Below are 72,089 nucleotides of genomic sequence, written 5' to 3'. Positions count from 1 at the left end.
TAGTTTTTAGCAGCAGTTGTCATTCCTGAATGAAGAAATGGATGCCATTTTTCACTGTTTCGATTACAGACAAAAGCCAGGGTCCTGAAAACTAAAGCCTACAAATCCCTGGTTTTGTGGGTGGGAGCTTGACCAAACACATTCAGACAGTTTCTACTGATCCAGCCCTAAAAAATAAAGACATAGGCTTCACGGGTTGTTTATTATCTTCTCACAGACTGTGGCACCTGTCACCCAGTCTCTCTCACTCTCTCTCTCTCTCTGCAAGAATAGAGGCCTTGTCACAGTAGTAACAGGCAACTGGCTTGTTAGAGGATGGACAAAGAAATTGCTGGAAAAACTCAGCAGGTCTGACAGAATTCGTGGAGGCAAAGCAGAATTAATGTTTCGTGTCCAGTGAATGTTCTGAAGAAGGGTCAGAAGAAGGGTTATTGGATCTGAAATGTTAACTTGCATTTTCTCCACAGGTGGTTCCAGATCTGCTGTCATTTTCCAGAAGTTTCTGATTTTGTTCCTGATTTCCAGCACCTCCATTCTTTGTTTCTTGAATACAGAGATAGATCTGGGTAGTACTGTTGCCAGATACCAGCTGTTAAAGAATAGTAGCCAATGAATAAAATAAGTTATCAGTGTTGATCTGCCAGTGCATTGGAACACAGGAGATATAAGGCATTCCAGATAGGAGGAGGAGAGAATTATGTCACGGCTGCAACTGAACTGAAGTGGTATCAATGTCCTGGGCAGGAGGTTTGCTGGAGCTCTTTGGGAGGGTTTAAACTAGTTTGGTGGTGGGGGAGGGGGGGGGGGGGGGGTGGGGGGGGAAGTTGCAAACAGTAACTATAGACCAGAGGATGAGGTAGTTGGTGAACAGGCAGGTAGAGCATGCAGAGAGTGGATAAGAAAGAACACACAGTTGATAAGGCAAAGTTTCACTCAGTGTGATCAGTTGAAGTGTATCCATTTGCACACAATAAGTGTCAGCAATAACGGTGATGAATTTAGAGCATAGATCAGTACTTGGAGCTACACTGTTGTGGCTGTTACAAATACTTGGATATCACACGGGCAAGAATGGTTGTTAGATCTTCTGTGGATTAATGCTTAAAAAGGAATAGAGAGTGAGATAATAAAAGCTGGGGAGTGACATTGCTCTTCAGGGATAGCATAACAGCTGCAGAAAGGGAAGTCATTGAGGGGGTTTATCTACTGAGTCAGTATGGGTGGGGTTAGAAACAGGAAAGGAGCAGTCACTTTATTGGGAGTTTTCTAGGCCCCACAGTAGCAACAGAGACACGGAGGAGCAGGTTGGGAGGCAGATTTTGGAAAGGTGCAGAAGTAACAGGAGTGTTGTCATGGGTGACTTCAACTTCCGTAATATTGTTTGGAACTTCCTTAATGCAAGTAGTTTGAATAGAGCAGATTTTGTCAGGTGTGTTCAAGAAGGATTCTTGATTCAGTATTTAGAATTGGCCAACTAGAGGGAAGGCAATATTGGATTTGGGGCTTGGCAATGAACCAGGTCATGTGTTAGGTCTCTTGGTGGGAGAGCATTTCGGTGATAGTCATCACAACTCCCTGGTCTTTACAATACTCATGGAGAGGGATAGGAGTAGACAGTATGTGAAAGTATTTAATTGCAGGAAATGGAATTACAATGCCATTAGACAGGAACTGTGGAGCATAAATTGGGAGCAGATATTCTCAGGGAAATGTATGACAGAAATGTGGAAATTGTTTAGGAAGTGCCTGCTGTACATGCTGGATAGATTTGTCCCACTGAGGAAAGGAAGGGATGGTAGATGAATGAACTGTGGTTGAAAAAACGTTGTGGAACAAGCGGAAGAAGCAAGCTTACTTAAGGTTGTGGAAGAAACTATCAGACAGGGCTCTCCAAGGTTACATGGTAGCCAAGAAGGAACTGCAGAATGGACTTAGAAGAGCGAGAAGGGGACATGAGAAAAAGTTGGTGGGTAGGACTAAGAAAAATCCCAAGGCATTTCATATTGATGTGAGGAAGGAGAGGATGGCCAGAGTGAAGGTAGGGCCAATTGAGGAGAATAGAAGATTTTGTGCCTGAAGTCGAAGGAGGTATCAGAGGTCCTTAAAGAGTACTTTTCTTGTGTATTCAATAGTAGAGGGAACTTGTTGTTTGAGAGGACGTGTGAAACTGGCTGATATGTTCAAATAGGTTGATGTTAAGAAGGAGGATGTGCTGGAAATTATGAGGATAGACAAGTCCTCTGGGCCAGATGGGATATGTCCAAGAATAATGCAGGAAGCAAATGATAACATTGCTGCACCTTTGTCAATTCTGTTTGTGTACTCACTATCCACTACATTAGTACTCAATGATTGGAAGGTGACAAATGTAATTCCCTTGTCCTGGAAAGACAATAGGGCATTACAGAACAGTCAGTCTTACACTGGTGATGGGCAAATTATTGGAGAGGATTCTGAGAGACAGGATTCTTTCGAAAAGCTTGCTTGGTTGGAGATCATCAGTGTGGGTTTGTGAGTGGCAGTTTATGCCTCACAAGCCTTATTGAATACATTGAGGGGTGTGAAAAAACACATGAATTAAGATGGAGCAGGGGATGTGGTGCATGTGGATGTTAGCAACGTGTTTGATAAGTTTCCCTTTAAGAAATTAATGAGACATGGGATATATGGAATTTGGCTGTCTGGACACAGAATTAGCTACCCATAGAAGACAGAAGGTGGGAATAAATGTAAAATATTCAGGCTGGAGCTTGGGGATCAGTGGTGTTCTGCAGGGATTTGGTTTGGGACCTCTGCTGCTTGTGATTTTTAGAAATAACTCTGAGTTGAAACTTTATTGCTGGAACAGCACAGCAGGTCAGGCAGCATCCAGGGAACAGGAGATTCGACGTTTCGGGCACAGGCCCTTCTTCAGGAATTCCTGAACAAGGGCCTGTGCCCGAAACGTCGAATCTCCTGTTCCCTGGATGCTGCCTGACCTGCTGTGCTGTTCCAGCAATAAAGTTTCAACTTTGATCTCCAGCATCTGCAGACCTCACTTTCTGCTCGAAGAAATAACTCTGATTCAAGTTAGTAAGTTTGCTGATACGGGAAGGTTGGTGGAGTTGTGGATAGTGTGGAGTTCTGTTCTAGGTTGTAACAGGACATTGACAGGATGCAGAGCTGGGCTGATAAGTAAAAGATGGAGTGCAACCTGGAAAAGTGTGAACTGATTCATTTTTGAAGGTCGACTTTGAATGCACAATCCAGGGTTAAAGGCAGGATTCTTGGCAGTGTAGAGGAAAAGAGAGATCTTGGGGTCCACGTCCATACATCTCTCAAAGTTGACTTGCAAGTTGACAGGGTTTTTAAGAAGGCAGAAGGTGTATTGGCTTTCATTAACAAGGAGATTGAGTTTAAGAGCGGCAAATTTATGTGCAGCTCTATAAAGCTCTGGTTAGGACAGACTTAGAATAATGCGTTCAGTTCTGGTCACCTCATTATAGGAAGGATATGGAAGTTTTAGAGAGGGTGCAAAGGAGATTTACCAGTTTGCTGCCACTTATAATAAAACATTGAGAGCGCTAGGGTTTTTCTTATTGGAGCGTAGAAGGGTTGGGGGGGTTGACCTCATTGAGGTGTACAAGATTATTGGAGGCATAGATGGATAGTCAGACTTTTTTTTTTCCCAGGGCAGAAATGGCTATCATGAGGTAGCATAATTTTAAGGTAATTGCAGCAATGTTTGCGGGAGATGTCAAAGGTAGATTCTTTACACAGAGAGTGGTGGGTACATGGAATGCACTGCCAGCGGTTGTAGTAGAAGCAGATACATTCGGGGAATTTAAGCGACTCTTGGATAGGCACATGGATGATAGTAAAATGTAAGGTCTGTAGGTTAGTTTGATGTTAGAGTAGGATAAAGGTCGGCACAACATCGAAGGTCGAAGGGACTGTACTGTGCTGTACTATTTTCTGTTCCATGATCTTCTTAGGTTACGGCTGTGAAGACAAACTTGTACTATTGATTTGTTTGATGCATTCTGTAGACAACTATCTAGAAGGAACAAAATCAGTACAAATTTAAAGCATACGTTTTGACAAACTGCAAGAATTGTGTTAGTTGTTTTGAAGCACTCAATATCTGAGCATGGACTCGTATATCAACAAAGCTAACTGCAAGAGTTCATAGACGGTTTCAATATCAGAGTACATTCAATCTAATAAGGAAAGAATCACTGCTGGATGTAGTGCTGAGTAATAATTTGGTTCAGAGGAAAAAAAATGTCCATAGGGAGATAATTAGGACAAAAATCTGCAGTATTTTCAGGTTCACACTGGCTTCGGGAGCATAGAAAATAAATAAAGTAAACCGATTCTTTAAAATTCATTTGCGGGATTTGGATGTCGCTGGCTGGCCAGCATTTATCTGTCACAATTCTAAGAATTTAATTTTAACAATGACCTGTATCATTAGAAAACAAGCATAAAAATATTCATGAGTATGTTTCCAGGTTGTGGACATTCTGCTAGTTGTTTGATTGGCAATACTCTGCATTTATCCATGATGAGGAAAATAGTTAGACATGAGTTAAAAGGAATATCCAACAACATCAGTAGTCTCCACAATTTTGGTAGAAAGAAAAGAAGATGGTTGATGGAGCTAACAAATCAGAGGAACATGATGATAAAGATCTGGCAAAGAAGCAACGGTGAGAAAGAACTTTATAATTAGCGACTGTAAGAATATGGAAGTTACAAACAGATTCAATTTAGTTTTACATGGTACGATTGGACCTTTTCTGCAGTTAGCAACTTCCACAAACTGTAAGGTAAAAGGAAGGAAATTAATTTGTAGAATTGAAGTCGCATTAAGTCACGCTGAAACTACAAACCATGTGTTTTTCTTTGGTTTTGTAACTATTCTATGAGTCAAGGTTAGACAAGAACTTCTGTAACAGTGCAATTCATTTTATGTTTTGTTTACCTGTGTAATTTTATTTTATTCAAGATATCTGAACTGAGAAAAATATGGGAACTTAATTCTATAGAAAATGAAAATGCTTCAAATGATGTACATTATTTCAGAAGTAAACCCATTTAGTTGCGTATCCCCTTCCTGAGATTTCTTTCAATAACAGGCTGGAATCAGGAAAATTCTTTTTATATTTTTGTGCAGCTACAATTCACTCTGTGAAACTATTTTACAGAATGCAATGCCTCCTTATTGCATTATTGAAATGGATAATGTGTATTAAGCAGATTTGACTGATCCTTCATAATTGCTGTAGTAGAATGCTGGAAATCCTATGGCAGCATGTTCACCTCAGAGACTACAGTGATTTCTAGAATGCAATGATTTCTCTTCATAATTGCTCAAGAGAAACTAGGAATGGAGTATAAATGTTCACCTTGCCAATGATATGAACATCCGATCAAGGGATAAAAGCAACCAAAGGTTTTAATAATGATAAGATGTCTGAAGTGTATTAAAAAAATTTGCATTGCTGGATTTCAATTGAATGGGTCATAAATTAGTCTGAGTGCTAACATTAGGATCCATCCTCAGCCTGTATTGAGGGAAAGCAAGCGTGTTATTAATTGTTAAATGAAACCTGACCTAACAATAAATAACCACGATACACCAGCTATTACAATGTAAACCTTGATTTGTTTTACTCAACTTGTTACAATACACTCAGTGGACATCTAACTTGAGGTCAGATTTGAACCCAGACATTTCTTCCAGAAGTAGGAATGTTCGGTCTGTGTCTTAAGCACTAATTGTGAAACTTTAAAATTGACATTCTTTGCGTTTTTAAATATGACCTAAAAGAAACAATTTTAACAAGTTTCCTTTAATTAAATCCCAGTGCCGCCAGCTCCTGTGAAGATTACTCAGCAGTCCCATTTCACACTACTCTGTACAACAGTTGGATTCTTTCCGAAGGAGTTTAATATCACGTGGTATGAAAATGAAATGGAAATTATGTTTGGGATTAACACAACCATACAACAGAACAAGGAAGGATTATATCAAGTTTCCAGTTATCTCAGCCCTGTGCAGAATGCATTGATGTATACCTGTGAGGTTTCTCATGTTTCTCTCAAAGTCCCAGCCATTGACAGCTATGCAGTTCTTGATCAGGGTAAGATTCTTAGGTTGACAATACCATTTGAACGGTACATGTGTTAGACATAGAGGACTGTCCTGTTTTACAAGCCTGTCATACATCAATCTGAATGAACTGAGTTTGACAGATGTCATTCTGTTCATTGCAGTGCCAAAAACACTTCAGAAGATGTGGGACATTGTGGTATTTTTGAGAATCATATGAATGTTGTTATTGGACATATAATCTACTGTGAATGGAGAATATTTCATTCTGGTATGAACAGGGTTTTTCCTGAGTCCCATGATGCTTTGAGGAGAAAGTGAGGACTGCAGATGCTGGAGATCAGAGCTGAAAATGTGTTGCTGGAAAAGCGCAGCAGGTCAGGCAGCATCCAAGGAACAGGAGAATCGACGTTTCGGGCATAACTCCTTCTTCAGGAATGAGGAAAATGTGCCGTCCCCCAAGTCCCTCCTCCCTACCTTTTATCACCCCTCCCACAAGTCCCTCCTCCCTACCTTTTATCACCCCTCCCCCAAGTCCCTCCTACCTACCTTTTATCACCCCTCCCCAAGTCCCTCCTCCCTACCTTTTATCACCACTCCCCCAAGTCCCTCCTCCCTACCTTTTATCACCACTCCCCCAAGTCCCTCCTCCCTACCTTTTATCACAGTTCCAAATCTGTACAACCCAAATGGCCTCCTTCTTCAAGGACCGCAATTTCCCCCCCAGACGTGGTCGACGATGCCCTCCACCGCATCTCTTCCACTTCCCGCTCCTCCGCCCTTGAGGCCCGCCCCTCCAACCGCCACCAGAACACAACCCCACTGGTCCTCACCTACCACCCCACCAACCTCCATGTATAGCAGATCATCCGCCGTCATTTCCGCCACCTCCAAACGGACCCCACCAGCAGGGATATATTTCCCTCCCCTCCCCTATCAGCGTTCCGAAAAGACCACTCCCTCCGTGACTCCCTCGTCAGGTCCATACCCCCCACCAACCCAACCTCCACTACCAGCACCTTCCCCTGCAACCGCAAGAAATGCAAAACTTGCGCCCACACCTCCCCCCCCTTACTTCCCTCCAAGGCCCAAAGGGATACTTCCATATCCGCCACAAATTCACCTGCACCTCCACACACATCATCTATTGCATCTGCTGCACCCGATGTCGCCTTCTCTATATTGGGGAGACAGGCCGGCTACTTGCGGAACAGTTCAGAGAACACCTCTGGGACACCTGGACTAACCAACCCAGCCACCCCGTGGCTCAACACTTCAACTCCCCCTCCCACTCCACCAAGGACATGCAGGTCCTTGGACTCCTCCATCGCCAGACCATGGCAACACGACGGTTGGAGGAAGAGCGCCTCATCTTCTGCCGAGGAACCTTCCAACCACAAGGGATGAACTCAGATTTCACCAGTTTCCTCATTTCCCCTCCCCCCACCTTGTCTCAGTCAAATCCCTCGAACTCAGCACCGCTTTCCTAACCTGAAATCTTCTTCCTGACTCCTCAGCCCCCACCCCACTCCGGCCTATCACCCTCACCTTGATCTCCTTCCACCTATCGCATTTCCAACGCCCCTCCCCCAAGTCCCTCTTCCCTACCTTTTATCTTAGCCTGCTGGGCACACTTTCCTCATTCCTGAAGAAGGGCTCATGCCCGAAACGTCGATTCTCCTGTTCTTTGGATGCTGCCTGACCTGCTGCGCTTTTCTAGCAACACATTTTCAGCTCCCATGATGCTTTGTAGAGTTTTGATAGAAATTTTAATGATTGGAAATTCAGAACAGATCTTGGGGTTACAAAATGTGAGTGAAGGGCTAATACATGTGCATCAAGTAAACCACTTTGCACACAGAAAACTGTGAGTGCTATTTTGTTGGAAATTCTAAATTGTCATACATACTCTAGTGATGTTGTGGGCAAAGGTAGAGCTTTAATAAGTAACATAGGGATAAATTAATCAAGAAGTGCTCGACTTCTCTAAACCTTATTCTCCCATCATCTATAACTTGTTATAAGGGGAGATGAAGCAATTGTGAAATAATTTTCAGAAGAGAGGCAATATCTTAAAACCTCATGTAAAAAAGCAAAATTGTTGTAATGATGTGTTCCTTGCCAATGCAGAGGCATCGGGAGGTGATGTTAAATATTGAATGAGCTAGACCGTGTGCACCTGGAGAGGCTGTTTGAATTCCATATATTTTGGAGGAGTAGGGCGCTTGAATGCATTTCAGGAAACCACAGGCCCACTTCAAGTGTTAGAATATTTGTTTTCTGCCATAATTTAATGTGGTCGGGAGTAACCTGAAGTCATCTTTGCTCAGTCCACATTTGCAGCAAGAGTTTAATGGAAAGTTGAAAACTTCCTGAAATCGATAAGATCATATGGCACAGAACACAGTTTAATGTCTTTGTGCCAAATTTGACAGAGCTGTCCAACTATACCAACTAACCTGCTTTGCTTCCTTTCCTATGCAAATGTTATACCTCAATTTATTTTTAAAAACTCATTCAATGTTATAATTTTAATGCTATCTGGTTCACTCATGCTCATTAGCAATGCATCTAGGTCACATGAGACTCACCTACAGCTTTTGTACTTACCACATCAAAACCATCGAGACATAAAAACTTCTGTTACGTTCTATTCGTAGCTTTGCATATATTGAGAAGAACACTGGTAGATGCCCCATCTAGCTGAAACCCCACCACTCTGGCACACTTCTATAAATCTCTTTTGCATACCCATAATGCCTTGACATTCAACCTCCTATGGAATGATTAAATATACATTAATCTCACAGCTGCGATAGGGTTAGCTTCTGTCACACAGTTAAGAATCTACAAATTCCTTCGTTCTACCTCTTCACAAACCTTCTGGCAAGGGGCACAACTTTATATTATTCCACATCTGATTCCATTCAACATGATTCTAGACTAACGAAAAATTTCTTTGAAATCTGTTCCTTGTAAATAGGATTGTTACAAGCATTGTATTTTCTAGCTGCAAGTGGGGGCTGTTTAACTTCACTTTTGGAAGTTACGACCTCTATAACTAAGTTACCAAACTCATCAAAGCGTATTATATGCTTTTAACATCCACTGCTGGTTAATACCACTATGTACATTGTCACAGAATTAAAATTGAAATCACCAATCATGATGCTGATTCTGAAATCATTTTGGGAGTTGCTTATCCATTTTACCACTCTCTTTTTAATCACAGAGGCTTATGTTCATGATATTTCCGAACAAGTGATATCGTGTCAAAGACTTTTTGAATCTGCATATTTAGATAAATAAGTACCTTCATCAAGCCCCTCACATAATTTATTAAAGAGTTCAATTAAATTAATAAAATCTGAGCTGCTGTTAATAAACAGTGGTTAATTTCATTCATCAGCATTTATCTCCTACCTTCTGAAGTACCCCATGTGTTAAAGTGTTTAATGATTTTCATTCTGAAATAGACTGACTGGCCTGTAGTCACTGGACTGAAACCTATCATCTGGCATATTATTTGGCTGTGATCCAAAAAATAATGCTGTGCTGAGGAACAGAATTGAAATCCAGGTCATCCACACAGTGGTATCAGGTCCTATGATGCCACTCACTGGAATGCTTTTCTCACAGCCTGCGATTAAACTCCATGCAATTTAATTTCCACAGTGAGCAAACATTTTTTCTAATCAGTTTACTTTTCTGCACAGAGGTACAAGTGATGGGGAACAAATAGAGTAAGCTGACAATGATGCATTCACTTGCATGTCTTGAACAAAAAGAAAAAGACAGGGGAGATAATGCCATTGTCGCTATCTGAAAGGATTCAGGTCTCACCATGATAGTTTTCAGAATTTAATGACCATGTACTTAAAACATATAAAATTGAATGTCTGTATTCATTAATGTTCACCATGAAACTACTACTGATTGTCATAAAATGGATATGCTTCTCTGGTCTGGCTTACATGGACTCAAGGCCAACAGCGTGCAGTTGACTCCTATCTGCTTCCAAGAGATACTAAGAATATGCAACAAATGCATATTCTCAAGTGGCAGCATCAAGCCATGAGCAACTGAAATAAGAATAAACCGCATGTTTAAAATATGGCAAGTAATAGGATTAAAGATTTACTAACACAAATAGATCATATGAGTGTTCCTAATTCCTTGTTGAACTTAACATTTTTAAAGCCATTACAATAATGTTACAAATTGGGAGGAAAGATGGAATTTCCTGAGTAAGTCACTGAGAGATAGTTGCTTTAGTATATGTGCTACGTCTTAACTGAAATTAATTAATCACCGCAATTTCTGCTCTGTAAGATGCTAACATTTGACTTGTTCTCCCATTTTAGCTGACACTGGTACATTTCCAAAAGAATTGGAGGCTGGATGTGCTGTTGCAGGATTATTACTTTTAATGCTAGTAATTGTTGTGATACATTGCAAATTAGATTCAATTAAAGGTAAGACTTGACACAATGTATCTTCAGAATTGCATTTCGATATTCAGTCACAGCTCAATGCTGCGGTGTCAGGAAGATTAACCAGTCGCGTCTGGGGTGTAGGTTTTCATTCGCTACTGTGTTGGGAGCGTCGTCCCTCTGAAACCCAGTAATCTAATGATAGAAGGAGCTGAAATCTGATCTATTCCTCAGGCTAATTTCTCTGAACCTGAAAATAAAGATGAACCCAATTTCATTCTTATGATAATGCAAGGCAGTGATCTGAACCCAGTAAATTACAATCAGATAATTGTGACATAGAACATAAACTTATTCTCATTCAACAATAGAAGTGAATGCAACTTTGCACTTATGATGCAAATGACCATGTTGCTTGATTAGGGCATAACTTTTGACTGACATGAAGCCAAATTATGTTTGTGATGAAATTGATATTTGATGAAAATGTTGTTTTCTAACAGGCACCGGGATAACTCCAGTTAACTCCAGAGATTACAGCCAGTTTGAAGAACAGATTTGTTTCATGATCACTTTTGTTTTTGCCAAGTAGAAAGCTTTTACAGTGTACAACACACATACATCATTATCACCTGAACTGCTGCAAGATCACAGCAGATCCCACCAAGTCTGTGGGTTCCCAATGTTGCCTTTGCCCTATACACATGGCTAGTGATCACTCACAAAGTATAACAGCTATTCAGCAGGACAGGCGAAATCAATGCAGGGAAACAGTTAAAGCACCAGGGCTAAGATATTTAATCATTTTGCAACAATTCTGTTGTACAGTACCTGTGCACTGAGTGGTTGCTACCATTATTCAAATTCAGCCCCAATCATTTCTGTTATGATGAATTGTGTTAGGTAAAGGGGTAAATGTAGGAGAATGGGTCTGGGTGGGTTACGCTTCGGCGGGTCAGTGTGGACTTGTTGGGCCGAAGGGCTTGTTTCCACACTGTAAGTAATCTAATCTAATCTAATCTAATCTATATATTAAACAATTGTGCAAACTGAGCACTTGGTTTATTGTTTAACGCCACAAGTCTAGTTTTAGACACGTTAATTGTGAAAGAATATTCACAGATATGATTATTCTCCTTTGTCCCGTTTTGGCAAATTATTTGAAAATTACATTCATGACCGTGTGTTCAGAAGCGCACGTTTCAGTTTTACTTAATGAGTTTTGAAGTGTGGATAAATTGCGGCATCTGGATAAGAATTTACTGAAGTGAAAGTGAGTCTGATGCAGCTTTGCTTTACTGCACTGAGACAGTAGCTTGCTCTTTTCTTTCAATTTCAGATGAGGTAGCAAACAGAATGAGCATTGGTAATTGAACCTTAAACTTGAAATGGAGCCAGCAAGTCGAGAGAAAGGATCACAGAACTTCACTGTTAAATATAACCTCAATTCAGCGGAGGAGGTCATTTAGAAAAGGAAGTTATGAGAAGCAAATAAACAGGCTTTAAAGGGATGTAAGAACAGCTGACGTGCTCAAGAAAATTAATGGTTTAGCAGTATCTATGGAGAGAGAATTAAAGTTAACTTTGAAGTTTGATATGAAAGTTGCTGAGAAATGAAAAGGGCTGTAAAATGGTCACTTTCGCTGTTAAAAATCATGCAACATCAGGTTATAATCCAACAGGTTTATTTGGAAGTCCAAATTGGACTATAACCTGGTGTTGAGTGATTTTTGACTTTGTCCACCCCACTCCGACACCGACACCTCCTCATCACTTTTGCTGTTGACAGATGGCAAAGAATCCAATGGAACAGGTAGCAATGGTGCTAAAAGCAAAAGGCAAAAGCTGTGTGAATGGCGGTAAAGGTGCAGAAGAGTTGTAACACCTCTGAGACATGTGAAATGGAATGTAAAGTGAGCCTGCAGTGTGAACAGCAAAGACAATAGAACACGAAAAGGTGACAGTGTAGTTATCACGGTTATAATCATAGTGGAGGAAGAGGTCACACCCTCATGGTATCTCTCAGGACACAAGTTGAAATGACCATAAACTTCCATTTGAAAAGGTGTGATGTGATAGTCTAAAGAAAGTCTGCTGATTCTTTATACATATGTGTGTGCTTATCTAATTTTTCCAAGGTTTGATGTTTGTCAACTTAAAGTAAACATTGATTATGTTAAAGTATACCAGAAACCACATGTTACAATGAGACAGCTCTGCCAGTTTATCAACTCCAAGTGTGGGAGATTGTGCAAAGGTGGTGAAGAAAGGCATTTCATTAAAGACCCTGTTCTATTGCTGGTAAAGACGACTATGTTCCTTTAATGATAGGAATTTTATCTGAATTGTAGCTTAACCTGGCAGTATGCTTGACTAAATTGCTAGGGGCTAAATGTGGTAAATGTGGTAGTGCCATTTACAATAGCACTATGAGCAATGCTGTGTTATCCTTTGATCCTTTAATATCCTACCATGCATTGTTAGCAATGTTTGGTGCTATGTTATAATTTACAACTTAAGACTCAGATGGTGTTACTATAATATTTGTCCTCAGAGAATACAAGAAGGAGAGGTGGGGCTTCTATCTTATGCTGCACTAAACTTCAGTCAGTACAAGAGAAGTAGAAAGAACAGACAAAAGGAAGACCGAACTTTGTATGCAAAGGTACAACTGTAAAACACAACTGTGCTTTCTAAGTAGGACCGCTCCAACACAAGTGTCAATTCCCATTGATGTAAATTGAATAATAACAAGAAGTAATTTGAATAGAAGCTGCTCTTGATGTTTCCTTATTGCTTTTTACAGATTAAACAAGGGACTGATGCTAATCTGATTTACGTGTCTCTGGATATGACCGATTTACGAAAAACAGCAACTAGGAAAGAGATAGCAAACATGAAGATAAGCAAGCCAAATAGAGAATCCAGGATTGCATAACAAACTGTCCCATTTTCTCTGGGTCAAGCCATCTTCTTGAACAGATATTACATAGAACATAGAAAAGTACAGCACAGAACAGGCCCTTTGGCCCACGATATTGTGCCAAGGATTAATCCTAATGTAAAATAAATAACTTAACCTACGCACCCCTCAATTCACAGCTATCCATGTGCATGTCCAGCAGTCGCTTAAATGCCCCTATTATGTCTACCTGTTTGAATTGGGTTTATTATAAACCACATTGTCATTTATCAGAAAGGAGATAAAGAATCAACTATACAAAGGCAGCAATACGTTCACTTCTGCGTTTCTGTACTCTTTAGAAAAGCAATGTCTGTAAAATAAAGGAACCTTTTTATTAATTACCATCAGTTAAGAAAGGTATCAAAGACAATGGATGCCCCTTTTGTAGCCAGTTAGTTGTTGATAACACTAGATACTAGATTATTTATCTAAATCTAACCTAGGAAATAGCAGCCTTGTATTGAGTCTTCCACACAGAAGAATCAGACAACTCGGCTCAACTGCTGTCTCTGAGCCTTTCAGCTTCACTGACTTTCCACCCAAACCTGATCAATCTGAATCCACCAATCTATCCTTTTTACATTTGTACATCATGCATCTATCAAACTTCTCTGTTAGTTTCTCTATGTTCATCAGAGCTAAAAACCCATCTGATAGATAATTCTCTACACTAAACATTTGCTGTGTAAAGAGCTTCTTCACAATATATTGAGAGACTTGCAAATAATAAAAATATAGTTCTGGACTGTTGTTCACATCTCACTCAGAAGTCAAAGTATCATTTCCACACCTTCCTTTAAATCATTTTCATCACAGTGGAACAATACTGTCCAGTCAACATTAGCTTGAAAACAAAATTTATACAGGAACACAACTATACCATTAAAATGCTAATATCAAGAATACTCTACGCAATTGATTTTTCCAGAATACATATAACTCAACTCTTTTAATTACAAAAATATATCCATCATTTTCTTGCCTGTTCTCAATGGTAACATTTTCAAAAAAAAAGCTGAGGAGAAAAATCCAAATATATACGAGATATGAGTGAAGTATATTTCTTTTGATCTCGGTCTGAATTTATTGACTGTTTAGTCTGTGTGGTAAACTTAGATCTCACAGCGAATGGCAATCTTTAATTATCATCTATTAGTTAAAAAATTTAAACATATTATGTTTCAATTAGACCAGTAGGCGTTGTTTCTAACTTGAAGCAAAATGGGCCTCTTTGCTCACATTCACCATGTTGGATTGTCATTTGATGCCAGGAGTCAATATAATGAAGCTCAATGCACTTCCTCCAGAACAACTACATTGTTCCTTCGGTAAGAATATGAGATGTCTGTACATGAAAATCGAAGGGTATAGTTGATGCAAGTAAATAAAGAAGGCAGACAGAAATCCTTAGAATGAATCAACAGTCAATAAGGACTTTCACAGGCGAGTTAACAAAGAAGTGTAGAGAATATACAATGTAGGAACATATGAGATTATACAGACAGGTGGGAATAATAGAGACATTGACTATTTTCTAAATGGGGAAAGGCTTCAGAAATCCATAGCACAAAAGGACATAGGAGCCCTAGTTAAGGATTCTCATGAATATGCAAGTTCAGTTGGCAAATAAGAAGTCAGTTCGCAAGGATCCTTCCACATCCAACAGAGATTGACCTGTACTTCCACACACGTCATCTACTGTGCCTGCTGCTCGCGGTCTCGTCTCCTCTATATTGGGGAGACAGAATGCTAACTTGCAGAATGTTTCAGAGAGCATCTCTGAGACGCATGTACTAAACAACCCCACCACCCTGTGGCTGAACACTTTAACTCCCCTTCCCACTCCACCAAGTACATGCAAATCCTGGGCCTCGTCGACTGCCAAACACGAGCCACCCGACGTCTGGAGGAAGAACACCTCATCTTCTCCAACCACATAGGTTCAATGTAAATTTCACCAGTTTCTTCATTTCCCCTCTCCCCGCCTTATCCCAGATCCAATCTTCCAACTCAGCACTGCCCTCTTGAATTGTCCTACCTGTCCATCTTCTTTACCACCTATCTGCTCCGCCCTCCTTTCCAACTCATCACCATCATTCCCCACCTCCAGCTACCTATGGCACCCCCATCTCCCATTTATCTCTCAGCCCCCTTGGGCCACCCCCTCATTCCTGATGAAGTTGACTCTCCTGCTCCTCGGATGCTGCCTGACCAGCTGTGCTTTTCCAGCACCACACGTTTCGACTCTGAACCCGAGTACCTGCACTCCTCACTTTCTCATTACAAAAGATCTAGAATATACGAATAGTGATGTATTGCTGAGGCTATATAAGGTTGTGGTCAAACTGCACTTCGAATATTGTGAGCAGTATTTGGTCCCATATCTCAATAAAGATGGACTAGAATTGGACTGGGATCCAGAGAGTGCTCATTAAGACTGATCCGAGGAATGAAGGGCATGTCATTTGAGGAGCGGCTAAGGACTCTTTACTTGTTGGAGATTAGAACAATGAGGAGAATCTCAATGAAGCTTAGAGAACACTGACTGGACAAAGTGGACTGAGAAGATGTTTCCACTAGTAGGAGAGACTAGGACCCAATGGCAAAGATTCAGAATGGAGGGACCACTGTTCAAACTGAGATGGGGGTTATTTCTTCAGTCAGATGGTGGCGATACTGTGGAATTCATTGTCACAGAAGGATGTGGAGGCGAGATCATTGAGTATCATTAAGACTGAGAGAGATAGCTTCTTGATTAGTGAGGGGATGAAGGATTATGGGAAGAATAAATGAGAATGTGATTGAGACACCGTGATCGAATGGGGGTGCAGACTCGCTGGGCTAAATGGCCTAATCTGCTCCAATATATTATGGTTTTATGGTGCAGGACTAGATGTGACATCGATAACATAAAAGTACAACTCAAGTGTTTGCATTTTAATGCATGTAACATTCTGAACAAAGCAAATGCATTGACCGCACACATTGATATGACTAAATATAATTTAATTGGCATTATGGAAATATTATTATAGATCTATTAATCTATGAAATAAAGAATTGATTAGGAAATTCACTTGTCCAACACAACTGACAAAAAATAAAATAAATTGTTTAAAGGTTGCCATGTTTATCCTAACTTCATTAACTGAAATTCACCAAGCTAATCCTGAACTGAGGGAATCAAAATAAACAGCTGCCTCGGAAATCCCATCATAATATATACCTGAGTGTTATTGAATGTTTCTTTAATAAAAGTGAAGAATTTACATTTCCAGGCTAAGTTTGAAGTTTCACCGGGAGGAAAAGCATGTGAATTAACGAAAAAGCATTTGAAGAGTGCTTGAAGAAACCTTTGGCCACAATTTTGAAGTTTTGTTGCAAGACACAAATTGTTAGTATTGTTTCATCTCCTTGAGGAATTATTGAGAGTAAAGTTTGTTGGATCTTATCAGATCAAAAAGGAGCTGGATGATATTACTAATGTTGAGACCACGAGAGGCAAGACAGCAAATATCAATGTGTTTGTTATCTCAATATGTTAAAATGATATCATGGGAAGGATATAAATGGTACTATTGGGACGCATGAAATAAAATGACCGTGGCATTGGAGAATGAGTCAAAATTGCAAATGCACAATTTGAACTGCCAGCAATTAAATTGGATAATATCAAAGTTCTGGTAGCATGATATTGTATACTAGAGATCACTACAAGAGTGATTTACAAAGGCTAGTACAGGCTCATGAATGGAGTTATACGAATATGTCGGGAATCACACATATGTTTGACCAAGATGCTGATTTAAGGAATGCGTTACATATAAAGCAACAATCTTTCAGTCTGAATCCCGAGAAATTAAGCCCAAGTGAGAGAATAGATTAAGTTCCTAATTGACAATGACATTATTGAACCAATCATGGAGCTCATGTGGTGATGCAGATGGCAGATTGGTCAGAATGATTCTGAATTATCGCAATGTCAATTCAGTAAAGAGAAAGCTGACTCATAACATATGCCAAAATTGGAAGATTGAATTGAAAGAATTTAACAAGAATAATTCATCACTAAAATTGAATTACTTGAAAGATATTGGCAAGTTCTGCGTACTGATACAAAGAGAGAAATATCAGCACTTGTAATATTGGATTGAAAGACATGCTACTTTGAATCAAGAAATGTACCAGTAATAGTGCAATAATTAACCAACAAATTCACGAAGGGACAGTTTAACTGTATGGTTTACATTGGCAACTTTCTGTGTTCAAACAAGCTGGGAAGAATATTTACAACCACTTGACCAGACTGATCAATTACAAAACTGATTTGGCTACAAATAATGTTTAAAATGAATTTTCCAAAGAAAGGTGACTTCCTGGGGTTTCATAGTGGGACAATGCCAAGTAGGCATTCAGAGAGTGGTGGTGGGGGGACGATTTTAGATTTTCTCATGTCTCAGACTAAATGGAAAATCATGGGAAGATAACATAATTGGATTCTATTGCATGTTTATCATGAATATTGACATTCTGGTATCACTTTTGACATCTAATTGAAGAAAGGCATAAAAGTTGAATAGACATAAGAATGTCAAAGTTCTGTTGACAAATTGAAAGCTGAGCTTACTACCTCGACAAGTTCAGAAGCCGCTCAAACTGATATTTATGAAGAAACTGAATGCATGTCAACAGGTATACTCAATGGTGCAATTTATTCAATAGAAAGAGACATTGAATTTGTGTTGGCCTCACATCAGTTTGAAAATTAATCCGAGAGTCTTGCTGTAAAAATTTTATATGGAAGGTTCTCATAGCTTATTTTTGAGAAGTTTCAGGACATGAACTTACAGTCGTTTTGGCGGAGTTTAATGAAGTTAATGAGAGACAGTGCATGAGCTGAGAGGCACAGAGCGCATGGCAGACAAACAGACAAAACGGCAGAGAGACAGATCAACAGAGAGTGCCATTGAGACACAGAACACAAGGAATACAGTGGAACAGAGGGAGAGAATAAATGAAAGAGAAAATGAGTAAGAGAGAGAGACAGAGAGAGCTATACAGGTGGAGAGACAGAATCAAAGAGATGGACAACAGTAAGTGAGGGGGGGGGGCAAGAGAATCAGAATTAAGCTAGATCTAGAGAAAGATTTGGAGAGACAGAAACAGGACAACAAAGTGAGTTACAAAGAAACAGAGACTGAAATAGGGATTGAGAGGCAGAAAGAGACTGACAAGGGGTGAAATATACAATGAGGGCAGAAATAGAGGAGGACTCAACAAGGCAGAGGGAGTTAGAAACAGAGTGATTTCTAACTCTAGGCAGAGAGAGGCACACAGAGAGAAATACGGAGAGAGCCCTGGAGGGTGACAGAGATGGACAGAGAAAGGCAGAAAGATAATCACAGGGAGACTGAAAGAAAGAAATACAGAGATAACCATGACACAGATAGTGTCAGGGACAGAGATTTTTGGAGACAAATATGGACAGAGAGATAGAGACAGAGTGGCAACCAGAGAAAGACATGCAATGACAGTGACAGAGAGACGATCAGAGAGACTAACAGATAGACATTGACACAGAGAAATGTTCAGGGAGAAGGAGTGCGAGGCAAGAGACAAAAGGTGGAGACACAGAAAGAGAAATGGAGTGACACAGAGAAACATAAAGTAAACATGAGAGAGAGAGAGAGACAGAGGGAGACAGGGAGGAACAGAGAGCTTCAATGGGAGGCCAACTGAGAAATGACAGAGATTGAGAGATTGAGAGAATGGCACATGGGGTGAGAGACACACGTAGAGACAAAAAACGCACAGGCAGAAACAGAGAGACATAGAAATAGAGGGGTCAAGAAAGCTAGAAAGACTGAGACAGACAGAGAGAATGACAGATAAAGAGAGTTACAGCAAGAGAGTGTGGGATAGAGGACTAGCCAAATATAGTGAGAGAGCCACAATGATGGAAGAGAGCTAGAGACAGAGAGTCAAATGGACAGAGACAGAGAGTGAGAGACAGAGACAGAATAAGAGGGAGATAATAAGATAGAGACAGAGGGAGAAAGGCACAGAGACAGAGCACAAGAGTGACCGGCAGAATAGAGAGCGATGGAGAGTTCGAGATCACGAAGTAATGATCAACAAAGTGAAAGCCAGAGTGTGAAGAGTGAAAGACAGAGAGTTAAAGAGAGCACAAGAGACAACAAAAAAAAGACAGAGTTACAGGAAGAGTGGAATACAGAGAAAGAGAAAGAGAGAGGGGCAGAGACAGTTAGAGAAAGACAAAAACAGAGACAGGCAAAAAAAGATAGATACAGCGGGGCTCAGACAGCACAGCTGAGCAAGCATGACAAAGAAACTGGGAAAGAATATGACAAATAATGAATATGACAGAGAGAGAGAGAGCCAGATAGAGGCAGAGAGAGAGAGACAAAGTGAATTTGGAATAGAAATTGAAAGACAGAGAATACAGAAAAAGATTCACATAGAGAGGCAGAAATGGAGAGGTACAGAGGGACCTGTTATCTGGCATTCAATTATCTGAATATCGAATATCTGACAAGATCGCAAGGCCCCGATGCTTGGCAAAACTATACTATCCAGCATTCGATTGTCCGGAATTCGACTAACTGAACAGTTTAATCCCCATCCATGTCCTTTGGACAATCGAGGTTCCTCTGTATAGAAAGAGATAGAATTTTGATCTGTTGGGGAAGTGGGCCGAGAAATGCCAAATGGAGTTTAATATAAATAAATGTGAGGTCTTGCATTTTGGAAAGTTAAATCAAGAGAGGAATTTCATGGTGAATGGTAGGTCCTTAAAGAGTGTAGGGGAACAGAGGGACCTTGGGGTTCATGTGCACGGTTCTCTGAAATTGAAGTCAAAGGTAAACAGGCAATGAAAAGGGCTTTTAGCACACTGGCCTTTATCAGTCAGGGCATTGAGTATAGAATTTGGGAAGTTACGTTGTAGTTGTACAGGACGTGGGTGAGGCTGCACTTGGAGTATTGTGTTCAGTTTTGGCCACCTTGTTTGAGGTATGATGCTATTGAACTGGGAAGAGGAAGGGAGAACAAACATCAGACAACGTTAGTACCACTAGAGCGATAAAAGTGGTAGCAATTCTAGAATAGATAATGGAATCCTCAGCCAACAAAGTAATGAAGAAATAGTGATGGACTATTAATTATCAACTGATGATTATGTAATGGAAAATTATCCATTTACTGTGAAATTTGAAAGAGAATGCTTTTCTAAAATTTAATGCTGTGCTGAGCTTTATAAACAATACTTTGATGAGGTTTGCAGCCAGCTTGTCTCTGTATCAGTTTTGTAAACATTCAACTCGACGTTGCAATAGTCGAACTCAACAAAAGCTGAAGAACTGCTATGTCCAAGACCAGGGGATGAGAGAATAATAACTTGAGTTTTCCCAGTCGTTGCCGTTGAGAGCATGATAAGAAACAGTATAAGGCAAGTATCTGAACAATGTTCAGGAACCCCTTACATGGAGACACCTAGTTGAATGTACTGGGTCAATTCTGCAGAATTTAAATCAAGCTCCTTTCTTTGCTCTTGCTAACAGTTGAGTCAAGTCGATTTAATTTCCGTGACAGTAAACTTGGAGGCTCGTCCGGGATCCCGCAACTGGTGGGATTCTGAAGACTCCCAGGAGGCGCAGGTGACAGCACCTTGAAGGTCTTTCACTTCATCTCGAGTGCTGAATTGGCCCTTTTGAGTGAGAGGACTGGGAATCTGCAGATCTGAAGAAGGGCTTATGCCCGAAACGTCGATTCTCCTGTTCCCTGGATGCTGCCTGACCTGCTGCACTTTTCCAGCAACACATTTTCAGAATATGCAGATCACCCTAGCGCTGGAGTTCGAATCGAATAGGGTTGGATTAAGAGTCGAAGGTTTAGTAATCCTATATAGAGACTCATTCTAAGAGAATAAGTACAGCAGGAAAAAGGGTTCAATGCTGTGGGATTAGAGCAAAACCCAAGGGAAGGGGATTGCCTTGTCTAGAATGTTTAGGAGACAGCAAGTTTAAGGGTGGTTTTAGACTTGGAACCACCACTGGCTGAGTTGGGACTCACCAACGATGTACCGGGTACGTGGTGTCTTGGCTTATGAAAACCAAGGCATTGAGGCGGCCCGCCAGAGGAAAGAAAGCAAGTCAAAGGGAAAAGATAATGGTACCGCCAGAGAGAGCAAGAGAGCTGAACACTTTTCCAGTTATGCTAAAAATGGGCTCCGGCAAGAGCAAACAAAAGGAGAGTCCACACAGGACATGGAATAGCCAACCAAAAATACAATACATGCTAAATGATTATGGCCCAGAACCTGTAAAGCAGTTAGAATTGTCGATCAAGGAATGTGGTTTTCCAGAGGGAGGAAGTTTTAGTAAATATTGAGGTTGAGGTTGGAGGAGAGAGAGAAGGAGAAAAAGAAGGGAAAAATAGAACCTGTGAATTGGAGTGCTTATACATTGTGGAAGGCTGAGGCTAATATCAGGGAAAGGAAATCTCAAGTAAAAGATAGATCAAGTACACGTACAAATACCAGCGCACATGCAGATGTGTTCGGAATACAACCTCGCAAAGCTGTACAGTATCTTAAGTCTGTTTCATATCCTGACATTGATGACTGCCCTCCGAGACCTCCAGCCCCCCTACAAGATCTGCCTGGTGAAGGTTCCAAGTCAGCAGCCGCTGCCTCAGGGTCTGCTGAATCACCGATAGCACACCATACCCACAACCAATTGAAGCAAGAAGCCCAAAAGAAGGACGACCACTACAAGATGGAAAGGCATCCAGGGCTGGTTCGTGATCACCCCCCGACGGTTGATGAGTCAGACAGCGAGGGTACTGGCGCACGATCATCTAACCAGGTGATTCTGCAAGCCCCAATGGCTGAAGTTGCAGATCCAGAAGGGTGCCCAGTGCTGGTGCACTGACCATGAACCATGAAAGATCTAGAAAGTGCCTATGGGCAGTTGCCTGACCCACGCGAGGTTGGAGGTCACAAGTTCGCCAAAGAAGTGACAAAGTTCTGTACTGAGTTCCGTCCCACTTTACATAAGATGAGACGTCTCCTGGGACGAAAACTAGGTGCCGTTTTCACCAACATCAACTATACCTGGCCAGCTGCAAACGTCCATGCCAGAGTAGCCAACCCACGAGTGGAGCAGACCAGAGACTTTAATGCTTTTGTTGCAGCGCTGGCAACCGCTTGGAGGGAGGCATTCCCAGTGCGAATGGACATGACAAAAATAGCAATGTGTAAACAACAGGAAGGTAAGACCGTGTCCCAGTACCTTACGTGCCTCACTGAAGTCCATAATGCCCATAGCGGACTGAGACCACCCTTCGACAAAACGGCAGCAGAAATCACGGCATATGAAGCACACCTGAGGAACAGCTTCATCAACGGAATGAAAGACGAAATAGCGAAAAAGGTAAAAGACACATGTATTACCTGGGACACGGGAACGCTGAATTTGATAGAACAGCATGCGATACATGCTGAAAAATTGCTTACCCGAGAGAAGGATTAGCGGTAACTAAAGATGGAACAGCAAGCAGATAAAACTCAGCTTACTCTGATGCAGATGGTCGCCCAGCCGTTGGAGGGAGGTGCTGTGGAAAAAAGACAGAGGAAGAGGCGCTGGCAGAGATAGATCTGGTGGGTGCTTTGTTTGTGGAGCAATGGACCACTGGGCGAAACAGTGCCCACACAGACAGCCTAAATTGGCTCTGGAGGCTGGACAGCAGGGTGACTGTCAGGGGAGGGCTGAGGTGAAGGTGGGCAGCCCACAAGGTACAGGTAAGCCTCTTTTCTTTATGGTTTGCAATGAAGGCTCGCTTATGCTAATCTCTTCTACTAACCTTACGGACACTGAGACACGTTCCACCTCTATATTGAGCATTGAGGTTGCGAAGTGTGGGCAATATGTCCAATATAACAATGATGCGTATAAGTCGATGCCTACCTCCATGTTATGTGTGGAAGGTACACCAGTTACCTTTTTGGTCGATACAGGAGCTACATAGTTAGTCCTTAAATCAAGCCAGTTCAGAGAGTCGATGCCAATAAAGATGAGTGGAAGCTTTCTGAATTCAATGGATGCAGTCGTGGTACGAGAGAGATTTACCGCCTCCTTGCAGAGCACGATATCTGTTAAAGCCTGAGGCTATAGAAAGAATGAGAGGTAAAAACTATGGTGTAAAAACAATGACTGCAGATGCTGGAAACCTTCTTCTGGATCAGTGGTGCTGGAAGAGCACAGCAATTCAGGCAGCATCCGAGGACAGGCAAAATCGACGTTTCGGGCAAAAGCCCTTCCTGATGAAGGGCTTTTGCCCGAAACGTCGATTTTGCCTGTCCTCGGATGCTGCCTGAATTGCTGTGCTCTTCCAGCACCACTGATCCTATAGAAAGAATTACTCCAGTCTTTGAATCCCTTCTAAAGGCTTGAGTGATAATCCCCTGTGAGAACCTACTGGTGAGAACCCCCATTTTTCCATTCAAAAAAGCAAACATTCCAGGTGAACCTGAGGAATGGAGGTTTGTTCAAGACCTGCAGGCAGTCAATAGCGCGCCCCAAATGTTCCCAACCCCTATTCGATATTAGCTCAAATTCCACCAGACAGTAAATGGTTCTCTGTTGTGGATTTAGCAAATGCCTTCTTTAGTGTACCAGATAATCAATTCTGGTACGCTTTTTCATTCAAAGGGAAATCATATACCTTCACGCAAATTTGTCAAGGTTACTGTGAGTCCCCCGCCATACATAATGAGTCTCTGTGCAGGAGTCTGGACACTCCTGTTTTAACCTCGGGATCATCGGTTCTGCAGTATCCTTACTGCTTCCCGAGCAAAACACAGCACACATGTCGGCAGCACGTTGGCTGAGATACAATACCGTGTTATAGGAGATGCCTAATATTGCAATAAAGCGATGTAACATCCTTAGCCCTGCTAGCCTTCTCCCCACAGAAGGAGACGGAGACCCACATGATTGAGTCGCTGTAACTAATGAAATTTGCAGCCCCAGACTGGATTTGCAGGATTCACCACTTCAGAATCCGGATATGGAGTTTTTTGTGGATGGGTCAGCATTCAGGAGCAAGGAGACAGGCCAGAACTGTGTTTAATATGCTGTAGAGACTATCCATGAGGCAGTCAAAGCGGGATCACTCCTTTCTCATCTGTCAGCGCAAGCAGCGGAGTTGATTGCCTTGACTGAGGCTTGTAAATTGGCTAAGGGAAAGACAGTGAATATTTACAACGATAGCAGATATGCATTCGAGATTGTACATGATTTTGGAACCCTGTGGAAACACAGGGGCTTCTTAACCTCTACCGGAGAGCTCATCACATGCCGTGGCCTGGTTTCTGATCTCCTGGAAACGGTCCTGTTGCCCAAATCAATTACTGTGTGTAAATGTGAAGCCCACACAGAAGTAATGATTCTAATGCGAGGGCAGATTCAGCAGTAAGAACTGCAGGCACAGAACAGTTAGACTTCAAAAACTGCGAATCCAGGCAGATTGATACAAACTGAAATCGAAAAATCGCACAACACCAGGTTATAGTCCAACATGTTTATTTGAAATCTCTGAGAAATCGGCCAACAATATCTTCCAATACTTTGTTCATTTGTGCATTGTATGTGCACATATTCTTTCTGCCTGCAATGAACAGGGTGCTACGTATCAATGGATATGTAAAGCTTTGAGTCCACAGAAGTGCACCAGCGAGTCTTTGCCTGCTGAGTCACCTGTTTAATGTTTTGTATCGTATGAAAACGTGAACTTGATAGATAAACTTGAATTAGTTAAATCAAACTTGCAAAGTCATAATCAAAATGTCAAAATTTGTAGTACAATTTATAGCCCATGAATCAATACCCATGTAATGCTGTTGGAAATAAATTTGAATGAAGTGTCAGAATAATTATGAATTCTGCTGTAATGATTTGATTGTATGCCATTCAGTAAATAAGATCAAGGATCTTCATAATCCATTCATATTGCTTTACATGCGTTTGATTTACATTTCTGTTTGTCAACATAGCATTACAGTGTAATTACTGAGAAAATTCTGAAGGAAATGAATACCAAGTTGCTTACAGTACACAAATATATCATAACATTAAGTATATTGCTGTCCGAAAAAAGAAGGGGATATTCAGCCCTGCTGTCTTCTTAAAACTGTTCATAAAACGCACGCTATTATCAACATTCATTGCGCATTCAATCCGATATGTTCTTTAAGGTGTATAAATGCCAGGGCTCTGCGGATTGGTGTATGCACCTTAACTGTCAGATTTCTCTGGTTTGATCTGAAAAACAAAACTTTTTATTATGAGGATCTGTTTGAAACGACTATTCAAAAATCTGTTTAAGTGGTTTATATTCAAAGTGGTCAGAGTATCACAGACGTTAATGTTTTCTTTGATAAAGCTACCAAAACAATGAAATCTTTTCACAGTCAAGAATGATGAAGAATGTTGGTGCTCTGACAATACAACCAATTACTCCAACTGACTTATCCCTTCTCCAAGTCACTGCAATTTTGCCCTGGAATTGACAGTCTCTTTAGAAGATTACCATTATAACTGCTTTCTCGAAATTTGTGAATAATGTATTGCAGATCAAGAGACGGAAAAATCAAGAATTTAATCATTTCATCCTGCTGCTTATTTGAAATCTTTGCGATCCGATCGAAGGTTACTCGTGTACTAAAGTATATTCTGTCCTATCTCCATCATCAAAAGCATCATAGCATAATCTCCTTTTACCCTAACTTTTATATAAAGGGTATCGATTTCTGTGTTTTCTACTGTTGGCTGGGAGAAACAAAATCTTCTTAAGATCATATAAGTGAATTTCCAATACACATTTTTCACTGCAGAGTGAATTTTCCATTAGAAACAATAGCAATGCAGAACGCAACTTTGGCGCAATATGAAGCCGAAATCTGGGATCCCGTCTTTCGCAGGAAGTGTCATTTCTCCTGCACCTTACGGATGGGGCGCGGGCCAAATTGAACAAATGGGGTAAAGCTCAGATTCGGAACACAAGAGGAGAACGAAACACCACAAAGAGGTTTTTTTTTAAAATCGGCTGCACATGTCCGTTCCAGTTTATGCCCGTTCTAATTTATTCAACATATTAAGGCTGTTGCCTGAAATAACTACGGGAAGTAGGATGAATAATAATTGGTTTTTTATCCAATGGCGCCAATATTCCTTGATTTTTTTTAAACAAGCAGTACAATATCGGATGTCTTTACAATTTAGTTATGATTGGTGATTTCAGAAACTGATTTCTTTTTCTTAATATCTGTTTCTCCCGATCTATAAACGTACTATTAACAACCTCTTAATGTTCTGGACGTGATATGGGTTGAATTCAGTCTTCGAAATCAAACTGTTTAGTTCATAATCTTTCTTCCTATTATGGATTTTGTTGAAGTTTAAAGAATTCTTGCGGTGTTTACACAGCTTTGATGTACTCTGGAGCACTGTGCACGTTTGGCTGTCTTCTTTACAGTAACGACCGGAGCAATATTTCAGGGAAATTGGTAACCTGCAGTGCAGGCGTACCTGTAAGTTTTGTGTGAAGTTGTGTTCTTCGCTCATTATTCTTCCACCTAAAATGCTTGAATAAACCCTTTTCTGAAGTGAACTGTACTTTCTCGATGTTCTATCATCTCTCTATTCTATTTGATAAACATTGGATGTAAAAGCATTGACCTTAATGGGCCTTGCTACAGACATTCCTCCAGTCAAAAAAAAAGTCTATTTGTGAGTTCTTTCTTAAAATGACTATTTGAAATGCTATCATATCATCTAATAATTAATTTATTGGGATACAAGTTTTAATGCACTTCAATATATTCAAACATGAAATGTCAGTTTACATTGCATTAACTTTTATTACGTGTTATTTTTCCTTATTTCGATTTTTAAAAAAACAGCCGCACCTGAGCTTAACTTGCATTGACTTCCTTCTTGGCCATTCGCCCAGTTTTTCCCGAGCCTGTGATATCCAAGTCTGTGTAAACCTTGTTATTCTCTGTCATTCCGTGTTTCGTCTGTAAACAGCAATATTTGGGTTGAAGTCTGACACTCAGAAATGCAGCTTCTGCTTTGTTGGGTAACAATAATTGAGGCGAACAAATGGCTGTGAAATATCACGTTTCCTGCTCATGTAACTATTCATTGTTCCGCGGTTGATTTGCCAACATTTTGTCTGTTTATGCGCGAAAAATAAGCCAATTCATTTTGCAGTATCTGTGTCAATTTTTGACAATGTAAAATAGAACATAGAACAGTACAGCACAGTACAGGCTCTTCGGCCCTTGATGTTGTGTCGATCTTTTATCCTTCTCAAAGATCAAACTAACTATGTACTCTTCATTTACTGTAATCGATGTGCCTATCCAAGAGTCGCTAAAATGTCCTCTATGTATCTGACTACTACCACTGTGTAAATAACCGACCTTTGACATCTCCCCTAAACCTTCCTCCATTCATCTTAAAATTATGTCCCCTTGTTCTGCCCTTCGAGAAAAATCTTTGACTATTCACTCTATCTATGCCTCTCATCATCTTGTACACCCCTATCAAGTCACCTTTCACACTTCTTCACTCCCATGAGAAAAGCCTTAGCTCCCTCAACCTTTCTTCATAAGACATGCTCTCCATTCCAGGCAGCAGCCTTGTAAATCTCCTCTGCACTCTCTCTAAAGCTTCCACAGCCTTCCTATAATGAGGTGACCATAAGTGGACGCAGTATTCCAACTGTGTTCTAACCAGAGTTCTATAGAGCTGTAACATAACCTCGCGGCTCTTAAACTCAATGCCCCTGCTAATGAAAGCCAACACCCCAATGCTTTATTAACAACCCTATCAACTTGGGTGGTAACTTTGACGGATCTATGAACATGGAGCCAAAGGTCCCTCTGTTTCTCTACACTGTCAAGAATCCTGTCTTTAACCCTGTATTCTGCATTCAAATTCGATCTTCCAAAATGAATCCCATGTCGTTTTTGTTCTGTAAATAGAGCAGGTTGAACTATTATTTTCTTACTTGCAATTGTAGACGGGATTACAAGATTTGACTCCATTCATTCTTAAGATGCAGTATTAATTTCCTGAATGTTCAACTCTTTACAGATCGCCTTAATCTTCAAGTTTTCGCATTAGGATCCGGTTCTGTCGCATCATTTCTAATTCGGCCAACTGACTTTTTCATCATCAATAACTCACTGTTATTGATGATTTACTTTTTTAGTTTCAATTTAATCATTTAATTCTATATTACTTGAGGAATAGAATGGTTTGCTGTATTTTTTTGCCTCGTCCATGACTATAGATTCTCTTGATCCTTTCACCGTCGAGATGAAGGTTTTCTTTCTCAATGCTTGCCGGCCGTCTCCTAATTATACTCCCTCATTCATCAATATATTTTGCTTAAATTCCCATCACTGAAACATGTCATTCTGTGCAACAGATCATACCTTTGATTACATACTATATCAATCACCTTGGTAATTTTTCACCTTACTGTCTCGTTCAGTCCCTTAGTCCTTTAGTCTCAAGGAATTATTGTGGTCCTCTCAAACTATTAACTATATTCAAAATAATGTTGCTGATGTTTTTAACGTTTGACCCAACCGGTCCTTTGCAACCTGCCTTTTGCATTGAAAGACATTATTATACCGTCACATTTTATCTAATTTAACATACCCTTTTAGACTTGCAAACATGCAGGGAATTGACACAATGGTAAAGAGATCGCTTTTTGGAAATGCCAGCCCAAACAGCTTAAATAGTTGCTGCCAGTGGCCTACCTGCTCATTGCGCTGATTACACTCTTTCAGTTTTCTGCGTGTTCCTAAATGAGAAGTAAATCAGACAAAATGTACATTAATTCTGTTGCAACTACGTATGAAAATGTTACAAATAATATCACAGGCACTTGCTCCAAAAGCATCGGCGTCAAGAACAAATCCCATGATATAGATTGGTTAAAATCTGGACACAACTCGCAGGTTAAATTGTGAAACAATTTGTTGTATTTAATGTAAACCATGACATTAACATCAGTTAATGTTGCTGCAATCCCAAACTGAGAAGTCACAGAGAGGAGGGTGGAAATAGGCGGCTTATAGAATTCTCGGTTCAGGCAGCAATTTAAACTTCCTTCTTCCTGTGCAGTGCCGAGTTGTGTTCCATCACCCAGAGAACAGAGGAACATAGACCATGTGCAGACACATGAGATTCGTTTTTCATGGCATCATGATCGGCACCGACTTGATAGGCCGAAGGGTTTGCTGCTATACTCTGCAATTCTATGTTCTATGCTTCCATTTGAGTGATCCTACCAGTTGACGATATCATGAACTGATTCAGTGCCTTTAAATTGAAAATACCACGTGGAACAGCGTACTTAATGAGCATTATCTCCTGTTTTAACATTTAACATTCTTACCGATTCGTATGAGTTTGCATGTCACTATGAGGAGGAAAATCAATCCAACTCCCAAACAACGGAAAAACGTTAGAGAAGAGATGTTATTGTTCCCGACATGATCTGTGAAGATAACAGTAATTTCAACATGTTCACAGCATGACCGAATAGTAATAAATCCCACATCATTCCAGCGGTTACTCGTCTTTTTTGATTTATTTTGATGACGTTTAAGCTTTGTGCTATCGAGATACTGACATATTTCGTCTGACAATTCTGGTTTGGCATCAAAAGTCACTGCAAGAAAACAAATTGTATCCAGGGGTTTTTGGCCTGATCATTTACACATAAATTCGCAGTCTCACTTTTGCTTGCGCCATCCAATCCGTTCAAGGAAAACATTATCTCGAGCAAAGAGCTATGGATCTGAAATATGAAAATAATGGGGAGTCAACAATCATCTGCTCGAAGTCGTCAGCAAAGCTGAAGAACTGCCAAGGAAGAAATGACTAACGTCATTTAGACATGTAGATCCACGACATTCCGCCATGTGAAAATAAAGTTCCTTAATTTCAGTCTATTTGATCTATATTACGTTAAAATGCTTTCATGAAATATGGGATGGTTCCAAACTGGACAATCATAAAGCGCTGGGAATAGTCAGCATCCGGAAAATTGTACTCCGTTACAATTTGTAGATTCAGCTACTCCATTCAGGGAAAAAAAACAAATCAAGCCTGGGTATCAACTCTGAGCCAATAGGAATTAACAGAAGCAGCATATTCATGGTTAAAAATAATACATCTAACAGATGACATTACAACAACGTACCAAGGATGGGATAATTAATCCCACAACGAGCAAATCAGAAAACATTATGCAGTCATGGTACAACGAAGGATTAATAATGGTGGGGAAGAAAATAACCACTTGACGCAGAGTCATCAACAACAGCACCATTCTCAAAACCCCACGCACTGATGTTAGGCAGTGTCTCCGAATTGCACTGTGCTCCAGAGTCATGATAACGTTTATCCAAAACTGGATGTTAGAGCTGAATCACAATTGCGAGGGCAACGAGTCTGAACTAGGAATCTGGGGTTTATTTCATCGAGAAGGACTTCAGGAGATCGCACAAAATCCAACAGTAATACTTGAACGGGAGAACGTAGCTACCCCTCCCCACACTGGTATTTGTAAGACAAAGGCGTGACGTTATTTTTGTCGGAGGCGAATCTGTTCAACTGCAGGATATAACAGCTGTATGCCATCAACTCACTGTTTTTGAAATAATCATCTTAAACTGTTGCATCAATGACTTAACTCCCATTATTATGTCAGTTCGCTGGCAATTTCTAAAATGCACTACTACCTTTAGATATTGAATCCTTTAATGTCTAAATGCAGAAGTATTTGGAAAGCATTCAGGCTTGAGTAAGATATGGAACGTATCGTTCATCTTTGAGGAAGTGACGAAGTTGATTTATGGGGGAAGGGCAGTAGATGCTATAAACAATGACTTCAATAAGGGGTTTGATAAGGTTCCCCACAGTCGGCTGATGGAGAAAGTGAAGTCCCATGGGTTCCAGGGCGTGCTAGCTACTGGGTAGGGAACTGACTGGAGAGCAGCTGACAGGAGCAGAGGAAAGGAGTTTCTCAAAATGGAGGAGTGTGACGAGTAGTGTTCCACAGGGATTCGTGTTGGGACTGCTGTTGTTTGTGATGTACATAAATGATCGGGAGGTAGGTTTAGGTAATCTGATTAGCAAGTTTCCCTTAGTTTAAATAGCTCGACTCTCAGTGGAATAACCACCATTAATATTCTGTGTTATTATTGACCACGAATTGAATTAAAACCATTGACTGCCCTATAAACGCTGTGTCAAACGAAACCAGGTACACCGCAGCAATGGGAATACCACAGCTAGAAACTCAATTCCGGACTCCCCCAAATCCTGTCCTTTAACTGCAATGAACAGTCAACAAGTGTGACAGAACCCTTTCCGTTTGTCAAGTTGAGAATCAGCAGCAAATAAGCATCTGTAATTCATCCAGGACGATTGAACAGCATCCCATCGATCACCTTATACAGTAACACCCATTACATTCAGCAAAGAGCTTAACAGAATTAAGCTATTCAGTTCGTGAAATCTACCCTGACATTTCACAATACCATGGCTGATCTGCCTTTGGTCTGAATTTATTATTCTAATCTACCCTCGCTAGCACTGACTGCAGTGTCTATCAGAAAACAATCAAATTGAGCCTGAGATCTATTAAATGAGACAGCATCATATTCTGGGAAATTAAGTCCACACACTAACTACAAGAAAAGTCCTCCACTGATCCATCTTAAACGTAAAACCCCAAGTTCTCAAACGGTGTTCCACACGTTTGTCTTTCCTAAAAGTGAAAACATCCTTCCGAAATCGGCCAAGTCTAATCAGGACATTGCTGTTTCAATCTAATCAATTCTTATCCTTCTAAACTCAAATGGGTAAATCACCTTATCTCGTGTGGTAACCGTTTTAATAAGGAATTAGTTGACCGGACATTATCTGAGCTGAGTTTAAAGCAATTGTACACTTTTTCCACTGTGGAGACTAAAATTCAGAATACAGTCTGACAAGTCGAGAAAAATCCCTGACGCTGCAACAATTCCTCCCCCCTGCACCCATGCACATCACCACACACAGCATCATTTATTTTTATGCTCTGTTCCCCTTTCAATTAATGCCGAAATACCTTTTGCCTTCCTAAAGACTTCCTTTGCCATGGAAACACATTAGACAGTAGTGAGCACAATCTACATAAGGTACTGCGACAACTCGTGTTATCTGGTTCAAGAACACCTTTCAAATGCACATTCCTTACTCCTAGCATAGACATCGGGAAGAGATAGGAAACATTTACATTGGGAAGGCCATTACGTTCCAGCGTGTGCCTCCAATTCAAATATAATTGAGACTGGGATCTAATGACTGTTCAACCATCATTGTGGAGTCAGTATAACGGACAGAACCTCGGGTATGGGGAAAAGAGGCTGCAAAGGCAAAACCTGAGCCAACGGCATCATTGGCAAGGGAAATGAAGTCAGGATACATTCAGGTCACGGAAGAAAACTAGCCTTTCCAGGAAAGAAAAGAAGTTGAAAAGGAAAATGTTAAACTGGAAATGACTTTTCTGAATGGAAAGTCGACCCTGATATTTCTATAGTAGGCTAAATAGTTCCATGACAGGGAAAAGTGAATGTCACATCTGAAACATGAATTAGTCCTCCCTTTGCATAGAACTGATATCTGTACAAATAGTCTTCATATCAAACGCTGTCATGTCTGAGTATTCATATTGACTTGTCGGATTTGGATTCAGGCATTTTCTAGTGCAGGCTGTTTATTAAAAGTCGACATTTCGTCTTTGCTCAAAATGAGCTGCTGCAATTGCCATATCCAGTGTTAAGCTTTCGAATAATATTATTAGGAAGTCGAGAAAAAGCCACGCTTAAAGTTTATTACCAAAGTTATTGAGCTCCCACCACCCCCCCCCCCCCCACCCCCCCCCCCAAACCCCGCCTCCTTAACTTTGCAGCTAGAATTCGAACTTGATTATTATAACCGAGCCCTGGGCACTCTGCAGCCAACTGCCGATGATGCAATTGCCGAAGAGCAGACATGCTTTATTGCATATAGAAAGCTGAGACTTTGAAACGAATACACCAGGACGACATCTGCAACTGAGAGGACGAGAAACTTTCCTAATATAATTTTTAGAAGATGAATACTTTTCAATTTCCCATGAAACTTACAACTTTCATAGATTTTCAATACAGATGAACAGTGGTTGGGGATTTACTCATAACTAACATCAACTGCAAGTGCTTGTCTCCACAGATGGCCCTTAATAACCTTCCCTCATGAGACGCACCAAATTTAAAGCTCAAAATGATGGACTCGTACCAAGTTAATCTGTGATCTAATCGATCAGGCAAATAATAACCAATGGATGTAAAAATTATCCAATTTCCCAGCAGCTGGCAGCGCAAAAGTAAATCTAAATACTTCTTAGATGTTTTGAGAGTATCTGTCTGTACTGCCCTTCCAGACAATGAGTTCCACCCTTTGGGTGAAACAAACATTTTCCTCACATCTCCTCTCTACTTTCAATCGATGTCTCTCTGCTCAATAACCCCTGTATCAAGGGGAAAAATTGTCTTCCTGTTTACCCTATCTTCATTCCTCATAATTTTATACATCTCAATCATGTCACATCTCAATTTCTTCTGCTCGAAGGAAAACATACGAAGTCTGTCCAATCTCCATTCATAAGCAAAACTCTCCTGTCCAGGCAACAGCCTGGTAGATCTCTTCTGCAACCTCCCCAGCCCGATAACATCGCTGGTGTAATATCGATTTCAGAACTGTCCACAATACTCGAGCAGTGGCTTCAACAACGGTTCAGACAGTTCCACTACTGCCTCCCTTCTCTTAAACTCATGTCTCCACTAAGAACAGCAAGTATCCTAAATATTTTCTTAACCACGTTTACCAGCTGAACCGGCTGAAAATGCACAACAAGGTCCCTCTAATTCCAAGTTCATACCGCTCAACATGTCCTGTATCCCCTTGTCCGTTAGTCCATCCCAAATACGTCACGTCACATTATCCAGCCCATTGGACCAACACCCCTCTATCCTCTATCAATTTTCTCTTATTCTTAAACTATCAAAATGGCGCCGGATTATGGCAACAAATGGCAGCATTTTATTGTATTTCATTCATTCTTGCAATCTGCCGTTATCTTCTTTATTAACTGACCCACCAAATTCTGTGTCATCTGAGAAGTTACTGATTCAAGTCTAAATCTTTTCTATAATCCACAAACAGCAAGGAACCCCACACTCACCTCTCTGGATACCCCGATAAAAATTGACGTTTAGTCGGATAAACACCCCTCACCCATCACAGTCTCTTGTTGCAAAGCGGGATTGGTGGTATGCTCATTTTCTAAGCAAATCAGAATACAACGAAATTAATATAATTGAATGAACCTACCCTATTTATTGAAAATGTAGCTGACATTGGCGTCTGCAGTGAGATATGAGACACTTCACAAGTGTAAACGGTACCACTCTGAACGGGTTCTGTCTCAGTCAGGTTGCTGGAAACCTCATAGAGCCCGATGGAATTCTGCAGTTTGACATGTTCCATCCCGGTTGCAATTTCTGAATCAGTTTTGTACCAAGTGATGTTCAGGTTGTCTGGGTAAAACTCAGCAGTTGTGCAAAGAAGAGTTAGAGGGAAAGCTGAGCTGTCCTCCAGCAGTTTGACCAGTTTGAGTGGAGTAGGAGGGACTAAACAAAAAGAAAAGGAAACGTTTGTTTTGAAGCCTACATTTAATTTGAAAAATGTGAAGCAAATTCTACCACAAGGTCAAGCAGAACAAGAAAACCATAAAGATCATGCAATTAAATCAGTGTTTAATAGGGGATACCTCACAGTTTAAAACAATCTGCTGGTTCATTTCGAAGAAAAAGCGGAAATGTTCATCAGCGCCGAATTACAAACGTTTAAAGGGGAAACGTTCTAACGAATATCGCAGTTTTAACATCATAGAGTGTAATTGTTGTTTTAAATTTTGCATTGGCAAATGCCTTCGTGTCAATCCCTGAAATTAATGAATTGCTTATTTCGTTGTCTTAATATTTTCACATTTTCCTCAAGTACTCAGATATACAAAGCATTATATTTCGAATGTTTGTTCCAATTTTAAGATGTGCAGTCATTCAGTGCAATTTTCTTTCCGGGAATAGGATCATTGTGTTCCGACATTTAAGGAGATCACTTTTGACACCACAACAAAAATTCCTCACTCAAATCACAGGAAGTGGATATTATAAACTGAGTTAAACTTGCACTCAACAAATAAACTCGGTGGAAGTACATGTGAAGTTTCAGTAAATTCGTTCTCGTGTTCATTTGGAACCTCGGATTTCTTCAACGAGGTATCTGTTGGAGGCCACCTCTAATAACAAGGGCCAGACTGGGTTTGTACGCGTGAAATATAGAGGATTGAGAGGCGACTTTATGGAATTTTAGCCGATTCTTGGAGGATTTATATTATAAATGCAGAAAAATTGTGTCCCCTTGTGGGAGAGACTGGGACCAGAGAGCAACACCTCAGAATAAGAGGTCGCTTATTTAAGACAGAAATAAGGTGGAAACTGTTCTGTCACAGGGTCGAGAGTATGCAGAATTATTTTCCGCAGCATGTGGTTGAGATTTGGTTTGTAAGTACATTCCATGCTGGGCTAGACAGATTTTTGATTGCTGACTAGTTCAAGGCCCATCGAGAAAAGGCGGGAAAGTAGAGCTGGGGATGATCCGATCAGCGATGATGGCATTGACTGGCGGAGCAGACCCAAACGGTCTACCCCCGCACCTCCGTCTTATGGTGTTAAAATCGGAACAAAAAATTACAAATTCTTTCTTTGTAGATTAGATCCGCACTTTAAAAATTATTCCGATTAATGCCTTAAATCCAATTGCACAACGAACGCAGTATTTTCCCTTCTCCTTGATCCTTACCGAACACGACCAGGTTGGTGCCGGTTCTGTTTGCAGCCACATTGTGTGTCACTCTGCAGTAATAAACCCCAGCGTCCTCCAATCTTATATCCGCCAGTTGTAAGACAGCTCCTCCCCAATTGAGGGAAAAAAGCTGGATCTTGTGGTCCAAAATTTCCTCCAAGAACCCATCTCTCCCATCTCTGCACCACTGCACTTTCACTGGCTTCTTGTCTTGAAAGATGGGGAAAATGCAATAAAGTTTAACCAAGGCGCCTCTGGTGACAGCGCACTCTCGATCTTGTCTCACCATCAACTGAGAATTGTGAGAGGCTGTTGCACAAAAAAAACAGTTTTCAAGACCTAACAATCGAATTAGACAATCCAACTAACAATCCGAGAAGAAAATCTGGTCATCAGGTGTGAGGCACTCTCCCTGTTGTTCTCTGTGGTTCAGGTCTGGTACATTCCTTGAAAGTGTGCTGATGCAGTCACCTAAGTCTTTCACTTTATCTGGAGGTCTGAGATGGTCCGTGTCTGCAGGGACTCCATGTATATTTCTGAAATAAAACGTTTAAACCATCAACTCACAGGAACTTACTTGGTCAATTTCATTCTTCCTTCCAATTTTCAACATTATTGTGGCAGCATGAAGAAAAAATGTCCAATTAGGAATGAAAAAAAACCAATTTGCCTTAATATGAATATTTAATTCACTCGTTGCCATACTTTAATCATGAGGGTTTGTTCTTATTTCAGTTGCAAAAAGGTTGATGATGTCACTGGGCACTCAGCATTTGCAGCATATTCCTAATATCTCTTGAAAGTGGATAGAAGTCAATCACTCACTGTTTGGTTTGAATACGTGTAGGTCAGACCAGAGAAAGATGATTGAGTTCCTTCCCTCAAGTCCATTTGAGAATCATGTCAATTTGTGACAATCAACAATTCGTGGTAACCATTACTGAGCATAGATTTGAATAAAGGACATGGACATTAAAATCTGAACACTGTCATGGTCAGTCCCTGAGCCTGCATCACTGTGCCATTGTCTCCTCTGTCTTATCCTTTTTGTTCAAGATATATAAGTGCATAGATGCCTGCTGGCTTTCTCTATCTGGAAAACGCTGCTCCCCACACTAGTACCTCTGTGCAGAAAATTAAATTGGAAGAATGTTTGGTTAATGTGGAAATTAAATTATATGGAGGTTAATCACAGACTGTGAGCAGGGTATTCTAGCAAGTGGCATCAAATAGACCAAACAGGAACATAAGACCATAAGACTATAAGATATAAAACAAAAATTAGACCATTCAGCCCATCAAATCATGGCTGAACCCCATTCTCCTGCTTTCACGCCATAACTCTTGATCCCCTTGATACCCAAGAACCTATCTATCTCAGTCTTAATCATATTCATTGATCTGGCCTCCACAGCCTTCCACAGCCATAGATTCACCACTCTCTGGCTGAAGACGTTTCTCCTTCTCGCCATTCAAAAAGGTCTTCCCTTTACTCTCAGGCTGTGCCATTGGATCCTTTCTCTGATACCATTGTATAGATGACCTGGGTTTCAATTGCGGTCATCTTCTCCATCTATCGGATTGCTATCAAATGATATTCAGGTAGATTTATTATGTAATTTTTGGAGAAATTTCAGTCAAGTAACTACATACCAGTCAGCCATTTCAGAATGAAAATTGTTAAACACTTTAACACAGGATATTTCGGAAGGATGAATATACATGCTGAGAAATGAAATTGAACACTGATTATTAATAACACCTTGGATATTATTAAATTACCTGAACTCTTTAATAAGTTATGTGAGTAGCTTGATGAAGGTACTTATTGATCAATACATGGAGACTCGAAAAGTCTTTTAACGATGCCACCATTTGGAAATATCATTAACATAAGCCCCTGCAATTAAAACGACAAGCACACAATGGAGAAGAAACTCCAAAAACAACTTAGATTGAGAATCAAGGTCAATGGCTTCAAATTTAACTTTGTAATAAGGTACCTCATGGTGATAGATGCTACAAACAGGTACAAAGTCATAGAGGCATAGAGCTGTACAGCATGGAAACAGACCCTTTGGTTCAATCCATCTATGCTGACCACATTTCCTAAATCAATCTAGTCCCATTTGGTGGCATTTGGCCATATCCTCTAAACTCTTCCTGTTCAAATCCCCAACCAGTTGTATTTTAAATGCTGTAATTGAACTAGCCTCCATCACTTCCTCTGGCAGCACATGACATACACGGACCATCCTCTGCTTGAAAATGTTGTCCCTGAGGTCCCTTTCAAATCTTTCCCCTATCGCTGTAAACCTATGCCCTCTAATTTTGGACTCCCCTACCATGGATTGAAGACCTTGACTATTCAATCTATCCATGATTTTATAAACCTCAAAATGGTCACCCCTCAGTCTCGGATACTCCTGGGAAAACAGCCTCAGCCTATTCACCCACTCCCTATATCTCAAACACTCCAACCCTGTCAACATCCTTTTGTGAAACCTTTCAAGTTTCACATCATCCTTCATATTGCTGGAAGACCAGAATTGAACACAGTATTCTAAAACTGGCCGAACAAATGACCTGTACAGCCATAACATTACCTATAAATTCCTGTACTCAATGCAATGATCATTAAAGGCAAGCATATAAAACACCTTCGTCACTATCCTATCTACCCTGTAACTCCAATTTCAAGGAATTATGAACCTGCATTCCAAGGACTAGTTGGTGAGCAACCTTACTAGGATTTTACCATTAAGTGTATAAATCCTGCCCTGATTCCCAAAATGCAGCACTTCATATATATTAACATTAAACTCCATCAGCCATGCCTCAGCTCATTGGTCCATCTGATCAAGGTCCCATTGTACTCTGAGGTAACCTTCTTCACAGTCCAGTACACCTCCAATTTTGGTGTCATGTGCAAACATACAAAGTATTCCTCCTATATTCACATCTAAATCATTATTATAAATGATGAAAAGCAGTGAACTCAACACCTTTCTTTGTAACACACTGTTGGTCACAGGACTCCAATCTAAAAAGCAACCATCCACCGCCACCCTCTGTCTCGTATCTTTGAGCCTGTTCTGTATCCAAATGGCTAGTTCTCCTTGTGTTCCATGTGACCTAACCTTGCTAACCAGTTCAGCATGAAGAACTTTGTCAAATGCATATTGATCATGTCCACTGCTCTGCCTCGTCAATCTTCTTCATTACTCCTCAAAAACCTCAATCAAATTAGTGAGACATGATTTCCCAAGTACAAAGCCAGGTTGACTCTCCCTAATCAATCCTTGCCTTTCCAAATACATATAAATGCTGACCCTCATGATCCCCTCCAACAACTTGCTTACCACTGACATCAGGCTGCCATGTCTATAGTTCCCTGACTTTTCCTTATCAACTTTCTTAAATAGTGGCACCACATTAGCCAACCTCCAGTCTTCAGAAACGTCAGCTGTGACTATCGATGGTACAAATATCTCAGCAAGGGGCCTAACAATCACTTCACTAGCTTCCTACAAAATCCTCGGATACACCTGATCAGGTCCTGGGGATATATCCATCTTTATGTGTTTTATGATGTTTAGCACTTCCTCTTCTGGAATGCAGACATTTTTCAAGCTATCGTTCTTTATTTCCCCAATCTCTAGCTTCCATATCCTTCTCCACAGGAAATACTGATGCAAAATACTCATTTAGTATCTCCCCCATCTCTTCCCAATTTCAGCCATTCCTTTGCCTACAAATGTCCCCCTCACTGTCACCCAAGGTCCCAAAGGATCCTTCCACATCCAGCAGAGATTTTCCTGCACCTCCAAACACATCATCTACTGTGTCCATTGCTCTCAATGTGGTCTCCTGTACATTAGGGAGACAGGACGACAACTTGCGGAACATTTGAGAGAACATCTCCGGAACACGCACATCAAACAACTCCACTGCCCTGTGGGTGACCATTTCAACTCTCCCTCCCCCTCCGACTCCACCAATGACACCCAAGCCCTGCACCTCCTCCACCGCCAAATCCAAGTTACCAGACAACTGGAGGAAGAACACCTCATGTTTCATCTTGGGACCCTCCAACCAGGCAGAATCAATGTCTGTTCCACCAGTTTGTTCATCTCCCTTCCCCCCACCTTATTCTAGATACCACCATCCAACTCAGCACCACCCTCTGTAATTGTCATACCTGTTTATCTTCCTTCCCACCTATGTGTTCCACCCTCCACTTTGACCCATCACCATCATCCCCGCCTTCATCTCCCTATCACATTCCAAGCCACATTCCCCGCTGCTCTATCTCTTAGCCAACTTGGGCCCTGACCCACATTTGCGATGAAAAACTTACGCTCGAATCATTAACTCTCCTTTTTTGTCCTGCTTTTCAGAGAAGGACAAAACTCAACCTCCTGCTGAGAATTAAGGGACGGCAAGTGACTAAGATGTTAGTGCGAGACCATTTTGGAACCAATCACCATAATACTACTTAGTTTTAAAATAGTTACAGAAAAGGATAGGTCTGGTCCACAAGCTAAAGTTCCAACGTGGGACAAGGCCAATTTTGATTGCATGAGATAGGGATTTTTGAAAGTTGATTGGTGGAGGCTGTGCGCAGGTCAAAGAATGCCTGGTTAGTGGGAATTATTCAAAAGCGAGATAGCAGGAGTTCAGGCTGAGCATGTTCCTGTAAGTGTGAATGGTAAGGCTAGTAGGACTAGGAAATATGAAGTGCTGAAGCTCTGATCAATGAAAAGGAGGTACATGTCAAATTTAAACATTTGAGATTAAATAAATTCTTGAGGAGCATAGAAGGAGTAGCAGTACACTTCAAAGGGAGGGCAGAAAAAGCACATGCGATAAAAATTCTCCCTGTCTCTGAAGGGCAAAGAGTAATTATGGAGAGAATAGAACCCCTTAAAGGTCAACAAGGCCATCTATGTGTGGAAGCACTAGAGATGGGTGAGATCCTAAGTCGATTCTTTCTGTCAGTATTTGCTCTGGATAAAGACATGGAAACTGGCGAACTCAGAGAAATAAATAGAGATGTCTTGAAAAGCATCCATATTACAGCAGAGGAGGTGCTGAAGGTTTTGAAATGCACAAAGGTGGATAAATTGCCAGGACATTGTCGGAAGCGAGGAAAGCAATTGGGGGACACCCACCAGAGGTACGAGTATCTTCAACAGCTGCAGGTGAGATGTTGGCAGACTGAAGGGTGACTAATGTTGTGCCATTATTTAGGAAAATCTACAAAGAAAAGCCAGAGAACTACAGATCTGTGAGCCGAATGTCAGTGGTGGGTCAGTTGCTGGAGGGATTCTCAGAGGCAGGATTTACATGCATTTGGAACGGCAACGACTTTTCAGGGATAGTCAGCATTGTTTTGTGCGTGGGAAACTGTTTCTCACAAATTTGTTTGAAAATATGTTCAAGAATATGTTCAATAGATGCAGGCAAAGTGGTAAACATCACCTTTTAGCAAGGATTTCACCAGGGTTCTACATGGTAGATTAGTTAATAAAGTTGGATCCATTTTAATTATTTCTCCTCACACCTTAAACCTATGCCCTCCAGTTTTGGATTTTCCTACACTGCGCAAAGGACCTTGGCTATTCACCTTAGTTGTGCTGCTCATGATTTCATAAATCCATATGAAAACATCCCATACCTTCCTATGCTCCATGGAATCACAATGATGTACATTGGGAAAATGTTAATTTCCCAGTAGGTGATTGGACTGTAACATTCTCCTCCCAAGCAGCCAGTTGTAGATGGGCCATATAATACATTGAGAATTTATTCATTGAATACATTAGGCAGATATTTGATAGACAAGACTGTCAAGGGCTACAAAGTGTGGGATATTGTGGACCAAACAAGAAATTTCAGTGAAGGTCGCAATATTCCGAATACATGCTGTAGAAGGTTCAAGGGTTTCAAGTATCTACCATTCTCCTTGTCATGATTTTCTTCTGCTTACCCAGGAAATAAACTTTGTAGGTTCAGTTTGCTCCCACACAATGTCTTTGAGATGATGATTTGTGCATGGCAGAAGGAGCTAGATAAGTCCACGAAATAGAAAGGAATATAAGGACTTGTTGATATCATTATTCAAAGAATGGTAAGAGCATTTTCTTATAGAACCTAAATGCTGTCAGAGATGAGGGAAGATGACCAAATTGTCAAGTGCTCCTCTGATTGTATAAAAAATGGTTTATTTTATAATGTTGCATAACTCATCCAACTAATCACCTTCTACTCCTACCCGAAATGACAAATTGGTTTCACATTTCATGTGTCCCACTTTAAAACTTTGATGAATACTGTACTGCTTTGGTTCTTTTAAACAAGCTGTAGGTTTCAAGGTCAGCTGCTGTGCCAATTCCCAATGTCTTTCTCTCAGTAAATCTTCTGCAGATTCCTTCCATTCCTTTATGTGTCAATGTGCTACTAAATAACCAATAATGTACTGTACAGGTAGTTTCCATAATCAGACACTGCATGGTGGACCCCATGTGGCTGGCCCATTATTGGACTTTACAATTCTTCATACGAGCTGGGATTCTCCATTTGGCTTGTTTATCTTGATCTTTGCATATTCCATTTCCATTTTCTGTTTGTTGGTTTTTTCACTTTTCTGCGGATTGGTGAATTCCACAGATGTATATATCAGTTTAATGCCAGCACTTTGTTGAGTCTGAGGGAACAACAATAAAAGATCAGTTGCATCCTTTATTCAAATGTATTTTTCTACTTTTGTCAATGTACATTGCTGAGATTAGCTACTTATACCTGATCACTCCTTTTTTGGCATACTCATACCTGGGCATAGATAGTCGGCTCTCCCAGATGCCTGGGTTTTGCAGATTTCCTGTGCTCAATGAAATTGAGAGCAGCATAGGAAGGGCTGTTCACTTCTCTCCCATACCTAATCTGATGAGAAATTTTGGGGCATTTATTATTTGCTTATCACAAGTCAAAAACATCATGCACAAGGTCCAATGCACCCAATCCTGACATGGTCAGAAGTCACAGGACACCAGGTTGTAGTCCATAAATATAGCCTGTACATTCTGTGCCTGCATGTTTCTCTTTACTTCACCTGACGAAGGAGCAGCACTCCAAAAGCTTGTGATTTCAAATAAACATTTTGGTTTACCTTGTCCACCCCTGTACAACACCAGCACTGCCATATCATGGCTACAGTCCATACAACGGTAGATAAGTAGAACAGTGCAGTTCGTAATTGCAATGTAGGTACAATCATTGGTATTATATATGTGAGAACTGTTATATAAGCAGATCAGCGGATCCATTTTCTGCAAACGCGCCAACATTTATTGCCACTCCTTGCTCAGAGTAAAGTATTGAAAAATTAAGTAATGGATGTTATGGCACTAATTGAAAGTTCAGAAACGTTCAAATCATAATTTCTGAATCATAATCACGAGCGGTCCTTCTTCTTGAACTGGAATAGGCTACTTCACGTATTTGAATAGTTGTCAGGGTGGCTTAGATAAAACACCAGTACAGAAATCAATGTCTGTGAGAATTGATGGATTACTTGAAAGCGAGTTCTGCCAGCAATGTGGAGGAAGATAATGAAGTAAAAGAAATGCTAACTTGGTGATAGTCTGAGCACCCGGAGGAAGCCCATGCAGACATGGGTAAAACTTGCAAACTTCACACAGTCACCCGAGCCTTGAATCAGTCTGGGTCTGTACAACTTTGAGGCAGCAGTGCTAATACGGAGCCACCAGAAAGTAAAAGAAGCACTTACTCGGTGATACTCACAGGTTGTTCTGGCATAAGCTAAAGCAGTTCTGTTATATCAATAGAATTACTATAATTTTGGTGCCAATGTACAGCATATTTCAATAGCGTGTTTTGAGAAGATTTGTAGTTTAGGATGAGGTTCTGGATGTAGGTTTGCTCATTGAACTCGAAGGTTCATTTCTAGATGCTTCATCACCCTACCAGGTAACATCTTCAGTGGGCCTCCAGGCAAAGCACTGCTGCTGATTCCTGCTTTCTATTTATATGTTTAGGATTCATTGGGTTGGTGATGTTATTTCCTGTGGTGCTGTAATTTCCTGTTCTTTTTCTCAGGGGGTGATAGATGGAGTCTAACTCAATGTGTTTGTTGATAGAGTTCCAATTGGAATGCCATGCTTCTCGGAATTCTCATGCATGTCTCTGTTTGGCTTGTCCTAGCTGCTTTTTTACTGTGTTGGTAATGACCCCTTGGCATCATGGTGGTCCACAACTCCACCAACACATTAAAACAGCAACTAATGAACTTGTAAGACCCTATACAGACAACAAGAAAAAATAATGCCATTTACAAAATACTGTGCAAGGACTGAAACAAACACTACATTGGACAAACAGGTAGAAAACTAACCACTAGGATACATGAACATCAATTAGCCACAAAACAACATGATCCTTTCTCATTAGTATCCTTACATACAGATTAGGAATGACATGACTTTGCCTGGGACAACACATCCATCCGAGGACAAGCCAAACAGAAACATGCACGAAAATTCCTAGAAGCATGGCATTCCAACCAGAACTCTATCAACAAACATATTGAGTTCGACCCCATCTACCATACCCTGAGAAAAAGAACAGGAAATGACATCACCACAGGAAATGACATCTACAACCGAAAGAAACCCAAACACATAAATAGAAAGCCGGAATCAGCAGCAGAGCTTCACCTGAAGGCCTACTGAAGATGTTACCTATTAGGGTGAAAAAAAATCTGGAAATGGACCTTCCTGCTCAGCGAGCAAACCTACATCCAGAGCATATTTCAGTGTCTGATTGGATGAGAATGAAACTAACCTGCGGCTCCAGCTGCTCTGGTATGTCTTCAGTAATCTGTGTTCCTATTGGAGAATGAAACTGATATCAACAATAAAAGTTATCATGAACTTGATGTGTGAAGAGCCTCCCAAAGTATATTGGTTTAAAGTGACCAGATTCGACATCAATAAGAAATAACACCAGTGTCTAATTGCGGATTAGCTTTGGTCAAAGGTGCGATATATTATTTTGTCGTACACATTTCACACTTTCTTACCCAGTGGTGATCCTTTTCCCTGTTACAGCATTAAGGGTATTAATCTAGATCGTTCACATTATCATCTTGAGGTATTGTAAAGAACAAAGCTATGGTTGACTTTAACATGGAGATGTGGACGTATTATTCTTCAAAGTTCCTTTTCAGGCATTGCCTGCATTCAAGCTCTGAGGCCCAGGAAGCCAATCTTTTTTTTTCCTGATGTCTGCATTGATCTGAATATCTAGATCTGTGTCTGAACTTTACACGGTCCGTGCGACAACATCCAACAATGAGTAGACCAAACAAAACAAATAAACAGGGTAATGCCAGGGCTTACCTTCAGGTTTGCCTGATGTCCGTCGCTTGACAAGAATTGCAACAACAGGAAACAAAATTATTAAACCGCCCACTGCACACCCAGACACCAAGACGTAAGGAAAGTTATTGTTGCCGTTGCCTAGAATATGTAAAACAAAAGCTGCAATTTGCATTTTACAGAGAAGATGGTGTTAAACACTGAAGCAAATTCACAATCAAAGGGCAAGAGAATAACTTGGACACACTCTGTCATGAATGGTGTAACACACACTCCATAATATATTCCACCGCGATGCCTAATTGGGAAAATTTTAGCCTGACAACGTCTGACAGACAATAAATCACACGTGACTATCAATTCAGAATAATTTTCAAATATTAATCAAGTTTGTGGTACATATGTGATTGTGTTGCTGCCCCCCACCAGGTTTGTTGTGTATTTGTACACCATGTTTAGAAGTTTCATTGTGCAGGAAATATAAGTCAAATTTAATTAAATAGGTTTGAACAAATTACAGAAAATTAATTTTACAAAAACATTATCAAGAGCTGAGAAATCGTTTGAAAACAGTGGCCATCAGACAGAGCAGGCAGGACCCCGCCTCCTTTTAGAGTCTCGGGCGTCTTTAGTGCACAGGCAAACTTCCCGGATGTGATGCAAACATTAATGAACAAAACCAGACAGGACAAAATTAATTGACTTTAATGAAAGGAATGGGATAGTACATATAAGCTAAATGTACACAGTGTGGCCTCTTCATTGTGTCATTAAAATATCCTGACGCTTATCCATTTTAAATGTTGAAATCACCTTAACTATGGAGGCTTTTTTTTTAATGTGGGCGTTCTTACGATTTTCCTCAAGTCCCCAGGACATGGTTACAGTACCAAGATGGCTATTTACCAATTATAAGATAATTAAAACCTTTTTTGTATTGATTTGACCGTATTTGTCAAACCAGTATTTAAATTTTGTCACAGTCTCATATCAGTGAATGCAGGCTTTTAGTTTTCTGAACGCAATCACACCAGTTTTCCTTGCCGCATTACACTCGCTTAGTTTATACCCCGATACATCCTTGTCGTTCGCCCTGTTTACTTCGATTATACCGCCAAAGTAAACCTTGGAAAATCTCCCAACTGTAAATCGATTTTCGGTCGCATTTAAATCGAACTAAAATCTTTTTGAACTTGATCCTCAGCAAATCTGAGACCTGCACATTTGTATGTGTCATTTGGAATCAGGCAACACTCTGGACGCAGAAAGTCCACGAGAGCTGTGAAATGAAATGAGACTGATGCTGATGTCCAATAAATCCCCAATGTCGCGGTCCCATCGCCGCAAACTCATGCCATGAGAACGAAATGCATTAGCTACGAAATTTATAGTCTGCCTTCTGAATCATATCACTGAGTTTATATAATGACATGTTTTCAGGTACTTCCCAAAAAACCCAAAAGCCATGAAAGGAGAGTGTCGCGTTTCACTATCATGGTTTTAAAATGGCCCAAATAGGTCATGGCACATCACACCAAACTCGGAATGTGGAAACAGTATTAAAAGTTCACATTTCTCACCCTGAATCTTGTAGCTGACGCAGGCTGGGAGCTGGAGGGCTACATGGGAAATCTGACACATATAAACCGATCCGCTCTCCAGATGATTGAGAACGCTGGAGACTTTAAATAAACTCCCCTCTTTCCATACTTTCGTGGCGTTGATCCCAGATGTAATTAGGATATCATTTTTATACCAAATTACGTGAATTTCCTCTGGGAAAAAAGGAGCTGTCGTGCAGCGGAGAGTGAGGGACGGAGCAGGCATTTGAACAATTTTCACTGGAGTTGGTGGCACTGTGAATACATTGATGGTAATCGGTATTAAAACACTATTAGTACATTACAACGGCAAAATAAATGGAAGACCTGACATCACCGAACAATCCAGATTAACTCATAGTAGTATTCCTTTAGTTGGGGAATCTCAGTGAGCACAGTACACTCACGAAGGCACTTTCGAAAGCAGCTTGCAAAAGTAAAAGGCCGCTTCCATCTGGGAGCACAGGAGCAACAGAGAGATGGGAGCACCACCATCTTCACACGTGCCTCCAAGCCACTCACCAACCTGACTTTGAAATATATTGCGGTTCCCTCAGTGTCACAGGATCAAAATTCTGCAATTGTTTCCCCAGTGGCATGGTGGGTCTAGCTGCACCAAACGGATCGCAGCAGTTCAAAAAGTCAGCTCCTCACAACCTACTCATGGCCACTGTAAGGGAAGAACAATAAATGCTGATTCAGCTAGCGGCAAGTGCGTTCCATCAATGAATAATACATTTAAAAAAACAGTTGAGTATGGAAATTATCTTTCTGCTTGTCTTCATACAAACACTAATTGATGGAAGCCACCGTTTATGGACTGGGACCAGTTTCAGGCTCAGTTAATCAAACCCCATGAATCATTATGATGGAAATGTTCGGTTGCATTTGTTCAGTCATTAGATGTAAGTGTCGCTAGCACTTATCGCTTGTCCACTCCTATATTCAGATGAACATCAACTTTGTCCTGGTGATGGCATTACAGTATGTAATTAATTTGCACAAACTTATGATCATGACAGCTGATTAAAAATCCGCATATTCTGTCCGGCTGGGAAGAACCTACAGAAAGCAACGCCTCCCAGGAACAACAGTATTATATTTCTGAATTAAATGCACATTGTGATTATAATTCGCCCTCTGAGTGAATAAAGTATTTGTTACAATTCAACCAGCACAAATGAAAGTTAGTAGGTCGATGATGAGAATAAGAGTTGACCCAATATTCTGTATTTTTGAAGATCCGTTGTCAACATTCCTGGTGAATGTAGTGAATTACTGTCGAAAAGAAAAGTGAAATTAATTTTACCTCATCTGCCTTCCCTATCAGTTGTAGTTTGATTTCTGGGTGTTTTATATGTTGCTTCACTTCGTTTCCCGCGGCACGCTGGCTCAGTGGTTAGCGCTGCTGCCTCTCAGGGTTCGATTCCAACCTCGGGCTGAATCAAACTGTGTGCAGTTTGCATATTCTCCCCGTGTCTGAGTGGGTTGCCGCTGTGTGTTCCAGTTTCCTCCCACAGTCACAAAGACATGCAGGTTAGGTGGATTGGTCGTGCTAAATTGCTCATAGTGTCCTGGGATGTGTACGCGAGGTGCATTAGTTAGGGAAAAATAGAGGAATAGGTCTGGGTGGGATATTCTTCGGAGGGTTGGCGTGGACTTGTTGAGCCAAACTGTTTCCACTTATGGGATTCTATTCTATGAGTCTGTGACACTCAGACTGAGTTGGAGCAATAGATGCTCCAAAAACGTAAATTTACCAGTTGACTTTGAAGCATGGGGATTAGCTCTGTTTTATTTAAAAGAATCCCCAACCAGCGCTTGAAAAGAAACCTCTGTACTTCAGATCACATTAAATTATTAGCACGCATGAATATATTCCAACATGTCATTATTATTATCGCTGTTTCCAAATCCATTACATTTAAATGAAGGTAACGTGAAACATAATTTTCCATCGGTTGCAACTGATCAGTGTATGCACCGTCCTACAAATAAATGCCTTCAACCTACGCAAATACAATGCCTTAATATGCTTTGCAAAGCTTGCAAAATGCATGTGGTCATAGGGTTATAGAGGTCCACAACCTTAAAAATCAGGGCCTTCGGCCCATGCCGCCAAGTTTTCTTTTAAAATTGAATCCAACCGACCACAGCGACACTCCGAAGAGTAACCCGCCCAGACCCATTCCCCTATCATTTACCCCTAACTAATGCAACTAACCTACACATCCATCAACTCTGTGAGCAATTTAGCAAGGCCAATTCACCTAGCCTGCACATGTCTGGATTATGGCAGGAAACCGGAGTACCCAGAGGAAACTCGCGCCGACACAGAGAATTGAACCCAGATCCCAATGCTGTGATGCAGCAGTACTAAACAGTGAGCCACCGTGCCATATATTATTGTTTAATGTGCAATATATAATGTTGCTGTTTTGGTGTAACTTTGTTTTATTTTCACTCAATCCAGCATATCTATCCCCCATTTCGAATTTTGTGATATGCTGACTGGCATACTGTAGCAAGAACAGAATTACTGGAGAAACTCAGCAGAGCTGGCAACATTGTGGAGAGAAAGCAGAGTTAACGTTTCGATTCTGCTAAATCCTCCTGCAGAACCTTCCCTTCTTCAGCCATACTGTATCCTGGCTGAGTCCATTACTGCATCCTGACTGATTCTATCAACAGTCAGGAAAAGACTGTGTGCTAAGGGTAAATACAGTGGAGCTCTACTCTCAGCAATGAGAATAATGAATTAAATGAATCCAAATAAGATTTCATTGATACATTAATTTTATTTTTTGCGATGATACTCTATTACTCTCTATGACTCTACACGTTGGATCTTTTAAAGTAAATGAACATCAGGTCAATCAAATTTTCCATGTTTGTAAAACAAAACAAACGAATTGCAGATGCTGGAAATCAGACTTAGAAAGCAGAATTCAGAGTTCTGAACAGTCATTAGACCCGAAACGTCAACTCTGATTTCTCTCCACAGACACTGACAGTCCTGCTGAGTTTCTCGAGCAATTTCTGTTTTTCCATGTTTGAATCAGACAGTGAATCGGACATGGGTGGCCAGAAACTGCATGGATTCTGTAACAGAAGACTGAGGGGTTCTCTCTTTGCCAGCTACAACCAAATATTATGATATCATACTGGGCAAATTCTGTATGCATATTACTGCAACAATATTCCACAGCAGTCTGAATACAGTAAACACAGGTCTGCAAGTATTCCCATCCTTCATTATTGGGATATTCCGCTTGCAGTAAGCATCATCTACTAAATACTATCCGGTATTTAACAAACCTGCTTAAACACAAACTCTCAAATCCATGGGCTTATTACCGACAAAGGCAGGAGAGAAGCCCGCAAGGGATAACGAGCACAGCTAACTTCCCTGCGCAGTCAATAGAATGCTTACTTGAACACTTAGCACCCTTTCTTCGTCAAGATAGGATCAGAATGCTACAAATAGGTGGCTGAGAGCATCACACAAATATTTAATGATTTCAAATGGAGCAATTGAATGTAAATTCACTAAACCACACAAACAAGTTGTGATATAAATGCAATAAAATGTCCATAATATTTTAAATTATTTGAACAAATAAGAGATATTTCAATAGGTTATGCTGGATTCGAGTACATTGATGAACAGAAGTCAGCTTTCTGAATGACACTAACTGATTCATGAGACATTGCAGGGGCGAGGCAAACGCAAGAGACGTGAACAACGAACACACTACTTTATTCTGTGAAATATCCTTTCAGAGCTGTGTATGTTTACACTTGCGATTAAGAGTTTAGTGATACTCACCATGTACGATCAGCCTCGTCCCATTTCCATTGAAAACCTTCCTGCCAGAGACCCTAATGCTGCAATAATAGATTCCAGAGTCCTGGAAATGTAGATTGACCAGTTGGAGCTCAGTGGATCCTTGCTTGAATGGTAACATTATTTTCCTTTGGTCCGCAGTCAGATCCAAAGTTTTGCCCTGGTCGCCTTTCTGCCAGTAAACGTCTACTGCTGGGTTGTGAGAGAATAGCGGAATGGAACAATACATGGACACATTTATACCTTCCACTTCAGTCAGGCATGCGGGGACTTGAGTCACAGAGAAAGGGGTTTCGTTGGCATCTGTCAGAAAAAGAAGAAACGCACAAATGTAAGCGTGGATTCGAAGTAAATTTCTCCACACAATCTTTGCTAACTTTGCTATTTATCAAACAAGTTTTATTTTGTATACCTGTGTAGAAAATGCCGAAGATTGACAGGTAACAAGATATTGCAATTCCATACATTTTGATCAAATTCGATGAACTCAAACCTTTTCTTCAGTCACTGAAAAAAGTCATAAAAGTGCGGCATGGATAGAGGCACTAGAAGATTAAATGCTATTCAGGGTGTTGCAATAAATCTGAGCAAATATAACTGAATCTCCAACATCAAGGCTGTGGTTTCTGTTTGACGTCAGAGTTGACAGCACGTTGTGGAACTTCAAACCACCCACCTTTCATTAACCTTTAACCACAATATGGAACATTTCTACATCCATTTAACATTTCTGCATTGCTGTAGCTCTTGACAGATTGTGAAATTAACCAGTTTGACTGCACCTTCGGGCTTTCAGACGGCTGTATGCTGTGGAAACTCAGCTGTTCGTCTCGGTGGCACCATGATTCTTTTTGAAGGAATGGTGATTTGGTGTTGAGTCCGCGACACCGTGACTGACACCCAGCTGATCTGGCACTCTGTAACTGAGAAGCACACATGATTCTTACGGCATTCATGGAAAGCATGGAAAGGAACATCATCCAAAAGTAAACAAAATATTCAGCAAATGTCTGTCTCGAAACAATAATTCTTTGGGGGAAACGATTCTGCTAACTGCCAAGCATATATTTCCAGGGCGGCACGATGGCTCAGTGGTTAGCAATGCTGCCTCACTGTGTGCAGTTTGCACATGCTCCCTGAGTCTGCGCGAGTTTCTTCCGGTTGCTCTGGTTTACCCCCACAATCCAAAGATGTACATCTTAGGTGAATTGGCAATGCAAAGCGCTTAGTATGAAGGCTAAGTGCTTTAGTCAGGAAAATGTGAAGTTGGGGAGGGTCGTTGTGGGTTTGCTGGGCCGAATGGCATGTTTCCACACTGTAGGGATTCAATAGAACTTTACTGGCGATTGCGCAATGTTAGCAGTTCTTTTCCTGCTGCTGACCTATGTACTGGTACAGAGTACTGCTGATAACTAGGTGCATTCATTGACATGTACCCGATGTGTTAAGAAGGGCAACAGGCATAACCTAGGTAATTATAGACCGGTGAGCCTGACGCCAGTGGTAGAGAAGCTGCTGGAGAAGATACTGAGGCATAGGATCCATTCCCAATTCGAAGAAAATGGGCTTATTAGTGACAGGCAACATGGTTTTGAGCAGGGAAGGTCATGTCTTACCAACTTAATAGAATTACTTGAGGAAGTGACAAAGTTGATTGATGAGGGAAAGGCTGCAGATATCATATACGTGGAATTCAGTTAGGCATTTGATAATGTTCCCCATGATAGGCTATTGGAGAAAGTGAAGTTGCATGGGTTCCAGGGTGTACTTACGAGATGGATAAAGAACTGCTTGGGCAATAGGAGACAGAGACTGTTGGAAGAGAGTTTCTCAAAATGGAGATCTGTGACCAGTGATGCTCCACAGGGATCTGTGCTGGGACCACTGTTGTTTATGATATACATAAATGGTCTGGAGGATGGTATAGGTGGTCTGATTAGCAAGTTCGCAAATGGCACTAAGATTGTTGGAGTAGCAGATAGTGAAGAGGACTGTCAGAGAATACAACAGAATGTAGATAGATTCGAGAGTTGGGTAGAGAAATGCCAGATGGAGTTCAATCCTGACAAATGTGATTGGTGTGGTTTGGAAGATCCAATTAATGAGCGAACTATACAGTAAATGGAAAAATCCTGGGGAGTATTAATGTACAGAGAGATCTGGGTGTTCAGGTCTATTGTTCATTGAAAGTGGCAATGCAGGTCAATAGAGTGGTCAAGAAGGCATATGGCATATTTTCCTTCATCAGACGCGTAATTGAGTACAAATTGGCAGGTCTTGTTACAATTGTTTAAGACTTTGGTTTGGCCACATTTGGAATACTATGCACAGTTCTGGTAGTGCATTACCAAAAGGATGTGGATGCCCTGGAAACGGTGCAGAGGAGGTTCACCAGGCTGTTACCTGGTATGGAGGGTGCTAGCAATGAAGAGAAATTGAATATTTTAGGATTATTTTCATTAGAAAGATGGAGGTTGAGCAGGGACCTGATTGATGTCTACAAAACTATGAGAGGTATAGATAGGGTGGATAGCAAGATTTTTTTTTCCTAGAGTGGAGATCTCAATTATGATGGGTCACAAGCTCAAAGTGAGAGGGGAAACGTTTAGGGGAGATATGCGTGGAAAATTCTTTATGCAGAGGCTGGTGGATGCCTGGAGCACGTTACAGTGGAGGTGGTAGAGGCGGACACAATCGCGTTATTTAAGATGCATTTAGACAGATAAATGAACAGGCAGGAAGCAAAGGGATGTAGACCCTTAGTAAATAGGTTTAGATAGAGGATCTGGATCCGTACAGACTTGTATGGCCGAAGGGCATGTTCCTGTGGTGTAATTTAATTTGTTTTTTGCTGTTCTTTATATATTTTCGTGTCTGTTTTCAACTGTTTATGATGGAAAACTTGCTGTTGATCTGATTTTTTTCAATTGATTATGACAATTCCTACAATGAGATTTTTTTTCTGATGTCTAAGTACTTCTGTTGCTGTAACTTCACACTATTTAACTTTTGACGGTGATCCCAATGAGTGCTCAGTGATACTCGTGACCGTGTTTTCCTTTTGGTGGAAACTCGGTTTTGCTGGTCATTGCTCAGAGTTTCTGTTGGCATCGCATTACTGCTCCAGGTGATGGTGCTATACAATATTGCTGAGGGGTGCTACTCATAAGTGTCACCTACCTAGTCATCGTATTTTTCATGATTCCCACTCCTAGTTATCATTTAATTCAGTTGTTGGCAATTGAGCCATACAATAGTCGTTAATTGAGTAGTACTGTTGTTGGAGCACATGTGGATCTGCTTGTATAAAATCCGCACTCGTAACATCTTTCCCTGGAGACCTCCAATAGTTTTGCTGAGGACAGGGTCCCCATGAATTACTCAGTTTTTCATGTCATGTATGTATGACATAAATTAGTATATTTTCTCGTTATAGCTTGTTACAAGTTATTTGTGTTTTGGGCTAATATGTCTGCGTATATCTTATGTGAGTACCTTGCGCTGTATATGAAAGACAAAGTGTGTTGGTATTACTTTTGGGTCATATGTTTTTGTGCTATATTTTGATGAGAGCTTACCTTATTCTGGTGGAATGGTTGACACATATATTCTTGACGTGGTATGGCTGCAGGGTGACACAGTCACTCAGTGGTTAGCACTGCTACCTCACAGTGCTAGGAACCTGGGTTCAACTCCATCCTCTGGCGACTGCCTGTGTGGAGTTTGCACATTCTCCCCGTGTCTGCGTGGGTTTTCTCCGTGTTCTCTGGTTTCCTCCCACTATCCAAAGATGTGTATGTTCAGTGAATTGGCCATGCTAAATTGCCCATAATATTCAGAGACATAGGTTAGGTACGTTAGTCAGAGAGAAATGTAGGGTAGAGGAATGGGTCTGGTTGGGTTACTCTTTGGAGGGTCGGTGTGCATTTGTTGGGCCAAATGGCCTGTTTCCACACTGTAGTGATTCTATGATATCTATGTGTATATTAGTGCATGAGTGTGTTCCGACAGACCTTTCATCAGTTCATAATCACTTTTACTTATACTTGATTCGAAATCAATTATAAATTCCCTTATGCACCTGCTCAGAATTTGCTTATTCCTTTCAATTTTTTGTTTTTCCCTAAAATCTGGTATTTAACGCACTGATCATGTAGTATTTTGAACTCAGATGTTTAGCTGGTTCTCGGTCTTCTCGCTGTGTTACCTCTGCCTCTATTCTTCCTCTAGCCATCCACATTTTCCATCAACCTGCTGCATGTGCGAATGGGTTCTTATTGTACAAGCCAGGTACTGGAACAGACAATGGTAAAACGACCCTTGTCAAACCTGGAAAGTCGTCCTTACTAACACCTCAGTGCCAGTGCCAATATTGGGAGGGCAATCTCACAGACTATTCGAGCAACAGTCTGCCTTAGTCATACTCATTATTTCATTCTTTATGACAATGTCCCAGGCACCACTCAACACCATCCTGGAAATGCCTTGTCACACTATCAGGACAAACCTGGCAGAAGTGGTGGCACAGTGCTGTACAGTCGAAAGGGAGTTTCTCAGGGAGTCGTCAACACTGACTGCCGAACCCACGAAGACTCAAGACTTCAACTCCACATAGTTAAGGAAATCTCCTGCTGATTACCACATACAGTCATTCTCATCTGATGCAGCAATATTGGTCCATGGTGGCATCACTTAGAGGAAGCATTGAGGATGGCAAGGGCACAATATGTACTCTGGGTTGGGTATTTCAATGTCCATCACCAACAGTGGCTCAGTAGCAATACTACTGATTGATTTGGTCGGGTCCTAAGGGGCATAGCTACTTGATTGGATCTGTTGCAGGTGGTGATGGAACCATCAAGAGGGAAAAACATGTTTGACCTTATCCTTATCAATCTATCCACAACAGTATTGATAATACTGACAACCACACAGACCTTGTGGAAACGAAATCCCACCCTCACATTGAGAAAAATCTCCATTGTGTTGTGTGACAATATCAGTGTGCTAAATGGGACTTTGAATAGATCTAGCAACTAAAGACTGGGCATCTTTGAGGCACTGTGGATGATCAATAACAATAAAACTGTACTCCAGTACAATCTGTCATCTCATGGCACGGCATATCCCCCACTCAACCAATGCCATCAAGCTAGGGGATTAATCCTAGTTCAATGGCGAGTGCAGGAGGGCATGCCAGCAGCAGCACCAGGCATAGCTGAAGATGGAATGTCAACACGGTGAAGCCACCAAACAGAATTCCATGCATGCAAAACAACATAAGCAGAAAGTGGTACACAGATCTGAGTGTTCCCATGACTAACAGATCACATCTAAACTTTGCGGTCCTGTCAGTTGTGAACGGTGGTGGATGATTAAATAAATCACTGGAGATGGAGACTCAACAAATATCCCCCTCAATGATGGAAGACCCCAGCACATTAATGCAAAAGATAAGACTGAGGGAATCGTAGCAATCTTCAACCAGAAGTGCCGAGTGACTTATTCATCACGGCCTCATCCAGCAATTCCTATCATTATAGATACCAGTCTTCAGCCAATTCAATCCACTTCACGTGATATCAAGAAATGGTTGGAGGCATTGGATACTGCAAATGCTATATAGACTTTGACAACATTCCAGCATCAGCACTGAAGACTTGTCCACCAGAACTTGCTTCTCCCGTAGCTGAGCTGTTCCAGTACAGTTACAGCACTGGCATCTACCCGACAATGTTGAAAATTGACCAAGTATGTCATTCTTGATGAAGGGATTATGCACGAAATGTTGACTCTCCTGCTTCTCAAATGCTACCTAACCTGCTGTGCTTTTCTAGCACCACACTGCTTGAGTCTGATCTCCAGCATCTGCAGTCCTCACTTTCTCCCAAGTATATCCTGTACATAAAAAATCAAGACAAATCCAATCTGGCAAATTACTACCCCATCAGTCTAATCTGGATCATCATTAAAGTGATGGAGAGTTTCATCAACAATGCTATCAAGCAGCATCTGCTCAGCGATAACATACTCAGTGATGCCCAGTTTGGGTTCCGCCAGGGCCACTTTGCTCCTGATCTCATTATAGCCTTGGTTCAAATACAGAAAAAAAAGAGCTGAATTCCAGAGGTGAGGTGTAAGTGACATCCTTTGATACCAAGGCTACATTTGACCGGGTATGGATTGAGGAGTCCTCGCAAAACTGGAAGCAATGGGTGTCAGGAGCAAATTCTCTGATGGTTGTAGTCATTCTTGACAGGTAGAAGATGGTCATGGGGTTAGAGGTCTGTCATCTCAACCTCAGGACATCTCTGCAGGAATTCCTCATGGTAGTGTACTAGACCCAAACCTCCTCAGCTGCTTCAACAGTGATAGTCCCTCCATCATAAGTTCAGAAGGGGAGATGTTCACCAATGCTTGCACAATGTTCAGCGCCATTCATGAGTCCTCAGATACTGAAGACGTCCCTGTTCAAATGCAACAAGATCTGGGCAACATTCAGACTTGGACTGACAAGTGGCAAGTAACATTTGCAGCACACAAATGTCAGGCTATGATCATCACCAAGAAGAGACAATCTGACTGCCGTCCCATGATATCATCACTGAATTGTCCATAATCAACATGCCAATGGTTATCATTGACCAGAAACTCACTGGACTCACCACATAAATACAATGGCTACAAAAACAGGTCAAAAGCTAGGAATACTGTGATGAGTAACTTACCTCCTGATGCCCCAAAGACTGTCAACACCTACAAGGAACAAGTCAGAAGTGTGATGGAGTACTATCCTCTTGCCTGGATGAGTGCAGCTCCAACAACACTCAAGAAGCTTGATAACAGCCAGAACAATGCAATAGACTGCAGAAATTCACCAAAGATCCTCAGACAGCACGTTTCAAACCGACAAACATGTCCATCTGGAAGGACAAGGGCAGTTTATACATGGTAAGACCACCACCTTCAACTTTCCCTCCAAAGCATTCAACACCCTGACTTGGAAATATACTGCAGTTCCTTGACTCTCGCTGGGTCAAAATCCTGGAATTCCCTCAATGATGATATTGTGGGTCAACCCACAGCAGGTGGACTGCAGTGATTCAAAAAGGCATCTCATCACTACCTTCACAAGGGCGGCACGGTGGCACAGTGGTTAGCACTGCTGCCTCACAGCGCCAGAGACCCGGGTTCAATTCCCGCCTCAGGTGACTGACTGTGTGGAGTTTGCACGTTCTCCCCGTGTCTGCGTGGGTTTCCTCCGGGTGCTCCGGTTTCCTCCCACAGTCCAAAGATGTGCAGGGCCGGGTGAATTGGCCATGCTAAATTGCCCGTAGTGTTAGGTAAGGGGTAAATGTAGGGGGATGGGTGGGTTTCGCTTCGGCGGGGCGGTGTGGACTTGTTGGGCCGAAGGGCCTGTTTCCACACTGTAATCTAATCTAATCTAATCTAATCTAAAAACTCAGGATGGGCAATTAATGCTGGCCAGCCAGCGATGTCCACTTCCCACAAATGAATGAAGGAAAAACCCGACCAGGATCTCTGACATATTGTATTTGATATTAAACAATGAAATATATTTTGTTCAAGGTCTCCAGATCTGTGAACAATGATGGCTTAGCAATATGAATAGTTTTGAGCCTGGCTTAATAGCTGAAAGGGGAAATCCGTCAGGAAGACTTGAGAATTATCACAGGATCACCCCACTAAAATGAGACAGAAACATTCACACAAACCTCAGCCAAAATATTAATGAAGATACAGACATCAGGTCAGAGGAGAGTTTTCAAATCTAATTTTCTCCACTACAACTTCAGATTTTATTTTTAGCCCCAAAGGCAAGAGTTTTTTTTTAAATCCCCCACATTATCGCCTATCTGCGGGAGTGCTTTTATTTTCCCCAGCACCCATGTTGTGTGTGTGCGAGTGTGAATTGCAGTGAAAGACAACAGGTGTACAAATTTTCATTCAATTTTCACTACCAGGAAGAAAGGAAACAGCAGGGTAGCCTGTGACAAGCGATGCCGTTTTCACCAAAAGGCAATGTTGCGTGATCAAAAAGGGAAGGGGAGGGATTAAATCAAAATACGCGAGATGTCTATTTGCCATCTCTGAGTTTCGCATCATTAAGAAGAGAAACGTCATAGGAAACTTCTTAATTCATTGGTTGATATTAGCTACTAATTTGACTGTTTATTATAGGTTACTTTCAAAATGAAGGTAAATAGGATGAAAAAGTTCTAATTTAAATACCGGATGTAAATTAAAAACAAAGGCAAATTGAGAGAACTAATTAAATAAAACAGAAATACTGCATCAGGCGATGTGTTGAACCTGCATGGTGTGGGACCTGGTGAACCCCTTTGTGGTTAATAATGACCACACCCAGAAAACAAGTGTTGGTTACTTGAGGAACACCAGCTTACAGTGGTTGAGTTGGGGCTGAGCTTCAGACTCGATAAAACGCCAGGGAGGGAGACAGTTACCTGGAATGCTGTATTTCTGGAAGCAGTCACACTCCTCAGCTTAACGATCTCCAATTCAGCCAGTGATCATCGTCGAGGGGGGACGGTGTGTGTGACTTAGAGCAAAATCCCAAAAGAATAGAAATTGCGGGAAATCAGGAACAGAAACTGCTGGGAAAGCTCTCAGCAGACCAAAACTGAAGTTCAGAAGGGGGGGGGGGGGGGCACAGACTTCAAAACACGAACTCTGCTTTCTTTCCACAGGTCCTGCAGAAATTTCTGTTTTTTCCGACGATGAGCGAGGCAGATAGAAGGATCCAGGAGATCCTGGTGAAGGAACCTAAGCCTTTGAACTTGCCTAATAGGTTTGAGATTCTTGCTCCCTATATGGACAAGAACATGTGTTGTACAGATGATGATCAAACTAATTGTAGCACCATGACACAGAGAACCATTCAAGAGGGAGAAGAAAAAGGACTTTAATTGTAATTGTAGATAATATGGTCATGATCCAGAGTCCTGAAGGCTATGCTCACTGTTCCGTTTTAAAATGCATCACTGAGGGTTTGTTCTATTCCGTTAACAGCCTTAAACATGGAGGTGACTTGTTCTTACCAGGCTGTTAGTTTAGAGAAACTGCCTGTTTCATATATCTAGTTTACAAAATTATTAATTTCACGCGAATGACCGCAAGAGATTTAACTCCGAGAGGGTATTTTTGTGATAATATGTTGCCAAATCATACCACCTAGCGGAAGGAATTTGAATTGATTAATAGCTGAAGAATTTTTCAGCTAATGATTAACCAACAGTATGTTATTTCTGTTTCAGGTCATTCAAAGAAAGTTCAAATTATTTACAAAATGCAGCTGTGATCGTAACATATCCAAGGCTATGAGCCTGGTGCTGGAAAATGGGATTGGAAGATTTAGAGTCATATGCAGCATAGAAACAGATCTTACGGCCCAACTCGTCCACACTGACTAAATATCTTAAATTAATCCAGCCCATTTGTCAGCTTTAGACCCATTTCCCTCTATACCCTTCCTGTTCATTTATCCATCCAGATGCCTTTTAAATGGTGTTATTGTACAAGCCTCCATCACATCCTCTACCAGCTCGTTCCACGCACCATCATCTGCATAATAAATTTGTGCCTTAGATCTGTTTTAAGTATTTCTCTCTCACCATTAACCCATGCCGTCTGGTTATTGATACCTCACCCCCAAGAATAGACCTTGTCTGTTTCCTCTATTCATGGCCCTCATGATTTTTAAACCTCTGTAAGTTCAATCTTTCGGTGCTTTCTTTTGCCAGGGTGGACACAATGAACTGAAGGGCATTTTTATTCTCTACTATCTACGTCTATGACACTATGACAATGACTCTATAGGAAACATTATGAAATATTGCACATTTCTTAATTAATTTAAAACTATGTGCATTATCCATGGCAAATTCCGCTACTAAGCAGAGTGGACTAGAGAGTATAGTTAGGATAATATACAAGCTAAGTGTAAGGAAAATTGTAATTAATGTCAAAAATACCAGGCAAGCTTTTAATCATTATAGGAACAGCTGAAGGGAGGTACTGAGTTAATGATGTTATCATTGGACTAGTTATCGAGAAACATGAGTAACATCTTGGTATCTTGAGTTCCAATTCCATCACGTACGATTAATTGATTTAAAAATCACACAACACCAGGTTATAGTCCAACAGGTTTAATTGGAAGCACACTAGCTTTCGGAGCGACGCTCCTTCATCAGATGATAGTGTCATCTGATGAAGGAGCGTCGCTCCGAAAGCTAGTGTGTTTCCAATTAAACCTGTTGGACTATAACCTGGTGTTGTGTGATTTTTAACTTTGTACACCCCAGTCCAACACCGGCATCTCCGATTAATTGATTGATATTGTAGCAATGCTTCTGGAATAAGTTTATTATAATGTTTGACATGACTGTTATAACAAGTCATCTGGTAAATTAACAAAGGAAATCTCTGTCATTACATGGCTTTCATGTGAATCCAGACCCGCAGCTATGTGTTTTATTTTTAATTATGTTCATTTATGGATGAGCAAGAAAATTTGTTTGAACTGGCTAACATCTCTCAAAAAGGAATGAAGCTGAACAACTCATAACACCAATGGAAATGGCAATGGCAAACTCAGTCCTATCACCTCTGCGCTTTCTCCTTTCCCATTATCTGAGGGTTCCAGGCCTAACTCAGAGAGATGTTTCATAGGTTCGTCAGTCCACTGCCTGACATAGTATAACCATTGCATCATGCCTTACTGTGTCCTCAACAGCATCATTGCCAACCCTGGATATATTCTGCCCTACTCTCAGGATGGAACCACTAAAGGTTGGAGATATTTGCAGATTTTGTGCTAATTAACCAACCTGTTACAGGCATGTGGCTTTGTTCATATAGGTTTTTGACTACTGCTGATATGGAACAGACCAGACCCTCTCAAAATAGTTTATGAAGGTAGCTTAGACTCTAAAGTATTCTTATTCCAAAATTAGATGTGAAGTGTCATTTTCCAGATGCAATGCGACAGTCAAACTACTCGATGTTAAGCAGAACACAGTTTATTTAAGCACTGCAGTTAAAATACAAACAAAAGAAAGAAAAATTTAGAAAAAACGACACCATTGGAAAACTTAATAGCAGAGTAATAAATACAGTAACTATTACTAATTAACTGTTCCGATATAGCCATCCCATAAACACACCCCTTGGCAGAAAGGGACATTTCAGACAGGGATTCTCACGTGCAGATCTCCAATCCAGAAAGAGCAATACATCTGGAGAAAATTCCAAGAAAGTAGCAGCTGGGAAACATTCGCTGAGGCTTTTGAGAACCAAAGGGTTCGGCTCAAAATTAAACCGAAAAGCTAAAAAATACTATAAAGCCTGGTTTGTGAGAGTTGGCCACACCCAGTCTGCTTCCACTCTTCCAACATTTTTAAAACACCCAACACCTCACAAATTGTTTACTTTCTCCATGACAGTTCACGACCTTTGTCTTACAAAAGTTTTAAAGAAAAGACAAATAAACCTCTTAAAGTGACAGCATTATCACACTGTCTTGCCTTGCCACTTAGTACAGAAACAAAGCCAGGAAGTATGCCACTGCCGACAGGCCTCAGATCAGTCAAATTTTATCGCCTTCACACAGTACATTCTAGAAGAGTAAATGAAATTCAAGCTCCAATCCAAGTCGACCATGTTGTGAGCAATCAGGGTCCGGATCATCTGCTGATAAAGGAGTGGCCAGCCCGAATGGTGGGTAGTACACCACCAAACGTATTTTTTACCTTATTTTGAGCTCTTTTGATGTTGGAGCGAGAGACAGACACAGAAATAACGGAAAGTGAAAGATGTCACAGCATGTATTGTGACACAAGTGAGTGAGTGGGCCATACAGAAGGCCTGGTGTGGCAGGTTGAGAGAACGAATGACATAGTGAATGTGGCTAATTAGAGAGAAGTAGGGCAACTTCTCCTGGAGGAGTGTTAAAGAACACTCACACAGCTCTCCTTCATACAGCGCTTGGCATTCTTTCAGATTGCCGCGTTTGCTCTTACCTGAGCAATCTAATCCTGGTTTTTGTATTCTGCCTCTCTTATTTCCGTATCCAGTTTTGACCAAATTAACTACCCAAGCTAACGCAGTCTCAGATATTTCATTGTTTACCCTTCAGATTAAACCCACTTGAGCACTTAATTACAACATTGAAGATAGAATTACAACAGTTAAAATACATTTGGACAGGTGTATGGATAGGAAAGAATGGGAGGGATATGGGTTAAATACAGTCTAATATAATGATTTCAGTTCAGGAAACAGTCGAAATTGTAGAGTTGGGCCAAAGGGACTGACTCTGTGCTACGTGACTCTGTGGCTCTAATTGATCTTACCAAACATCGAGCAGCAATTATTACCAGATTTTGAGGCAACAGATAAACTGTTCGCTCCACTTTACAAAACTCCCAATTGCCACCCACTGCAGCTTGCACCCATGTATCTGTACTTGTACTATGGTGAAACACTGAGAAAGTAAGGACTATAGCTGCTGGAGAGTCAGAGTCGGAGTCAGAAAGTGCGGCGTTGAATGACTTCTGGCCGAAACGTCGACTCTCCTGCTCCTCGGGTGCTGCCTGACCTGCTGTGCTTTTCCAGCGCCACACTTTTCGACCATGGAGGAACACGCACGGGTGCACTGAACCTCTTTTAAGATTGCATCATATTATCATGGTTTGAGAAATAGAGAGTGGTAACTTGTAAGTTTCTGAGTTATTCTGCTTGAATTTACTTCGCAAGAAATGTTCTTGACAGGACTCTGAAATATACATGAAAACAATATGAATTTAGTGCAAAGCTGGGAGTTGACATTGATAGGAAATCGCCAGTAGACACGACAATAAGGAATCAGGAATCAAACAAGACAGAGAAACATCTTTTGATCCAATGGATCCTGCTGCATCAATTGTCTGTTTCCTCGTGGAATTGCACATCAAAACATTCCAAACAAAAGACCTGGGTGAAATGCTTGTCGTTCTGACTGTTCTATCTTTCCAAGAGCGTCAGTGCAGGTTTATCCACAATATTCCATATGTCCCCACAATTGCTGCGAAACATCAGTCTCTAACTTTAATCTCGATGACTGAGCTCCAGTTTTATATTTCTACCACTGTGACCTACATGGGCAAAGGAGAATTTTTTCCCCTATACTTAGCCCATGTGTATTTGTCTTCCAGTGTTTAGCAACGCATCTTCGAAGTGGGAGGAAAAAAAATAAATATTGCCAAATGTCCTCCTTAAATATCGACGTGGTGTTTGTTGCTTTGCTAATTTTGAAGCATTCCATGAAAAATACGTAATTCCTCGATTCAGGTTCATAGCATTGATATCACAGATATTATGTGATCATCGAAACTGAAAAATGCTCCTTTTACATCCAACTCTCTGGTGATGAAATGTTTCTGATTTAAGAGATGAAATTGACAATAAATTCAAAATCTAGAGAGTCAAACCAAAATATAGTTTAATTTTAATTCATAGTTTAGCTGACCTCTTTGCATTATTTGCACATATCATCTGTAAAATATTTACCTATTCACTGGGTCACAGTGAGCCGCCTTAATATGGAAGGTTGTATGTGTCATTTACTGATTACTCTGATCCTGACGGTGGTGTCATTTGCTTTTTGGCTTTGCATTATCTATCTGCACGACTTCACTCTAAATGCTGCCGTGACCATGACTGTATAGTTTGTTTGTTCAGTTTCTGTCACCGGCAATAAACGATGATTATAATTATTTTTGAAGTCTATCTTCATTTTCTGTCCTCTTTCGATGGCCGAGTGGAATGGTCAATCTGAATGCCATTCTCAAGTCGTCCAGAATGCCTTCCAAACCATCCTTTTTGCAGAATTAACTTGCAAGCTTGGACAGAGTGGAAGAGGCAACCCAGGGCAGGACGTACATAGTTCATGAAAGGGCTCTGGGGAATGTTGTTGAACAGTGGGGCCTAGGGATGCAGGTTCACAGTTCCTTCAAAGTCGTTTCACAGGAAGTGGTGAAGAAGGTGTTCAGCACGCTTGTGTTCATTGGTCAGAGCACTGCGTACAGAAGTTGGGAGGTCATCTTGTGTTTTACAAGATACTGATGAGGCCACTTCCAGAAAATGACCTACAATTCTGGTCGCCCTGATAAAGAAAAAATGTTATAGAGTCATAGAGATGTACAACACGGAAACAGACCTTTCGTCCAACGCGTCCACATGGACCAGATATTCAATCTAATCTAAGTTCCATATGCCAGCACTTGGCCCATGTCTCTGGAAATCTTTCCTATTCATATACCCAGCCGGATGCCTTTTAAATGTTGTAATAGTACCAGCAACCACCACTTCCCCCGGCAGCTCGTTCCATTAACGCACCACCCTTTGCATGAAAAAACTTGCCCTTTAAGTCCATAGAACATAGAACATAGAAGAATACAGCGCAGTACAGGCCCTTTGGCCCTCGATGTTGCGCCGATCCAAGCCCACCTAACCTATACTAACCCACTATCCTCCATATACCTATCCAATGCCCATAAAGAGGGAGAGTCCACCACTGCTACTGGCAGGGCATTCCATGAACTTACGACTCGCTGAGTGAAGAACCTACCCCTAACTTCAGTCCTATATCTACCCCCCCTTAATTTAAAGCTATGCCCCCTTGTAATACCCGACTCCATACGCGGGAAAAGGTTCACACTGTCAACCCTATCTAACCCCCTAATCATCTTGTACACCTCAATCAAGTCACCCCTAAACCTTCTTTTCTCTCATGAAAACAGCCCCAAGTGTCTCAGTCTTTCCTCATACGATCTTCCTTCCATACCAGGCAACATCCTCGTAAACCTCCTCTGCACCCGTTCCAGTGCCTCCACATCCTTCCTATAGTATGGCGACCAAAACTGCACACAATATTCCAGATGCGGCCGCACCAGAGTCTTATACAACTGCATCATGACCTCAGGACTCCGGAACTCAATTCCTCTACCAATAAAAGCCAGTACGCCATATGCCTTCCTCACCGCACTATTTACCTGGGTGGCAACTTTCAGAGATCTGTGTACATGGACACCAAGATCCCTCTGCTCATCCACACTACCAAGTATCCGACCATTAGCCCAGTACCCCATCTTTTTGTTATTCTTCCCAAAGTGAATCACCTCACACTTAGCTACATTGAATTCCATTTGCCACCTTTCTGCCCAGCTCTGCAGCTTCTCTATATCCTGCTGTAACCTGCCACATCCTTCCTCACTGTCAACAACTCCTCCGACTTTCGTATCATCCGCAAACTTGCTCACTCAACCTTCTAACCCCTCTTCCAGGTCATTTATAAAAATGACAAACAGCAATGGTCCCAAAACAGATCTTTGCGGAACACCGCTAGTGACGGCACTCCATGAAGAAACTTTGCCATCCACTACTACCCTCTGTCTTCTTCCATCCAGCCAATTCCTAATCCAAACCTCCAACTCACCCTCAATGCCATATCTCCGTATTTTCTGCAGTAGCCTACCATGGGGAACCTTATCAAACGCCTTACTAAAATCCATATATACCACATCTACCGCTTTCCCCTCATCAACCTCCTTCGTCACCTTTTCAAAGAATTCAATAAGGTTTGTGAGGCACGACCTGCCCTTCACAAAACCATGCTGACTATCCTTGATCACATTATTCCTATCCAGATGTGCATAAATCCTATCCCTTACAATTCTCTCTAAGACTTTGCCCACAACAGAAGTGAGACTCACCGGCCTATAGTTACTAGGGTTATCCCTACTCCCCTTTTTGAACAAGGGAACCACATTTGCTATCCTCCAGTCTTCTGGCACTACTCCTGTAGACAAAGAGGACATAAAAATCAAGGCCAATGGCTCTGCAATCTCCTCCCTTGCTTCCCAGAGAATCCTAGGATAAATGCCATCAGGCCCAGGGGACTTATCTATTTTCACCTTTTCCAGGATTTCCAACACCTCTTCTCTACATACCTCAAAGCCATCCATTCTACTTATTTGTGACTCAGTATTCACATCTACGACAATGCCCTGTTCCTGAGTAAATACTGAAGAAAAGTATTCATTCAGTGTCTCCCCAATCTCTTCCGCCTCCACACACAACTTCCCACTACTATCCTTGACTGGACCTATTCCTACCCTAGTCATTCTTTTATTCCTAACATACCTATAGAAAGCCTTAGGGTTTTCCCTAATCCTACCGACTAAGGACCTTTCATGTCCCCTCCTTGCTGCTCTTAGCTCTCTCTTCAGGTCCTTCCTGGCTACCCTATAACTCTCAATCGCCCCAATTGAACCTTCACGTCTCATCTCGAGATAGGCCACCCTCTTCCATTTAACAAGGGATTCCAATTCCTTATTAAACCACGGCTCCCTCGCACGACCCTTTCCTCCCTGCCTGACAGGTACATAATTATCAAGGACACTCAATAGTTGCTCCTTGAACAAGCTCCACATATCATTTACACTCTTGCCTTGGAGTCTACTTTTCCAAGCCACACATCCTAAGTCATGCCTCACCGCATCATAATTTCCCTGACCCCAGCTATAACTCTTGCCCTGTAGTACACACTTATCCCTCTCCATCACGAGAATAAAAATCACCGAATTATGGTCACTATCCCCAAAGTGCTCACCTACCTCTAATTCTAACACCTGGCCTGGTTCGTTACCCAAATTTTAAATTTTTCCCCCCTGACACTAAGCCTTAGCCTCTAGTTCTGCATTCCACCACCCCAGGGAAAATACCTTGACTATTTACCCTATCCATGTCCCTCATGATTTTATAAATCTCTACAAGGTCATCCCTCAGGTTCCTACACTCGAGAGAAAACAGCCCCAGCCTATTCAGCTTCTCCCTCTGGCTTAAACAATCCAAAACTGTGGACATCCTTGTAAATCTTTTCTGAACCCTTTCAAGTTTCAGAATATCCTTCCGATAGAGGGAAAACAGAACTGTGCACAATATTCCACAAGTGGCCTAACCCTGTCCAGCCACAATATGTTTTCCCAACGCCTTTACTCGATGCTCTGACCAATAAAGGAAAGCATACCAGATACCTTCTCCAATCCCTATCAATCTGCGATTCAACTTTCAAGGAAATATGAACTGCACTCCAGGTCCTTCTTGTTGATCATCACATCGCAGGATCTTACCACTGACTGTATACGTTCTCCCTTGTTTTGCCTTTCCAAAATGCAGCACCTTACGGTGAGGGGCATGGTGGCACAGTGGTCAGCACTGCTGCTTCACAGCGCCAGAGACCCAGGTTTAGTTCCCGCCTCAGGCGACTGCCTGTGTGTAGTGTGCACATTCTCCCCGTGTCTGCGTGGGTTTCCTCCGGGTGCTCCGGTTTCCTCCCACAGTCCAAAAATGTGCAGGTTAGGTGAATTAGCATTGCTAAATTGTCCGTAGTTTTAGGTGAAGGGGCAAATGTAGTGTTATGGGTCTGGGTGGGTTGCGCTTCGGCGGGTCGGTGTGGACTTGTTGGGACAAAGGGCCGGGTTCCACAGTGTAAGTAATCTAATCTAATCTTACATTTATCTAAATTAAACTCTACCTGCCATCGTTCCTCGGCCCATTGACCCATCTGATCAAGATCCTGTTGGACTCCGAGGTAAGCTTGTTCACTATCCACTTCAATTCCAATTTTGGTGTCATCTGCAAACTTACTAAGTACACCTCCTATGTTCACACCCAAAGCATCTATATTAATGATAAAAAGCAATTAACCAAGCACTGATCCTTGTGGCACATCACTGCTCACAGGCCCCCAGTCTGAAAGACAACCTTATACCACCAGCCTCGGTCTTCTGCCTTCGAGCTAGTTCTGTATCTAAATGGCTAGTTCTCCCTGTATTCTATGTGACCTAACCTTGCTAACCAGTCTCCCAAGAAGAACCTTGTCAAATGCCTAACTGAAGTCCATACAGATCAAGTCCATTGCTCTGCCCTCATCAGTCCTCTTGGTTACTTCTTCAAAAAACTCAATCCAAGTTAGTGAGACATGATTTCCTATGCACAAAGTCATGTTGACGAAGCCTAATCAATCCTTGCATTTCCAAATACAGAAAGGACACCGAAAAAAAATCACAAGAATGTTGCTATCACTGGATGGTTTGAGCTATAAGGAGAGGTTGGATCGGCTGGATTTTGTTTGGCTGGAGCTGAAGACGTTGGAGGCGCGTGTGACCTTACAGAGGTTTACAAAATCATGAGGCGTCTAGATAAGGTGAATGTCAGGTGTCTTTTCTCTGGGGTGGGGCATATTTTTAAAGCCAAAGGAGAAAGATTTTTAAAATGCATGCGGACCAAGTGTTTTTTTTACACCAAGAGTGGTTTGTGTGTGGACTGAACTTCCAGAGGAAGGTTTTGAAATGGGTACACTTACAACATTTAAAAGACCATTAGATAAGTCCATGCATAAGTAATGTTTGGAGGTAATGGGCCAACTACTGGCAGGTGGGACTAGTTTAGTTTGCGATTGTTGACTGGTTGGACTGGTTTGTTTCTATGCTGCATGACTCTATCCTTCGCCTTTTTTTCCCTGGAAATTCTGAGACTGAGGGGTGATCTCACAGACACTAAAGACATAAGAGGCATAGATAAAATGAAGCTATGGTCTTTTTCCGAGCGTAAGAGAGAATAAAACTACAGCGCATAAGTTTAAGGTGAGAAAGGTAAGATTCAAAAGGAGCTGAGGGGTACCTTTACACACAGAAAATGGTGCATACACGGAATGAGCTGCCAGAGGAAGTGGTAGAGTTGGGTAAAGTACAACATGTAAAACACATTTGGGCAGGTACATTAATAGGTAAAGTTTCGAGGCACATGGGCGAAGCGCAAGCAAATGGGACTAGATCAGTTCAGGACACCTGGTCAGCAGGAACGAGTTTGACTGGATGAACTAACAATAGGTAGAGCAACTATCAGCAGCTGGTGGCATCCAATGAAACGAACATCGAAAGTTGCATCAAACATCACACACTGAATAGAGTTTGTCTACAGTGCCTGAATTATGGGGATCAGCTGTCATCATGATATGCTGCTTGAGCAAGAGATGAGAGCATCCAGTCCTTCATTCAGTGAGATACATCATGGAACCGTTCACGGAATCCTTTCTGAGTCGCCGCAGCAAAAATGCAAATAATAAATTTAAAAGTAGCTGAGGGGTACCTTTAGCGTTTATCATGTAGGGACAATGGTGAGTACAGGATATAGATAGTTTCCTGTGAATGGGCAGGGAGAAATCTCAAACGTCACCAAAACTGACGTACTGACAGACGCATCTGAAACCAACCATCTTCTCGTCAGTTGTTTTGAATTTGGAAATATTACACATAGCAATGCAAACGATCACTTCAGTTCAGCTGCTCAAGATGCTCAGAGCCTTACTTCACTGCACGGTCATGTTATTGATCAGTTACACAGGTAAATGTATTCCATGTTCTTCTTTCCAAACGATGACCGTTCTTTCAATTTGTTAATGATTAATACATAATAAAGCTTTATTTAGCCTTTCTTGTTGCTGATTTTTTTTGATATATGCGTTGCATCCTAACATCTTCTCGGATTCTAAGATGGATTGTCTAATTCGATTGTTAGGTCTTGAAAACTGTTTTTTTTTTGTGCAACAGCCTCTCACAATTCTCAGTTGATGGTGAGACAAGATCGAGAGTGCGCTGTCACCAGAGGCGCCTTGGTTAAACTTTATTGCATTTTCCCCATCTTTCAAGACAAGAAGCCAGTGAAAGTGCAGTGGTGCAGAGATGGGAGAGATGGGTTCTTGGAGGAAATTTTGGACCACAAGATCCAGCTTTTTTCCCTCAATTGGGGAGGAGCTGTCTTACAACTGGCGGATATAAGATTGGAGGACGCTGGGGTTTATTACTGCAGAGTGACACACAATGTGGCTGCAAACGGAACCGGCACCAACCTGGTCGTGTTCGGTAAGGATCAAGGAGAAGGGAAAATACTGCGTTGGTTGTGCAATTGGATTTAAGGCATTAATCGGAATAATTTTTAAAGTGTGGATCTAATCTACAAAGAAAGAATTTGCAATTTTTTGTTCCGATTTTAACACCATAAGACGGAGGTGCGGGGGTAGACCGTTTGGGTCTGCTCCGCCAGTCAATGCCATCATCGGTGATCGGATCATCCCCAGCTCTACTTTCCCGCCTTTTCTCGATGGGCCTTGAACTAGTCAGCAATCAAAAATCTGCCTATCCCAGCATTGACTGTACTTACAAACCAAATCTCAACCACATGCTGCGGAAAATAATTCTGCATACTCTCGACCCTGTGACAGAACAGTTTCCACCTTATTTCTGTCTTAAATAAGCGACCTCTTATTCTGAGGTGTTGCTCTCTGGTCCCAGTCTCTCCCACAAGGGTACACAATTTTTCTGCATTTATAATGTAAATCCTCCAAGAATCGGCTAAAATTCCATAAAGTCGCCTCTCAATCCTCTATATTTCACGCGCACAAACCCAGTCTGGCCCTTGTTATTAGAGGTGGCCTCCAACAGATACCTCGTTCAAGAAATGCGAGGTTCCAAATGAACACGAGAAGGTATTTACTGAAACTTCACATGTACTTCCACCGAGTTTATTTGTTGAGTG

The 72,089-nt window shown here is 41.3% G+C and overlaps 2 protein-coding genes and 1 long non-coding RNA gene across 5 annotated transcripts in view; 1 reads left to right on the top strand and 2 right to left on the bottom strand.

Moving 5' to 3' along the window:
* The window catches only part of LOC122546058 (immunoglobulin lambda-1 light chain-like), a 17,115-nt gene extending 3,451 nt beyond the window's left edge, over positions 1 to 13,664 (top strand). The window contains exons 3-6 of one of the 2 annotated variants that reach the window (XM_087995583.1): positions 4,494 to 4,691; positions 5,853 to 6,128; positions 10,462 to 10,572; positions 13,337 to 13,664. In XM_087995583.1, the coding sequence (XP_087851709.1) occupies positions 4,494 to 4,691; positions 5,853 to 6,128; positions 10,462 to 10,572; positions 13,337 to 13,341 (590 nt within the window). In that variant the 3' untranslated portion in view covers positions 13,342 to 13,664. Of the gene's footprint in view, positions 1 to 4,493; positions 4,692 to 5,852; positions 6,129 to 10,461; positions 10,573 to 13,084; positions 13,181 to 13,336 lie in introns of those variants that run through there. The other variant, XM_087995584.1, reaches the window with a different exon arrangement.
* Positions 13,665 to 27,483: 13,819 nt separating this feature from the next.
* LOC148147415 (uncharacterized) lies at positions 27,484 to 30,099 on the bottom strand. Its single transcript, XR_015759894.1, has 3 exons — positions 29,996 to 30,099; positions 29,355 to 29,398; positions 27,484 to 27,593 (listed from the first exon to the last, which is right to left on the bottom strand). It is a non-coding gene; the product is annotated as an uncharacterized LOC148147415 (long non-coding RNA).
* Positions 30,100 to 42,771: 12,672 nt separating this feature from the next.
* LOC122558696 (uncharacterized) lies at positions 42,772 to 52,364 on the bottom strand. Of its 2 annotated transcripts, none has more exons than XM_087996106.1 (7): positions 52,193 to 52,364; positions 51,393 to 51,713; positions 47,543 to 47,818; positions 45,984 to 46,103; positions 45,427 to 45,470; positions 43,396 to 43,506; positions 42,772 to 43,270 (listed from the first exon to the last, which is right to left on the bottom strand). In XM_087996106.1, the coding sequence occupies exons 2-7, from the start codon at positions 51,637 to 51,639 to the stop codon at positions 43,121 to 43,123; spliced, it is 948 nt and encodes a 315-aa protein (XP_087852232.1). In that variant the 5' UTR covers positions 51,640 to 51,713; positions 52,193 to 52,364; the 3' UTR covers positions 42,772 to 43,120. The 2 variants fall into 2 exon arrangements, with proteins under 2 accessions (XP_087852232.1, XP_043563426.2); XM_043707491.2 differs by lacking the exon at positions 52,193 to 52,364 and adding an exon at positions 51,823 to 51,953.
* Positions 52,365 to 72,089: the final 19,725 nt, after the last annotated feature.

Source organism: Chiloscyllium plagiosum, unplaced genomic scaffold (genome assembly GCF_037043375.1).
Source record: "Chiloscyllium plagiosum isolate Xiang-an unplaced genomic scaffold, Cpla_swu_hap1 HiC_scaffold_17, whole genome shotgun sequence".
Classification (NCBI taxonomy): domain Eukaryota; kingdom Metazoa; phylum Chordata; class Chondrichthyes; order Orectolobiformes; family Hemiscylliidae; genus Chiloscyllium; species Chiloscyllium plagiosum.
This window is presented reverse-complemented; position numbering and strand designations above follow the sequence as displayed.

What these genes read in the sequence shown, in the direction of transcription:
- LOC122558696 (XM_043707491.2), bottom strand. Translation starts at nt 51,877, where the DNA reads ATGTATGGAATTGCAATATCTTGTTACCTGTCAATCTTCGGCATTTTC. An exon ending in CTTCGGCATTTTCTACACAG is followed by an intron (nt 51,714 to 51,822) that starts GTATACAAAATA and finishes TTTTTCTGACAG; the next exon opens with ATGCCAACGAAACCCCTTTC. An exon ending in CAGAGCAGCTGGAGCCGCAG is followed by an intron (nt 43,507 to 45,426) that starts GTTAGTTTCATT and finishes ATTTCTCATCAG; the next exon opens with ATTAGGTATGGGAGAGAAGT.